This window comes from Rhinoderma darwinii, chromosome 2 (genome assembly GCF_050947455.1).
Source record: "Rhinoderma darwinii isolate aRhiDar2 chromosome 2, aRhiDar2.hap1, whole genome shotgun sequence".
Classification (NCBI taxonomy): Eukaryota; Metazoa; Chordata; class Amphibia; order Anura; family Rhinodermatidae; genus Rhinoderma; species Rhinoderma darwinii.
Genome location: NC_134688.1, coordinates 216,777,381 through 216,849,469, shown reverse-complemented (window position 1 = coordinate 216,849,469; position 72,089 = coordinate 216,777,381). Strand labels below are relative to the sequence as shown.

General features: G+C 42.0%; 1 protein-coding gene across 1 annotated transcript; it reads right to left on the bottom strand.

Moving 5' to 3' along the window:
* Window positions 1-32,220: 32,220 nt before the first annotated feature.
* LOC142742748 (galectin-9-like) lies at window positions 32,221-55,378 on the bottom strand. Its single transcript, XM_075852835.1, has 8 exons — window positions 55,290-55,378; window positions 50,608-50,696; window positions 47,186-47,387; window positions 43,885-44,004; window positions 41,468-41,509; window positions 36,988-37,079; window positions 34,427-34,592; window positions 32,221-32,495 (listed from the first exon to the last, which is right to left on the bottom strand). Exons 1-8 carry the CDS (start codon window positions 55,314-55,316, stop codon window positions 32,349-32,351), a joined length of 885 nt encoding a protein of 294 aa, XP_075708950.1. The 5' UTR covers window positions 55,317-55,378; the 3' UTR covers window positions 32,221-32,348.
* Window positions 55,379-72,089: the final 16,711 nt, after the last annotated feature.

Genomic DNA, 72,089 nt, shown 5'->3' with positions numbered 1-72,089 from the left:
CCTTTAACCTCTTTGATGCCAGGGTCAATAGTGACTGCGGCATTTATCTTAACAGATAAGAGCGAGTTTGACAGTGCAAGGGGGCCACCTCTGTAAGCCCATTGACGACCCCGACGCGATTGCGGACATTGATGGGTTATTATGGCAACCGGGGGCCTAACAAAGGCCCCCAGGTCAGCCATAAGCATTTGCCTATTAGGCAAAGCCAAAATCTCCTGTATGAAACAAATATTTATTAAAAAAAAAAATTTTTTTATTTAAATACTACTAATGTACATAAAATGCTAATTAGTCATTAAAGAGAAAGAGACAACCCATTTTATATTGAAGCTTCTCTCATGATCAGCTGACACCGAACCCATTGGAAGCCAGATATTTCCCCTGCAATAGAATGTAGTATTACATTGCGGCCATTCAGATGAATGGTCGTCAATATAATACATGGATGACTTGAATCCTCCGGAGTGGCTCTCCTTTTTTTGTCTCTGTGACGTCCAAATGCCCTAATAGGGGATATGGATAGGGTTTTATGAGACAACCTCTTTAAAGATCTTTTGACTACATCCTAAACACACTTTAGACTGAGAATTTATATTCATTTGCACCTTCAATTCATACTTACTCTTTTCCTAGACTTATAGTAGAAAACACCTGCACTACACCTTCCCCACTTCCAACTTGCAAGATAAGAGCTTTGGCTGCTTACATTTTGAATTCCATATGTACATATCTGTGTACTCAGACTTTATAGGATACGTAACACAGAAATACAACATTAAGACTCCATTATGTGGATACTAATGTGAAGCCCCAAGCATAAAATATAAAAAAAAAACTACATCTACGGTACCTTGTGATATTACCTTTGGCCAAGTATGAGGAGCAGACTGTTCCTCCACTGTTTTGAATGATATACGTACTTGATGGAAAAACAATCATATTTCCAGTTCAGAGACCCCATGTCTATAGTTCCAATTGGATTATTTTCAGCTTGACTAGCTATACAATATATATTTCACACTCTAAACCAGCATTAAGCCTCCCATACACAAGAGAATGCTGTTGGCCAAATATCTTTCTCTCCAGGCTTACTCATAAACATTCAAGCTAGGATTGGCTTAGCGTGCATGTCTATTTTAAATGGGAGATAGGCTGCTGGGAGCAGCTAATCTGAGGAACAAAGGATCAGGCACGTTGAAATTCATTGGGGTACTACTAGGCTGCCCCCATATACATTAGATCATTGGTCACTTATCTTATGTCAGAATATATATATTTATATACCTATAAATGTATATATACATATATATATATACATATATATATATATATATATATATATACATATATAAAATGAATAATGGTTGCAAAGTTGAGAGGAACATTATTTTACTTGGGTAAAACGAATCAGGACTTACTGTAAGACTATGGAGATTAATTTTCATGGATCATGTCACATGAATGAAACATATCCGAGTCATGTCCCGCAGATTGATACAGAGTTTACATGAGTCAGTGAGGGATTTCAAACTCACCCAAAGGCATATACATCTGCAGGGAAGTTTGTCTTCATCGTTGCCAGGGGCCATCTCACACACAATTTTTGTGCGTCAAAAAACACAAACATGGCTGAATTGCCCCTCAATTTCCCTCCTAGCAAAAAAAACCCCAAAAAACTACAGAAAAGTAAACTCAGTAAAGCCGTGAACACTTTCATCAGAATTTATTGTCAAAATTATTTTATCTAGCATATATACACTGTTCAACAATAACATTAAAACCACCTGCCTAATATTGTGTAGGTCCCCCTCGAGCCACCAAAACATCTCTGATGTGTCAAGGAATGGACTCCACAAGACCTCTGACATCAAGATGTCAACAGCAGACCCTTGAAAGGGGTATTCCAGAGAGAGAAAATTGATGGCCTATCTTGATTGTGGGGTCCGACTTTCGTCACCCCTGCTAATCAGCTGCTCAATACTGTCAAATGCCAACACACTTATTCACTTCAATGGGAGAAGGCTGTAACACTGTAAACTGCCACTACAAGTGTGTCAGCATTTCCCAGTATTGAGCAGTAAAGGGAATGAAGCAACGTCATTGGGGGTGCTATGGATAGGCCATAGATTTTCTCTCCAGAAAACCCCTTTAATTCCGGATCAGACATGTTTTTCCAGCATATTCCACAGATGCTCGATCAGATTGGGATCTGGGGAATTGGGAATAAACCTTGAATTCTTTGTCATGTTCCTCAAACCATTCCTGAACAATTTATTCACTGTGGAGCATTGTCCTGCTGAAAGAAGCCACTGTCATTAGGAAATACCATTGCAAAGAAAGGCTGTACTTGGTTCGAAACAATGTTTAGGTTGGTGGTTTTTGTCATAGTAACATCCAGATGAATGTCTGGAACCAAGGTTTCCCAGCCAAACATTGCCCAGAGCATCACACTGGCTCGGCTGTCTTGCCTTTTTCCCATAGTAAACCAATAAATAGAAAGACCCTGAATATAATGGTACGTCTAACCTATTTAGAGAAAACCAAAATGGAACACAACACGACCTTTAGCATGCAATAAAAAGAAATATTTTAATAAATAGACATTTAAAATATACAAACATATATGGATGAAATAAAATCACAAATGCAACCTATACATTAGGACAGAGAAACAAAGCTACGGCAAAACGCGCTACCGGAGCACGGCGGTGGTGTGGGACCGGTCCTACCTGGGCATTGTTCACAAGTTTTCACCTAGTTGTATCTCCAGGTATTTTCATTATGTTCTTACTATATCAACACATTGTGGCTATGTTTTCTATGTGACTACCATTCTATATGAAGCTAATCAATGTGTGCCTCCACTGTGAGATTTTCAATACCTTGTTGCACTATGTTTTATTGTTTCTTGATATTTATTCCTTGCGCTCAGCACTCATTGGTATTCTCCTGTAGGACCTTGACACAATTTATACTTCTGCCACATCTACTGCGATTTTTCTTTCTCTATCCCAATGTATAGGTTGCATTTGTGATTTTATTTCATCCATATATGTTTGTATATTTTAAATGTTTATTCATTAAAATATTTCTTTTTATTGCATGCTAAAGGTTGTGTTGTGTTCTCTTTTGGTTTTCTTTTTCCCATAGTGCATCCTGGTGCCATCTCTTCCCCAGGAAAGTGACACACATGCACCTAGCCATCTATATGATGTACAAGAAAATGTAATTCACCAGGCTACCTTCTCCCTTTGTTTCGTGGTTCAGTTCTGATTCTCTTGTGTCCATAGTAGGCATTGACAGTGGTCAGCATGGATACACTTTGTGTAATGACACCTTTCTAGGATAGCAATTAGTGCTACAGTAGCTCTCCTGTAGGATCGGAGCAGACCAACTAGCCCTCATCCCTCACGTGCATCAATTAGCCTTGGGTGCCTATGACCCTGTCGCTCGTTCAGCGGTTCACCTTCCTTGGACCACTTTTGGCAGGTACTAACCACTGCATACCGGCAACAACTCTCAAGACCTGCTGTTTTGGAGATGATCTGACCCAATTGTCTAGCCATCCCTTCACCAGTCTGTTTTTAAAGGCTATGGACACCTTTGAGGGCATTTTTTTCCCCAAATAAATAGATTAGTCAGTGTGTTCAGTGTAACTTTGTAATTAGTCTTTATTAAAAAATGGTTTTACTTTTGGAGATATAGCTGTTCTGTATTATATATACAGAGAAGCTGTATCTCTCGTTTTACAATGAGTCAGTCCCGCGGAAGTGGATCCTGCGTGCCACAGACATGCAGGATCTGCCGACACTGAACCTGTCTGGTCCGCGGGACTGACGGATTCAGTGTAAAACGAACGATACAGCTGTTCTGTATAGAGAATACAGAACAGCTGTATCTCCAAAAGTAAAAAGATTTTTTTTTAATAAAGACTAATTACAAAGTTACACTAAACACACTGACTAATCTATTTATTAAAAATGGATATGGCTAAATGGTATACGGTAAATCTATTTCATCTGACTTCTGGATATGGTCTTATCTTCCCTCTTGCACAAATACTGATATTCCAAAGAGACCAAAGTCTGTGATAATCACTTTGCCATTTTCATAGAAAATATTCTTTGATTTTAAATCCTTGTGTACAATTCCATACCCTGAAAAAAGAATACCCATATGTATAATTAAGAATATAATTACAACACATAAACTGACATGATGTTTAGCTTTTTCTAGGTTATCTTATATTAGTTCTTATATCCTCCCTTTATTAGCATAGCTTGCAGGGACCGTACCAAGATACAATGAACTTTTGTTAGCAGTTTTTTTTTGCTAATTTTTTTTACTAGTTTTTAAGTTTTCAGCTAACTAATAGTAAATTGCTAATAATGTGCTACACATAAATGTAATATATTGCAATACACTAAGCCTCTTGTCAAGTGAAATGTTGATGTCACGATGCCCTTTGCCAGAGCAAACTAAAAACCAGAATGACTGTGTGGGAGGACAGTAAAAAGGTTTATATTGCACAATCAAATTTATGGGCATTTTTTTCACACATATTATGAAGGCTAAATGTCCACACTCTAACTGTACAGGTGTTATGTCTTACAATGTTACGTCGTACACTCCCTTTCTGAAACCTGCAGTTTGGACCGTCATATTTAGTTTACATAGTAACAGATGTAGAATGGATACCATAAAACAGATAGCCATTTGTCACATACAGTCATACTCATGGGTAACGCGATAAATCAATCTAATTTTTTTTTAATCGGTATGTCATATTTTGCTCTTTGCTTTCCTTAAAGCAGATTTCTCATCATCAATTTTTAAGGGCCACATAATATGGAGACAGGTAGAGGACCTATTAGCGAAACGGCACAATATTATGCTATTTGTGCTAACAGCCAAAGAAAACAGATGACTCAAAGTTATAAATCAGCTGTATTCATGTGAGAAGTTCTGTCCCTGTCCTCTCTCAGAGCTGATTTTTTGACCGCCATCTATACAGCCAGGTACACGGTAGCCTCACAGTCACTTGTGAGGGGGCATTGGGAGGGGGGTAGAGGCAAGAGACAGTGGACTCGTAAAAAAATTTTGGTGCCGTTTGGGCTGATAGGCAGCAGACATGTTAGTGTAAAAAGCTGCCCTTAAAAAAGGAAGCCTAGTAGGATGACCGATCCGCTTTAAGGGCAAAGCCACACGTGGCGGAATTGCTCTTGAATTCCGCTGCGGACACTCCGCAGCGTTAATCCGCAGCGGAGCCGTTTCTCCATTGACTTCCACTTATATTTAGTAGGGTTCGTTTAGACAATGCGGAAAATGCCGCGGCGGAGCATAGGCTGCGGTGCGGAATTTGGTGTCCGCAGCATACAATGGATGTTGCGGAGTTGTGGCGGACTGGTTGCGGACTCATTGCGGAAGTTCTCCATTGACTTCAATGGAGATTCAAAATTCCGCAATCGAATCCGCACATGTTATGTGTGGTGCGGATGCGTCTTGCTTTTTTGACATGACATTTCTTCATTCTGGCTGGACCTATGTATTTCTAGGTCTACAGCCAGACTGAGGAAGTCAATGGGGCTCCCGTAATTACGGGAGCGTTGCTAGGAGACGTCAGTAAATAGTCACTGTCCAGGGTGCTGAAAGAGTTAAGCGATCGGCAGTAACTGTTTCTGCACCCTGGACAGTGACTACCGATCCCAATATACAGCAACCTGTCAAAAAAATAGAAGTTCATACTTACCGAGAACTCCCTGCTTCTGTCTCCAGTCCGGCTTCCCAGGATGACGTTTCAGTCTAAGTGACGGCTGCAGCCAATCACAGGCTGCAGCGGTCACATGGACTGCCGCGTCATCCAGGGAGGTCGGGCTGGATGCCGAAAGAGGGACGCGTCACCAAGACAACGGCCGGTAAGTATGAAATTCTTTTACTTTCACTAGGGAAAGTGCTGTCCCTTCTCTCTATCCTGCACTGATAGAGAGAAGGGAAGCACTTTTACCGCAGTACGCAGCAGCTAGTCCGCATCAATTTACTGCACATTTTGGGCAGATTCTGTGCGGCATTGATGCGGACAGCTGTGGAAGAATTCCGCCACGTCTGGGCATGCCCTAAAGGTTTTTTTTTTACATTTTAAATTTTTTTGTTAATTTTTTTCAGAAATACAGAATAAAGAAATAAGAACAACAGAAAAATATATATATATCAGTCCTTATCTACATTAGGTCCACGCAGGAACCTCCAAACCCATAAAACACTTATGGTAATAGCATATTTTGGACCACTTGTCCCATGACATTATATAAAAAGATGAATGTAAAGTGACCCAACAACCCCATGTCTCCTCCATTAAACAGCTATGCAAATATGTAGATACAATATATTGGAGCCTTATGTTGTCCAATTAATCCCTTGACATTAGTGATCCTGAGGGGAAGGTGTCCCTCCCTGAGATAATGCCAATCACATATATATAAATATTCCCCTTCCTCTTGTGAAGGAGGATTAGCAATCCCCATCATGCTCTTCATATTATTATATTCCATTTACATGTCAAAGAGTTACATCAATACCACTGAAATTACCTATACAATAAGTCATATCATACATTAAAGGAACATCTGGTAATACCCATGGCATGAGACTAGTAACCTAATTTAAGGACTCTAAGTATTAGTACCTTGTCCAATTTCTTCAAGTGACCTTTGAAATAAGAGGGAGCAAATGAACTCCTTGTGCAGAAGTGGACAGGTACTTGATCCATGGTTCCCACAATGTAAGGACGTGGGGAAGTCTATGAGATCTCAGAGCATACATGCGTTCCATGGTATAGGAAACATTAACCTGGTTGATCAATTCTGAAATGGAGTACTGATTGGGTAATTTCCAGTATTTAGCTAAAAGTAAACGTGTCGCTATAATAATATGGCTGGACACCACTTGAGAGGAGCTCGGGATATTGTGCATATTGAGAAAACATAAGGCCAGTGCCGGATCCGGTTTAACCATACAGGACGAAATTTGGGAAATGATATCAAATACCTGTCTCCAGAACGCATAGACTTCTGGACATTGCCACCACATATGAAAGTACGACCCTTTGCAACCACACCCCTTCCAACAAACCTCCGGGTAAGAGTTGTCAGATTTCGCAAAATTTAAAGGTGTTAAGTACCAGCGTAGCAATAGTTTTTGGGAAGCTTCCCAATGTTTAACTCCCTTAGAAATTTTTTTGGACCATGCAAATGCTTTCTGCCACTCCATCAGAGAAAAGGAAGAGTTAAAATCTTCCTCCCATTTAGCGCAATAAGAAGGTATGTTGGGAAGGAGGTGTTCGCACAGATTTCCATAAAATTTTGAGATACCCTGTTTCCTACTTCAGGATCAAAATATTGCTGGCGGGCCACGGAGGGGAATATTGAAGCGCTGACGTCTAAAGACGTGAATAAGTGTCTTATACATAAATATTTGTAGAAGTCTCTATTGTAGATACCATAAGTCTTCACTAATTCTGTAAAGGCTAGTAATGTGTGGAAATTAAATAGCAAGTGGATATGGGAGATCCCTGAATTTATCCAGTTATCCAACGATATCTCAGGCAAAAAGGTAAGTAAATATCGTAAGGGCAAATTTTTAAGTGAAGTGAGGGCCAAGGGGGGAGCCTTTTGGCGTAATTTTTCCATACTTTCAGAGAGGCCGCGACAGTGGGTGACACGCAGTTATAGGTATTTGGAGAAGAATGTGAACCAACCCCTAACAATGAAATAAGCGGTCGACCTACCATTGCCTGCTCAATATGTATCCACCTCTTTGAGGTGAGGCGTGCACACCAATACTTCAGTTGGTCTAGTGAGACTGCCCAATAATACTTTTGGACATCCGGCATTCCCATACCACCCTGCCTCCAGTGTCGAAATAATGTATGCATCCTCACTCTAGGCTTTTTGTGCGCCCATATGAAATTATTAAGTATTCTTTGGAGACTCCTCAAAAAGGAACTAGGAAGAGGGATTATCAGTGCACGTAACATGTACAAAATAATCGGCAAAACCATCATTTTAATGATTGCTATTTTCCCCGCCCAGGAAGTACAAACTCCGCTATAGGTAGATAGCAGTTGGGGAATACTGGTTAAGAGAGGAGCAAAATTATGTTTGAATAGGAGATTCGATGAGTTAGTGAGTTGTATACCCAGATACGAAATTTTTAATGAGTTCCATTGGAAAGGGAAGGAGTTACGGATTTTATTCCTAACTTGCTCCGATATTCCCACCTCTAACAAATGCGATTTACTAGCATTAATTTTGTAGTAAGCCACTTTCCCAAATGAGTCTAAGGTGTGTTGCACTGCCGATAGGGACATTAAAGGATTAGAGAGTGTGAGGATGACATCATCGGCATATAACCCTATCTTATGTTGAAGGGTGCCAATCGTAATACCTGTGATGGATGGGTTCTGCCTAATAGACATAGCTAGGGGTTCCATAACCATTGCAAAGATCAGGGGTGATAACGGGCACCCCTGACGGGTGCCATTGGAAATAGAAAATGATGCAGACATGAACCCAGAGGCCAATACTCTAGCTGACGGATTCGAATACAGTGCCATAATAGCGGATTTTATCCATCCATCAAATCCAAATTTGCTCAAAACAGCCTCCAGGTATCCCCAATGGACCCGGTCGAATGCCTTCTCCGCATCCAAAGCAAGAAGTACGGAAGGCACTCGGCGGGTCCTCGCCCAATGAACCAGGTTTATCAGCCTTCTGGTGCCGTCCGGTGCCTGCCGTCCGGCAATAAATCCCACCTGGTCTTCATGTATCAATTCAGGAAGTAATGTATCTAACCGACCAGCCAATATTTTTGCATAAATTTTAACATCAGTATTCAAAAGAGATATTGGGCGAAAGTTAGCAGGAGAATCAGGCGTTTTCCCAGGTTTCGGCAAAGTGACTACTGTGGCAGCAAGCATTTCCTGCGGAAAGGACCCCATCCCTGCAGCTTCAGTAAACACTTTAACTAAGTATGGAGCTAGAATCGTGTCATATCTTTTATAATATTGATTAGTAAACCCGTCTGGACCTGGGGCTTTGCCTGGCTTTAAACTTTTAATAGCTTGTGATACTTCAAGTATCGTAACGGGGGATTGTAATTGAATACTGTCCTCTACGGACAGGGAAGGAAGGTTCAGACCACTCAGGAAGTTATTAATGTCCGAAACTGAAGGTTGGTAGGTGGTTTTAGCCTCTTTAAGGTTATACAGATTATGATAGAAACTCCGGAATTGATCACTAATTTCTTGGGGGTGAGTAACTTTATTGCCATTTTTGTCCATCAAAAATGCTGTTCTCTGTTTAGCACTTATCTTTTTGAGCATTTTAGCTAAGAGTGCTCCTGGTCTATTACCATGTAGATAAAATCCGAATTGTAATTTTTTAAATAAGGCCATATGTCCAGACATCAGCACCGCCTGCAGTTGGTCCCTAAGAACTTTGATTTTTTGCGAAGTGTCCGGAGTCACTTTAGATTTATTAAGGGATTCTAGATTATGTAACTGAGTGAGGATATCCTTAGTAGTTTTTTCCTTATCTTTTTTTAATCTGGAGGCAGCCTGAATCCCCATCCCCCGCATATATGCCTTATGGGCATTCCATAAAGAAAAGCAATTGGTTGAGGAAGGGGCATTAATTTCAAAGTATGTTTGGATGTGTGTATCCATCAAATCTTTTGTGAGAGGATGTTCTAATACTAGATCATTCAGTCTCCATGAGGAGAAAGGGGGTGTTGGCAATTGATCTAGGACCTTTATAGATATGGGAGCATGGTCTGACCATGATATGTCCCCAATAGTGGATGTGGAGATGCATCGGAGACCAGGTTTACTCACCAGAAACATATCTATGCGAGAGTATACTTTGTGTGGTGCAGAAAAGTATGTAAAATCACGCTCATTCCCATGTTGACAGCGCCACACATCATAAAGCTCTTCTAAGTGTACTGTGTGGTGTAGATTGGAGTGAGGTCTATGGGCATTTGAAGAATCAATTGAGGGATGCATGACTTCATTAAAATCCCCTCCTATAATCAACAACCCCTTCCTCACCTTATTTACCTTTCGGAGGATCTTGTGAAAGGCCTTAAGCTGGTGTGAATTAGGGAGATAGATGTTAACCAACGTAAAAGTAATATTGTTTATGTCACATATGAGTATCACAAATCTACCTTGTGGGTCTAACATGACCTGATGCATATGGAAGGCAACCGAATCCTTTATCGCAATCAATACACCCTTGGATTTACTGGAATGAGATGCTTGAAATATGTGGGGAAGTCTAAAATGCGTACATTTCGGTGGATGAAGGGAGGAGAAGTGGGTCTCCTGGGCAAAGAGAACATCACTGTGAAGAGCCAAGGCTTCCTTCCACATCTGTCTCCTTTTAAAAGGGCTATTGAGCCCCTTTACATTTAAAGAGGATATATTAATCGGCATGAGGCAGCATAAAAGAACATACTATGTCTGACTGGGTAAGGAGCATGAATTCGAAACAGAGATATAGGATCTTGTGGACCATAAAATGTACAGAACCATATTACTAAATACAGAAATATTAACATAAGAACAGTGCAAAAAAGAAAAACATGGCGCCTACACTGCGCCGTACAGACCTCCGTGGGGGAGAGAGAATAAAAGTAACCACAACAAATAGCATTATTACATGACCATACTACCAGCAGAAAAATCAGGTGGCAGAGTGTCCCTGTGCCAATTCCCATTCCGGATGAAGACGTCTCGGTGGCTTGTTAGCCAAAGGCTGGACGGGAATGTTCCACTTGCGTAGCAAATCAATCCCATCAGAAGGAGTAGGAATCACATGTGTGGAGCCATTCCTAGAGACCACTAACTTGACCGGGAAACCCCACTTATATCTCAGATTCTGCTCCCTAAGAGCCAAAGTGATCGGGTGAAATTTCTTTCTTAGCATCAAGGTGGAAGCTGACAGATCCGGGTATATTGAAATATGAGCATATGGGGATGGGAGTTTCCCCAACTTTCTGGACTCCTGAAGGATACGATCCTTGGCTTGGTAATAGTGTACCCTCGAGAGAACATCTCTGGGAGCATTTTCCGGAGCAGCCCTAGATTTAGGAATTCTGTGTGATCTGTCCAAAGTTATATCCAGTGGAGCAAACATTGGAACCAAGGCTTTAAACATGGTCTGCAGAAAATTGGGTAATTCAGAGGGTGAGATTTCTTCAGGGATCCCTCTGATTTTTAGATTATTTCGCCTCGACCTATCTTCTTGATCCATGAGCTTGTCTTTTAGCCATTTCACCTCATCCTTAAGCTCAGCATGTGCGTCGATAAGATCATTGTGAGCCTTGGCATGGTCTCCCATGCTGCGTTCTAAATGGTCCGTGCGATATCCTAGGTCATCCACCGTCGCGTGTATTTGTGCCAGTACCAGATCCAGCACTCCGGAAATGGAAGTCTGCAATGTATGCATTAACCCCTTCATGACGGCAGTGGTCAGGGGAGCATCATCTGAAATCTCAGACAATCCGGACATATCAGAAGTCATGAGGTGAGTATCCTGTGATGGCAAGCTGTGAGGGAAGAGTGCCTTTTTAATAGCAGGGCCTTTACTATTGGGCGAGGATGAGCCCGATCCAGTCGCTCCTCGTTTACCGGGGCCTGACACTTCTTCCATCCTGCCCTGTGTGTCTCCCTCTGCAGACTGACCTGATGCAGCCGATAGCTGCTTGTGATGTTGCCGCGCGTCCGGCTCAGACAGGGAGTCGGCGCCATCTTGTGACCGGCTCGTCGCAGAGAAATAATCCGGGAGTTTTTTGGGCTCCGCTTTGACCTGTCGTCTCCTGGTCATGTTCCACATCGATGTCGGCTGTATCAGGGATCTGGTCCGGTAAGTAAGACTTCCGTAGCAGGTCTTATGCCGCTGTGAGCCGCTGTAATGCTATTGCTGAAGCGGGAGAAAGTGCACTACACCGCCATTCCAGTCAGCGGCTAGCTCCGCCCCCGCCCTAAAGGTTTTTATACCAAGTATACTATATACTTGGGTACTGGCATTCACACAATATTATCTGTAATAAAACAAGACTAAAAAACTAAATTTTTCCCTTAGATGTGTTATGTATACGGACTACAGAGATATAAGTTCAGTCTAGAGCCATCTACCTTACCAGTAAGTAGAAAGGAGGGACAGTAAGAGGGTGTAGCCTTGGCTTTTTTGGATGTTTTACCCATGTTGTAGGCTGAATGTTAGCTGTGTTAAACCAGCCTTAAGTTGAATGTATTCAACGACATACACGAGGGGAAATTATAGAGATTAAAACTGTATGATCATGGAGCAACTTTCTCCAGACATATACCCTGTTGCCAAATTCCATCTGTTGATGAGCGCGATGGATGTATTCACAATGGTTGGTCAATATTTAGCTCTGGAAGTTCTTTGGCTCTTTTGTCATAGTATGCCTTACTGTTGGTGCCTTCTGTGGGGTTATTTCTCCTGTCAAGGATGGCTTTCCACAGATCCTTGCTACCTAATTAAGGCTTCGTTCACATCTGTGTCAGGGTCCCGTTCTGACATTCCGTCTGCTTATTCCGTTAGAACGGGAGCCAGACTGAAACAAACGGAAACCATAGGTTTCCGTTTGCATCACCATTGATTCCGATGTTGACGGATCCGGTGCCAATGGTTTCTGTTTGTCTGAGTTGTGCAAGGGTTCCATCGTTTTGACGAAATCAATAGCGTAGTCAGTGAAGGGAAACAGTGACGTTGCCATAGCCTGACGATGTCAGTCAAGCACAGGGCAGAATTGGGGAGGGTTAGACGCAGAAGGCAGGAGCACTTGCCACCTAATTTACATATCGGAATAAAGGGGATTTTCTCTGAAGATAGGGTGATAGCAAGCAATTCTTAGGCATGTGGGGGCATGGTTTTAATCCCTTCAGGACACAGCTTGTTTTGGACTTGTGGACAACAGCCGACTTTTGTCAAATCTGACATGTGTTAATTTATGTGGTAATAACTTTGGAATGCTTTCACATATCCAAGCGATTCTGAGACTGTTTTCTCATGACATATTGTACTTTATGTTAGTGGAAAAATGTAGTCGATAAATTGAGTATTTATTTGTGAAAAACACCAAAGTTTATAGAAAATTTGTAAAAATTAAAATTTTTCTACATTTTTATGTATGTGCTTGTAAAACAGATGGTAAGACCACACAAAATAGTTACTAGTTAACATTTCCCATATGTCTACTTTATGTAGGCATCGTTTTTGAACATCCTTTTATTTTTCTAGGACGTTACAAGGCTTAGAACTTTAGCAGCAATTTCTCACATTTTCAAGAAAATTTCCAAAACTAATTTTTTCAGGGACCAGTTCAGTTCTGAAGTGGCTTTGAGGAACCTATATGCTAAACGCCACATAAGTCACCCAATTTTAGAAATGTCACCTCTCCAAGTATTAAAAACAGCATTTAGAAAGTTTGTTAACCCTTTAGATGTTTCACGGGAATTAAAGCAAAGTGGAGATGGAACTTACAAATTTTATTTTATTTTTTTTAAGAAAATTCATTTTAATCCATTTTTTTTTCTAACATAGACGGTTTTACAAGAGAAACGCAACTTAATATTTATTGCCCAGATTCTGCAGTTTATAGAAATATCCCACATGTGGCCCTTGTCAGCTAAATGACTGAAACACCGGCCTCCGAAGGAAAGGAGCACGTAGTGTAGTTTAGGGCCTGCTTTTTATTAGAATATATTTTAGACACCACGACAGGTTCGAAGAGGTTGTGTGTGACCAAAATAGTGGAAACAGCCCCAAAAATACACCATTTTGCAAACTACACCCCTAAAGGAATTTATCAAGAGGTATGGTGAGCATTTTGACCCCACAGGTTTTTTTCCAGAATTTTGTGGAATTAGACCGTGAAAATGTCATAAAGGAGAAAAATCACCCCAACATTTGAAAATCAATTTCTCCGGATTATGGCAATATCCCATATGTGGAAATAAACTGCTGTTTGGACACACGGCAGGGTTCAGAACGGAAGGAGCGCCATTTGGCTTTTGGAGCTCAAGTTTTGCTGGAATGGTTTTCGGGTGCCATGTTGCACTTGCCATGCCCTCGTGGGAACAAAACAATGGAACCCCCCCAAAAGTGACCCCATTTGGAAAACTACAGCCCTTATGGAATTAATTGAGGGGCATAGTGAGAATTTTGATCCTACGGGGTTTTCAGCTGAATTTAGTGGAATTAGGCAGTGAAAATCTACGTTTTTTCTAATATAATATAGTTTTAGCTCAGATTTTTCCATTTTCACAATAGATAAAGGATAAAAAGCACCCCAATCTCTGAGCACGGCAATATTCCATATGTTGCAATAAACTGCTGTTTGGACCCACAGCAGGGCGTAGAAGGGAAGGAGCGCTATTTGGCTTTTGGAGCTCAAATTTTGCTGGAATGGTTTTCGGGTGTCATATCGCATTTGCAAAGCCCCTGAGGGACCAAAACAGTGGAAACACCCCAATAGTGACCCCATTTGGGAAACCACACCCCTTAAGGAATCTAACTAGAGACATAATGAGCATTTGGACCCCACAGGTCTTTTGCAAAATTTATTAGAATTAGGCCGGAATATAAATATCAAACTTATTTCCACTAAAATGTTGAATTTTTTTTAATTTTCACAAGGGATAATTAAAAAAAAGCACCCCAATATCTGTAAAGCAATTTCTTCTGAGTATGGCTATACACTACATGTGGTCATAAATGTTTTGTATTAGAAATTAATTAACCCTTTCCGGACTGATACATTTTTTGCTTTTGCTTTTTCGTTTTTCCCTCCACGCTTTCCAAGAGCCATAACTTTTTTATTTTTCCATCAATAGAGTGGTGTGAGGGCTTATTTCTTGCAGGAGGAGTATTTAAAGTAGCATTTAAAGTACCATTTAATATACCGGGAAACAAAATAAAATTCTTTGCAGGCTGAAATTGGAAAAAACTGCAATTCCTCCATGGTTTTTTGGGTTTCGTTTTTACGACTTTCACCATGCAGTGAAAACGGCAACTTTTTTTCTGCGACTCAATATGATTACGGTAACACCAAATTTATTTTTATTTTTTTATATTTTACTACTTTTACAAAGTAAAAACTATTTGTTAAAAAAAAAATTGTTTTGCTTCACCATGCCTCCGAGAGGCATAACTTTTTTTATTTTTGGTCGATTGAGAGGTGTGAGGGCTTATTTTTTTGCGGGATGAGCTATAGTTTTTATTGGTACCATTGTTTGGTACACACAACTTTTTGAGCACTTTTTATAAAAATTTTTTAGAGAGCTAAGGTGACATTTTGACATTTTAAATGCTTTAATTTGTACAGTGTTCACCGTTGAAGTTAAATAATGGCATATTGTTATAGTTCTAACTTTTACAGACGCAGCGATACCAATTTTGTGTACTTTATTTTTTTTAAATTACTTTAGAGAAAAAATGGGAAAAGTTTTTTTTTGGGACTTTAAATAGTTATTACATTTTTTTCACTAATAATAACTTTATTTACTTTTTTTTTACACATTTTATTAGTCCCCCTAGATCATTAGATCGCTGGTACAATACGCTGCAATACTAATGTGTTGCAGTATATTGTCATTTTTTATAGGATCCTGTAACAGTGTGATCGCTGTTCCTGTCCGTGTCAGCTGTAATACACAGCTGACACCCGCAGTGTATGGCGTGGGCTTAGCACGTGAGCCTGCTCCATACATCACCCCCCACACCACAACATGCTATTAAATCATGGTGCATGAAGGGGTTAATACGCAGCGGATGGTGCAGAGTGAAAATGTAAATTTTCCACTGATATGACATTTTAGTGCACAATATGTTGTGCCCAGTTTGTGCCACTGAAGACAAATACCTCATAAGATGTTAAGCGGGTTCTCCCAGGTATGGTGATGCCATATAGGTGAACGTAAACTGCTGTTTGGGCACGCTGTAGTTTCAGAAGGAAGGGAGTGTCATTTGGCTTTTGGAGTGCAGATTTTGCATGGTAATAGTTCTGTTTGGGATTTTACTGGTATTTCAGTTTATAATGTGGGGTCATATGTAATCTGTGGGGAGTACATCAGGATATATGTAATCTGTGCGGAGAATATCAGGGGTATAATAAGAGGGTATAATAATGCGGTAAATAAATAATAATTCATAGATATGTGGCCAGTGTTGCACTGATAAATGGTGCCAAATCTTATCCGCTTTTGCAACACTCTGCACATTTTGTGTCACCATATTCTGAGAGCCAGAACGTTTGTTTTTTTTCTCCACCCGTGGCTGCATGAGGGCGAATTTGTTGCGGGACAATCTGTGGTTTTCATTGGTATCATTTTGGGGTACATGCGATTTTTTGATCACTTTTTATTCTATTTTTTGGCAAGCAAGGTGACCAAAAATCATAAATTCTGACAATTTTTTTTATTCTTTTTTTTTACAGCGTTCACCCTGGTCTATAAATTACAATATTACTTTATTCTGCGGGTCGATACGATTATTGAAATATTTTTTTTATATAAAATAATACATTTTTTGTGTCACCATATTCTGAGAGCCATAACTTTTTTATTTTTTAGTCAAAAAATCTGTGTAAGGGCTTGTGTTTTGCGGGACGAGTAATAGTTTTTAATGGTTCTATTTTGGGGTACATGCGACTTTTTGATAACTTATTCTATATTTTGGGAGGGGTGGTGACCAAAAAAAAAGTGATTCTGGCATTGTTTTTTTTACTTAGATTTTTACTACAGTTTTATAGTTTGGGTGGTTACGAACGCTGTGATACCAAATATGTGTACTTTTTTTTATCGTTTTCATTTTTTTTCTATAATAAAATACCAATTATAGGAAAAAAAGCAGTTCTTGTTTATGTCACTTATAACTTTTATTTTTGCACTTTTATAAAACATTTTTATTACCTTTTTTTTGTCCAACTAAGGGACTTGAAGACTTGCAGCTCTGATCCCTGATAGAATACATTAAACGCCCTACGTAGCGTAATGTGTCCTAACTGTCAATGTGACATGACAGTCACTGACAGGAAGCCTATGAGGACCAAAGGTCCCCAGGTTGACCCCAGGTTGCCATGACAATCATCGTCAGCCACTGAAATTTCCGAATCTATGGGGTTCATTGCCGAATTCAGCGGCAACTGGCCGCTAATCGGCAAAAGTAGCGCCACGGTGTAGCGCCACGCGGCGGTTAACTGTTAATTTGCAGTCGTAACTGCATGCCCAGGTGTGCAAAGATACTGCTCACCTGGATGTGCATGTACGCTAAGGTGCGCAAAGGGGTTAATACGGAGTGTATTTGGAATATCATTATTGTTTTACTTTATGATTAGAATAATTTTACATGGCGCGATACACCGCAAAACACCGAGACCTCCCATGGCGCGTATGTTTTTGTCCGCAAAACAGGGAACCTGATGTTAAAAAATTTAATCTCACCCCTGCTGTGGACACATGGAAGTGCCTGGAAGTGAAGGAGCAGCCTTTAGATTTTCAGGTCACAATTTTTGAATGATTGGTTCAACAGCCCCATTTGATCTTTGAAGAGACTCTGAGCCCGCATAACAATGGAAAACCCTCAGAAACGACCCCATTTTGAAAACTACACCCCTCAAAGAATTTATCTAGGGGTGTAATCAGTTTTTTGACCTCACAGTTTTTTTGCAGAATCTTGTGGAAATATGGCGTGAAAAAGAACATTTTCAATTTTTTCACAAATGCTTCATTTATAGGACAGATTTTTCAGACACAGAGCATGCAAGTGAAGAAAAGCACCTCAATATTTATCAGGCTATTTGTTCCAAGTTCATAGATACCCTCAAAGTGGTCCAAATATGTTGTAGGGACACATGGCAGTGCCTGGAAGTGAAGGAGCAGCCTTAGGGTATGTTCACATGGCTTATTTTTAGCCGTTTTTAGGGGCGTAAACGTCTGAAAAATGCCCGAAAAATCGGAAGCAGAATGCCTCCAAACATCTGCCCATTGATTGCAATGGGAAAAATGGCGTTCTGTTCCGACGGGCCGTTTTTTCGCGTGACCGTTTTGAAAAACGGCCGCGTAAAAAAACGGCCATGAAAAAGAAGTGCAGGTCACTTCTTGGGACGTTTTTGGAGCCGTTTTTCATAGACTTTATAGAAAACAGCTCCAAAAATGGCCGTAAAAAACGATGCGAAAACACTGCGAAAAACGCAGCGAAAATCACGAGTGGCTTAAAAAACTTCTGAAAATCAGGAGCTGTTTTCCTTTGAAAACAGCTCCGTATTGTTAGACGTTTTTGAGTTTGTGTGTGAACATACCCTAAGATTTTCAGGTCAGAAGTTTTCAATGATTGCTTCAACAGCCCCATTTGATCTTTGAAGAGACTCTGAGCACCCATAATGATGGAAAACCCACAGAAATTACCCTATTTTGAAAGCCACACACCTCAAAGAATTTTGTTGCAGAATCTTGTGGAAATCTGGCATGAAAAAGAACATTTTTAATTTTTTTACAAATGCTTCATTTATAGGAAAAACTTTTCTGACACCGAGCATGCAAGTGAAGAAAAGCACCTCAACATTTATCAGGCTATTTATTCTGAGTTTATAAATACCCCCAAATTTTCCATAATCTGCTGTTGCTGGACATATGGCAGGGCCAGAAAATATTAGAACACCACGTGGATTTTGAGGTCTTATTTTACTTGGATGATCTTTGGGCACATGTCATGTTTGCATAGGCCCAAAAAATTGTGCAGATACTACACTATATTACAAATCCTAGTCTTCAAGTCCCTTAGTAATCATCTAGGGGTATAATGATGCTTTTTAATTTTGTTATGAGGGATGTTCAATTTTTAAATGGTAATGGTATATGAAATCGACGATAATTACAAATTAATGGGATGGATGAAAATAAAATTTAGAACTCCAGAGAGGTGTGGTATATCTGGAAGCACTCCTTTATACACAGTCCAGGGTGGGAGGGACAAGTGTTGCACCGGTATGCCGTGTCTTTTCTTATGCCTCTTTTGGCACGGACACAACACTTTTTCTGGGGGCGCCTTTTTTTTTCTGTGGGCGTCACTTCACCAGGAAAGTGCTGCCCTGGAACAATCCTGGAGACATCATTACTTGCAGAGGTAGAACTTTCTCCTACCTCTGCCACATTCCCAAAGAGCAGGGATTTTATAACACTTCTCCTGGTGGGTGTTGCACAGGGACAAGAAAGCAGGTGGCATCATGAATGGATCTTAGCATCAATACATCCTTCTTATCTTATTATGAATTTTAAAAACAGGTACCCTCCACTTTGGAGCACCCTGCTCTCTCTACACTGCAGAGTTTGGCTGAGAAGGGTTTTTGGGAGCTGTCTCTGGTTTTTGCGGACCGTCCCACACGCCAGCGTTTTTTGCTCCATCAGGCATTTGAACAGGGGTACACTTGTGTATCAGTTGTCTATATACAAGTGGTACCCCTGATTAAATAGTGGGTGCAGGAGGTCCCAGACAATCTTCCCAATTGTGGTCAGCATAGGTGGACAGTTTGGGGGCTCAATCTCACTGTCCCTTCCCTCATAAATTTGAAAATTTAAAGTATGTGTGGCCTGACTACGACTCACACAACTTGTAAATTTTGATGCCATACCTGGTTTATGTGGGCCCTTGGGCAACACAGATTAAGTGGACCCCCTTGCGTGGGAACTCACGGTGGCAGATGGCCCTGTCTATGCCCCAATAAAGAAGTTAGGCCCCCAGTTTGTACCCCCATAAATTTAGTACCCACTGTAGCCACACAATCCCCCTCCCAGTTAATGCTACACTACCCCCTCCCTGGTAGTGCCACACAGCCCCTCCTCCCAGGTAGTGCCACACAGCCCCCTCCAAGTTAGTGGCACACAGCCCCCCTCCCTGGTAGTGCCACACAGCCCCACTCACTGGTAGTGCCACACAGCCGCCCAGGTAGTGCCACACAGCCCCCCTCCCAGATAGTGCCACACAGCCCCCCTCCCTGGTAGTGCCACACAGCCTCCCTCCCTGGTAGTGCCACACATACCCCCATCCTGGTAGTGCCACACAGCCCCCCTCCCTGTAGGTAGCACTAAGAGTGAAATCACCAACTAGAGCATTGCCGGCAAATATGGACAGTGATGTCAGGGGCAACCCCAGACCCATAGTCCTGGGCAGAGCGCTACCAACACTCTGTCTGGGACTCCTGCTCTGCTCCTGACATTACTGTACATATATGGATAGTGATGTACAGAGCAGAGCTGAAGTCACGGGCAGAGCGCTAGTAAAGGCTCTGCTCCGGGGAAGCCCCTGACATCACTGTCCATACATGGATAGTGATGTCAGGGGCAATCCCAGAGCCAAAGTTCCAGGCAAAGTTCTACTAGCACTCAGCTTGGGACACTGCTCTACTCCTGACATCACTGTCCATATATGTGGACAGTGATGTCAGGTGCTTCCCCAGAGACGGAGTCCCGGAGCAGAGCCGCTTCTCGAGCTCTGCCTGGGGCTCCTTCTCTTCTCCTGGCATCACGGTCCATATATGGAAAGTGATGTCAGGGGCAACCCCAGAGACAAAGTCCTGGGCAGAGCGCTACTAGCACTCTGCATGGGAGTCTGTAGCCTAGTAAATAGCAGAGTAGGGAGCTACCTCCCTGCTCTGCCATAGCGTTCAATAGTATCTGCATCCTAAGGGCGCAGATACTATTAAATCTGGCATCACTACCGCTATAGAAGCCATAGCGGCTGCTAGCAGGGCCACTGAGCATGGGGGGGCTGTGACATCAGGTGACATGGGCCCCCTCATGCTGCGGGCCCCGTAGCAGCTGCTATGGCTGCTACAGCGGTAGTTATGCCGCCTCCTAGACAGGGGCTCCCTCTAGAAGCAGAATCCCGTCAGCAACACTCTGGCCGGGATTCCACTCCTGGAGGAGCAATGACTGCAGCGTCAGTACCCGGTGGCCGAGTGGGCCCCCTGAAGGGTAGTGGGCCCCGGCACTTGCCCAGGTTCACCAGCTGCTGACAACGGCCCTGCCTGGCACGTTTGTTGGGCAAATACTGCCTGAACTTCACCCTTCCCTTGAAATGCACCAGGGACTCTTCAATGGCAATTTCTCTTCCACGGGTATATGAAGATGAAAATTTTTGGCCCAAATGAGAAATAAGGGGTCTAATTTTGTAGAGTCAATAGTAATTGGGGTCACCCTGGGGGGGGGGGGGGCACTGGGAATTATCATTACAATGTAAGAACATTTGTATTGCCTCAAAACAAGCCCTGGGCATTGTGGTGTGGTATAAGGGGCAGTGGCACAGAATTTCTGTGGACCAACAGGCCCTCACCGATTGCTTCTTTATTAAGCCCATATTCAAAACTAATCCCCAGTACTGCAGTATTTCTGCTTTGTTGGTGGGATGCCACCTGTATGGCCTGGCATAAAAACTACTGGGGTTGTCAGCAATAAATTGTTGAGCACAGAGATTTTCTTGCTCAACAATTTTTCCACAATGCTGGATTTCGGAGAGCCCTTCTGCCTGGACTTGGGCCCTTGCAGCAGCAGTAAAGTCCAGTACTTGGTGGGTGTAGAGGTTTGGGGCAATCAATTAGGTTCAGGTTCCGGTGTAAACTGAACGCAAACCTTCCTGCGACTTCGAGGAGGTTCCTCAGTGTCACTTAAAAGGAATGTGTCGCGAATTAAACCTTTTTTTTAAAGTAAGTTACTTATTTCTAATATATTTTTACGTTTTTTGCTGCATTTTTTTTTCTTCCACATGGTGGGATGTATTAAAAATTAAATAATAATTTTACATGTTTTCCTATGTTGGCCAGCAGAGGGAGCACTTCCCAGAATTACAGCAAGGTGAATAAGGCAAAGCAACCTGACTCACTATTTTTGGCTACAAGCCAGGAAAAGGTGTCTTCAAATTGCTAAGCAGTGTCCGGCTCTCATTTTGGGAGTGATTGTAGAAATGGCAGCTGGCAGAAGCTATAGGACACACCAAAAGGCTAAGGGTATGTTCACAAGCTTACTAAAAAAAAGGCTGAAAATACGGAGCTGTGTTCAAGGGAAAACAGCTCCTGATTTTCAGAGGTTTTTTAATCAAACTCGCGTTTTTCGCTGCATTTTTTACGCCTGTTTTTGGAGCTGTTTTTCTATAGAGTCAATGAAAAACGGCTCCAAAAACATCCCAAGAAGTGACATGCACTTCTTTTTCGCAGGCGTCTTTTTACGTGCCATTTTTTGAAAATGAGCTGTAAAAAAACGTCCTGTCGGAACAGAACACCATATTTCCCATTGAAGTCAATGGGCAGATGTTTGGAGGCGTTTTGCTTCCGATTTTTCAGCTGTTTTTCGTTTTTCTGACGCTGACTAACATACGGTCTGACGCTGACTAACAGACTGTCTGATGCTGACTAACAGACGGTCTAACGCTGACTAACAGACGGTCTGACGCTCACTAACAGAAAGTCTGACGCGGTTAACTTTTAAAGCAGAGGTGCTCAGAGTTACTGCTCAGCTTGAGGTGCATTTACGCCAAGGTGCGGGAAGGGGTTAAGGGGGTTTCAGGGGTGACAGAGTCTCTTTAATAATTGTTGATTACTATTCAGACTTCTGGGAGATTTATGTAGTTCCTGACAACGTTTCTAGAAGCAAGGTAGGGTATAAAAACAGCAACTTTGTTGAGACACAGACAATATAGCAAAGATTAACAACTGCTATATCAGTATAGCTTGTAGATGGAAGCAAATATCGCAATACATGTATAACTTCTAACATCTCTACACACAGTCTGTATGTTATGTGGCTTACCATCTGCTGGGGAAAGTTGAACATTACATGGTAGAAGTTCACCTTTCACCAGCAGATGGCAGACATTCGAATCAGACAGCAGTTTGTTTAGAGCGAAAGACGCAGAAAGAGCTCCAGTGTTAGGCTGGGTTCACACGACCTATTTTCAGACGTAAACGAGGCGTATTATGCCTCGTTTTACGTCTGAAAATAAGGCTACAATACGTCGGCAAACATCTGCCCATTCATTTGAATGGGTTTGCCGACGTACTGTGCAGACGACCTGTCATTTACGCGTCGTCATTTGACAGCAGTCAAACGACGACGCGTAAAAATACAGCCTCGTCAAAAGAAGTGCAGGACACTTCTTTGGACGTTTTTGGAGCCGTTTTCTCATAGACTCCAATGAAAACAGCTCCAAAAACGGACGTAATAAACGCTGCGAAAACGCTGCGAAAAACGTGAGTTGCTCCAAATACGTCTGAAAATCAGGGGCTGTTTTCCCTTGAAAACAGCTCCGTATTTTCAGACGTTTTTGGTCACTACGTGTGCACATACCCTTATGGTATGTTCACACAGGGCGGATACGCTGCGTTAAAGCACACAGCGTATCCGCCGTGGTCGCCCCAGGAAATTCTGGCAGAAGAACCGCACCAAATTGTCCTAGTATACTTATGTGGCTTACATTGATTGTAGCATTTGCCCTTTCCATTTTTTATATGTACTGTATCTTATTGACTATAGACCTTGGGGTTAATCCCTTATAGTAGGTATGTTTATATTTTTATCTATTTATATGTAACAATAAAGTTTTCATTGAATTTATAATTATTTTGTGCGTGTTGCTGTCATTTAGTAGGAGGTATTTAATATTTAGACAGCACCTGTTTTCATTTTTGGAGCTAGTACAAGCCCCTTTCTCGTAAATTATTTACTCATGGTAAACTGAATCACATTTTACCAGTATACACTATGCAGCACAATCTAAAAAAGAACAAAACAAAAAAAAATCAACTTTTATGTAGGCTCATGAATCTCAGAGGACTACTAAAATGTGAATTTTTGATAATTCAAAATATGTAGTATCGAATAACCCAACATTTTGGACAAAGAAGTTAATTTTACAGAGCATTGCGTACATATTCCCCCCCTTGATGTTTTTCCTGTTTTGTTGCAATTAAAATGTATTTTACATTTCATTCTATGGCTGACTAAATAGTCCAAATGCTCCAGTAGAATGAAAAAAAAAAAAACCTTGTTAGGCTTCGATCACATCTGCGTCAGGGCTCCATTCCGACGTTCCTTTGGAGCTTTCTGTCAGAATGGAGCCCTGACTGACACAAACGGAAACCCTAGGTTTCCGTTTCCATCACCATTGATTTCAATGGTGACGGATCCGGTGCCAATGGTTTCCGTTTGTCTCAGTTGTGCAACGGTTCCGTCGTTTTGACGACCACGAAACCTATGACTTCCGTTTGTGTCAGTCTGGGTCCCGTTCTGCTGGGAAGCTCTGACGGAACGTAGGAACAGAGCCCTGATGCAGATGTGAACGAAGCCTTAAAAAAGTAATAACTAAAAACTGAAATGTTGTAAGTAAATATGTATTCACTCCTTTGCTATGAAACCTCTAAATAAGGTCTGGTCAAACCAATTCACTTCAGAGGTCACATTGTTGAATAAGGTCCACCTGTGTGCCATCACAGTGTCACATAATGTGTCACGTGATGTCAGTACAAATACAACTATTCAGAATGGCCCCTGAGTCTACAACACCACTGAGCAAGCAACATGAAGACCAAGGAGCTCTCCGAACAGGTCAAAGACAAAGTTGTAGACAGGTATAGAGCAAGGTTGTGTTATAACAAAATATCCCAAACTTTGAACATCCCACAGTGCACCATTAAATCCATTTTGACAAAATGGAAAAAACATTGTACTTCTACAAACCCACCAAAACTTATAGACTGGGCAAAGAGGGTATTGATCAGAGATTAAATAAAGACACCAACGATAACCCTGAAGGAGCTCCAAAAATCTACAGCGGAGATGGGAGTAACTGTCCATAGGACTACTATAAGTTGTACACATAGGGTTGTTGTTTTTTTCTAAAGAATGGCCAGTAAAAAAATTTAATCACGTTTTGAGTTTACCAAACAGCATGTGACAGACTCCCCAAACACATGGAAGAAGGTTCTCTGCCCAGATGAGACAAAAATGTATATTTTTGGCCATTATGCCCATACAAGGCGAAAACCTGTTTCAATCTGTCAGAGATTACAATGGTTCACCTTCCAGCAGGATGGTGACCCTAAACATACTGCTAAGGCTTCACTAGGGTTGTTTAACCCCTTCCCGCTCCTGGACGTACTATTAGGTCATGGTAACTGTATCGTTCGCGCTTCATGACCTAATGGTATGTCACGGGAGTAACGGCCATTTCGGCCGTCTTCCCGACACATACAGGAGCTGTGACAGCTGCTGTCTCGTACAGCAGTTGCCGCAGCTCCTATAGCGGGGACCGATCGCTGTGTCCCCGCTGATTAACCCCTTAAAAGCTGTGTTCAATAGTGATCGCGGCTTTTTAGGGGTTAAGCTACCATCTCCGGCCTGCTACACGATAGTGGCCGGCGATGGTGACTATGGCAACTGGACACCTAACAATGCCGTCCGGCTATGCCATCGACGCAAGCCTAGTGGGTCCTGACAAAGTCAGGACCCACTATGCTTGCTGTCAGTGAGTAGCTGACAGCTCTAATACCCTGCACTACGCATGTAGTGCAGTGTATTAGAATTGCGATCATGACCTCCTGCCCTCAAGTCCCCTAGTGGGACAAAGTAATACAGTAAAAAAAAGATGTCTAAAAATTAGAAAATAAAAGTTTTAAAAGTAATAAAAGTAAAAATCCCCCTTTTTCCCTAATCAGTCCTTTATTATTAATAAAAATATATAAACAAACCAATAAACTATACATAATTGGTATCGCCCCGTCTCTAACGGCCTAAACTACAAAATTATTTTGTTATTTATCCCGCGCGGTGAACGCTGTAAAAGAAAATAATAATAAACCACACCAGAATCACATTTGTTTGGTCACTTCACCTCCCAAAAAATGGAATAAAAAGAGATTAAAAAGTCGCATGTGCCTAAAAATGATACTGATCGAAACTACAGTTCGTTACGCAAAAAAACAAGTCCTCGCATGGCTTTCTTGATGGAAAAATAAAAAAGTTATGGCTCTTAGAATATGGTAACACAAAAAGTTACTGAACTGAACTGGAACCTAAAAAAATTTATAAATTAGGCAATACTTCGCTTCTTACATTATACTGATAATTAGCAGTGCCCACCCCGAGATGACCCCAGTTTTGACCGTTTGTATAAACGGAAACCCCCATTAGACCATTTCAGTGCCCGGTTTTCCAAAGCATACACCCCCGAGAATTGTATTTCTATTGATGAGTCCTTGGTACATTTTAAAGGGAGGCTTCAATTCCGCCAGTACCTGCCGGGTAAGAGGACAAGGTATGGCGTGAAGATGTATAAGCTGTGCGAGAATGCATCAGGGTATACCTACAAATTTAGGATATATGAAGGGAAGGACACCAGTATTCAGCCCCAGAATGCCCCCCCCCCCCTTACTGGGAGTTAATGCAAAAATTGTGTGGGATTTGGTGCACCCACTGCTGGACCAGGGTTACCACCCCTACCTGGATAATTTTTATACTAGCGCCCCACTCTTCAACTGCCTCGCTTCCAGAAGTATTGCGGCATGCGGCACTGCTAGAAAAAATCTGAGAGACCTCCCTAAGACTCTGCTTGGGCAAACAAGAGGGGATGAGAGAAGGGCACATTCTAGCAGCAACATATTGTGTGTCAAGTACAAGACAATTGAGATGTCACACCAGTACCCACGTACCAGTACGAGGTACCAGTACAGAGACCCCCCCAAACCAGACTGCATCCTGGAATACAATAGGCACATGGGAGGGGTGCACTTGTCAGATCCAGTCCTAACGCCCTACAGGGTGTGGTATAAGAAGCTGGCCGTGCACATCATACCGATGGCATTGTACAATGCGTACGTGCTACGTCAATGTGCAGGCCAGACGGGAACTTTCCTGGAATTTCAAGAGGTAGTTATCAAGAAACTAATTTTTAGGGACCAAGAAGGCGGCACCCAGTACTTTTGGAAGCGAGGCCACATTCATCGTACCAGGGCAACACTTTCCAGGAGAAGTTCCCCAAACTGGCAAGAAGGGCATAAGTCAAAAGAGGTGCAAAATCTGCTATAAGAGGGGGAAAAGGAAGGACACAATATATCAATGTGACACGTGTCCCGAAAAACTAAGGCTCTGTATGAAAGAGTGTTTTAAAATGTATCATACATCCCTTGATTTTTAATCTACCCCAGTTTTACTTACCCTGATGCACTCCGAACAGCTAATCCCCCATCGTCTTTCCCTTCTGAGCCCTGCTGCGTGCCCAGGCAGCTGATAACAGCCACATTGAGGGTATTGCCATACCCGTGAGAACCCACATTACAGTTTATGGGGTGTATGTCTCCTGTCAAAATGCTCACCTCTAGATGAATGCCTTAAGGGGTGTAGTTTTTAAAACGGGGTAACTTCTTGGGGGTTTCAACTGTACTAGTACCTCAGGGGCTTCTGCATACATGACTTCGCACCAGAAAATCCCCAGTAGGCCAAATGGTCCTTTCCTTCTGAGCCCTCCCATGGGCCCAAACGGCAGTTTATCACCACAAATGGGGTATTGCCGCACTCAGGATAAATTGGGCAACAAAATGGGGTATTTTGTTTCTTGTGAAAATAAGAAATTTTCAGCCAAAACTACATATTATTGGAAAAAATTTATTTTATTTTAATTCCCAGCCCAATTCAAATAAGTTCTGTGAAAAAACTATGCGGTCAAAATGGTCACAACACCCATAAATTAATTCCTTGAGGTGTGTAGTTTCCAAAATGGGGACACTTCTGGTGGGTTTGCATTGCTTTGATACCTCTGGGGCTCTACAAATGTGACATGGCATCCGAAAGCCAATCCATCAAATCTGGACTCCAAAGAACAAATAGCGCTCCTTTCCTTCTGAGCCCTCCCATGGGCCCAAACGGCAGTTTATCACCACAAATGGGGTATTACTGCACTCAGGACAAATTGGGCAACAAAATTGAGTATTTTATTTCTTGTGAAAATAAGAAATTTTGAGCTAAAACTACATATTGTTGGGAAAAAATATTTATTTTTTTAATTCGCGGCCCAATTCAAATAAGTTCTGTGAAAAAACTATGGGGTCAAAATGGTCACAACACCCATAAATTAATTCCTTGAGGGGTGTAGTTTCCAAAATTGGGTCACTTCTGGTGGGTTTCCATTGCTTTAATACTTCTGGGGCTCTGCAAATGCGACATGGCACCCGAAAACCTATCTAGCAAAATCTCCAAAGAACACATAGCGCTCCTTCCATTCTGAGGCCTCCCATGGGCCCAAACGGAAGTTTATCGCCACAAATGGGGTATTGCTGCACTCAGGAGAAATTGGGCAACAAAATGGGGTATTTTGTTTCCTGTGAAAATAAGACATTTTGATGAAAAATGACATCTTTTTGGCTTCGGGAGCCTGTGGGCTCTGTCGATAGTTAAATCAGTGGAAGTACAAGATGGAATGAGGGACTTGATAAGATCTTTGAGATATTGTGATAAGTCCCCTTGCGTAATAGATTCAGGGATCCCCCTAAATTTCACATTGTTGCGACGGGATCTGTCTTCAATATCGGCCATTTTCGCTTTAAGTTCCTCAAAATCATCAGCCAATGCATTGTGTGCGTCAATCACGCTGTTGTGTGAAGAGGCATAATCCCCCATCTTTGTCTCGATATGTTGTACCCGATCCTCCAGATCACGAACTGAGGTCTGCAGCGGTAATAATAGCTGAGTAAAGCCTGAGTGTATGGAGTTTCTGAGAATGAGAAGCATTTATTTTAGTGTATGAGCTGATGCCGGGGAGTCAGAGGTGTATATATTCTCAAACAAGTCAGTGCCTTCGTTATGTAAGGTAAGCGTATGGTCTGAGGGATGAACCTCACTCACCCCTGCATCCGTAGCTGTTATCCCCCGAACGGTCTGGGTGGTAAGGCTGCCTGAGGATGATCTCGGCGATGTTCTCATGCGGTCCTGAGGGGATTCCGCCATCTTAGTCTCCTCATCTCTGTTTCACGCCTTTTCGCTCTGTCCCGCCAGTGCGCTTTGGGGACTCTTTGTACTAGAACTGCAGGATATTTCAGAATTTATCTGTGCCTCATCTGGTTCCGGCGGATTTTCTTCAGATGCCTCTCTAAGTCCATGTGAACGGGGTTCGGAGCTTGCCTCTCCGCCATCTCTGCTGCGGTCCCGTTCAAAATAGGATTCCAGACTGACTCACGCCGCCTTCAACGATTTCTTTCCCCTCACCATGATGTAAAGTAAGTAAGATGGATATTTCGACCCGCTGATGAAAAGTTATTAGGGCTATTTGTCGCTTTTTATTCACTGTGTGCCGGAGCTCGGTGATTATGCTGCCATTTCCGTCGGCTGCCAAGCCACGCCCCCCTGAAAAATGACATCTTATTGGAAATAATTTAATTTTTTTAATTTCACAGCCTAATTCAAATATGTGCTGTGTAAAAACTGTGGGGTTAAAATGGTAATAACAACCATAAATGAATTCCTTGAGGGGTACAGTTTCCAAAATGTGGTCACTTTTGGGGGATTCCTATTGTTTTGGCACCTCAACACCTCTTCAAACCTGGCATGCTGCCTAAAATATATTCTAATAAAAAAAGAGGCCTCAAAATGTACTAGGTCCTTCTTTGCTTCTGGGGCCTGTGTTTTAGTCCACGAGCACACTAGAGCCACATGTAGGACATTTCTAAAAACTGCAGAATCTGGACAATACATATTTAGTAGTGTTTCTCTGGTAAAACCTTCTGTGTTACAGAATTTTTTTTTATACAATTGAAATTCAGCAAGAAAAATGACATTTTCAAATTTCACCTCTACATTGCTTTAATTCCTGTGAAATGCCTAAAGGGTTATATAAACTTTCTAAATGCTGTTTTGAATACTTTGAGGGGGTCTACTTTTCAAAATGGGGTGTTTTATGGGGGTTTCTAATACATAGGCCCCTCAAAGCCACGGAACTGAACAGGTACCTTAAAAAAAGGCTTTTGAAATTTTCTTAAAAATATGAGAAATTGCTGTTTATGTTCTAACCCTTGTAACGTCCAAGAAAAATAAAAGAATGTTCAAAAAACGATGCCAATCTAAAGTAGACATATGGGAAATGTGAACTAGTAACTATTTTGGGTGGTATAAACATCTGTTTTACAGCAGGTGCATTAAAATTTTGAAAAATGCTATTTTTTATAAATTTTCTCTAAATTTTGAAATTTTTCACCAATAAACACTGAATATATAATGCAAATTTTACCACTAACATAAAGCCCAATGTGTTACGAGAAAATAGTCTCAGAATCGCTTGGATAGGTTTAAGCATTCCGACGCTATTACCACATAAAGTGAAATATGTCAGATTTCAAAAATGGGCTCTGAGCCTTAAGGCCCAAACTAGGCTGCATCCTTAAGGGGTTAAACCCTTCCCGCCGCAGCCATTTTCCATATTTTCACTTTTGTTTTTTCCTCCCCACCTTCCAAAAGCCGTAACTTTTTTATTTTTCCATCAATATTGCCGTATGAGGGCTTGTTTTTCCGGGATGAGTTGTAAATTTTCACAGAAACATTTATTCTGCCATATAATGTAGTGGGAAACTGGAAAAAAAAACATATTGGTGGGTGGAATAGGAAAAAAACTGATACCTCAAACTTTTGGGTGGTTTTGTTTTTACGGCGTTCATCGTGCGGTACAAACCGAATATTAACTTTATTCTGCGGGTCAATACGATTAAAGCGATACCAAATTTATATAGTTTATGTTTTGCTACTTCTACAATGAAAAACTGATTGTTGAGAGTTTTGTCGCCATATTCTGAGAGCCATAACTTTTTATTTTGCGTGCGAGCTGTAGTTTCTATTGGTACCATTTTGGGGTAAATTAGACTTTTTCATTACTTTTTATTTCATATTTTGTGGGAGATGAAGTGACCACAAAACAGCAATTCTGATGTTTAAAATAATTTATTTTTTTACGACGTTCACCATGCGGATTATTTAATGATATATTGTAATAGTTCGGACAGTTATGAACGCGTCAATACCAGTTATGTTAGTTTTTGTTTTGTTTTTTACATTGTACTTGAGGGAAGATGGGAAAAGGCTGTTTTTTTTTTACTTTTAATTAAAGTTTAAGTTTTTTTAAAAACTTTATATTACTGTATTTTACTTGTCCCCCTTCGGGACTTGAACCAGCAATCGCTGGATCGCTTGCACAATATACTGCAATACTAATGTATTGAAGTATATCGTGATACTGACAGTCTCGGCAGGGCTTCATAGAAGTACAAAGATGGCAAACCTAGGGTCCCTCATCGGGCTCCTAGGCTGCCATGCCAACCAAAGGCACCCCCCGTTCTCGCTGCGGGGGGTCGTTGGAACATTGCAGGGGGCTGCCCCCTGTTTTTAGTCATTTAAATGTAGCCGTCGCTATTGACTGCAGCATTTACCGGGTTAAACAAGCGGGATTGTGCTCAAGCGGGATCCCGCTCGTAACCCGGAAGTGTCAACTGTGAGCCCGCTCCATACTCTCTCACCCGACATGCGCCGTATATATACGGCGGATGTCGGGAAAGGGTTAAGCAGAAACCTTTACATGTCTTGGAATGACCTAGTCAAAGCCCAGACCTCCATCAAATTAAGAAACTGTGGCAGGACTTGAGGACATACACCAACACAACGCATGTAACTTGAAGGAGTTGGAGCAGTTTTTCCCGGAGGGATAGACAAAAATCCCAGTGTCTTGGTGTGAAGCTAAAAGAGACATACCCCAAGAGACTGGCATCTGTAATTGCAGCAAAAGGTGGTACCACAAAATATTGACTTTCAGGGGGCTAATACTTCTCCACATTAAAGCCCTCCGTTATTTGTCTTAATTATTGTTGTGTCACGGTGAAAAATATTTTGCACCTTTAAAGTGGTAGGCATTTTGAAGTAAATCAAATAGTTGCAAGGCAGCAAAACAGACAAAACACCAGGGAGGGGGAGTGGTGGGTAAATACTTTCGGAAGTCACTATGTATATAAAACAAGAAGGCAAACAATTGAATTAAACATTTGCAATTTGATTCAAATTTTAGGTTTTATTTCCAGGTTATATATTTACCTTTTAATTATGAATATAATATTTCCTATGAAACAATGATATATGTTACATGTTTGCTTTAATATGTAAAATATGGTAAACATATACTGTAGATGTAGCAAAGTGATAATCATTGAGAAAAGCTGTAATTGAGTACAATAATTAAATCAATCGCTGTCTAAATTTGAACGTGCTGCAGCACAACATCGCCTTCAACTTGCAGAGTGTCTATTTGCTGGAGATGTGGCACACGATGATTGAAGTTGCACACGTGGTTCCCATTCACATTCACTCTAAAATGATGGTTCTCACAAACTATTTCCATCTGTGAAGAAAATTGATATAGCAGATATTCTAGATGAAAGGATAATCAAATTCCATTGCACATTTCTCCACATAATTGTGAAAAAATGCTACAAAGTAAGAATGCTTTCAAAAACAGAAATATTAATGTTTGTTTTTTTTATCAATCAACAAAATGAAAAGTTAATAAACTGAAAAGAAATATAAATCAAAATCTGGTGTAACCACCCTTTGCCTTCAAAACAGCATCAATTCTTCTACTTGCATACAGTTTTTGAATGAACTCAGGCATGAAGTTGTTCCAAACATCTTTGAGAACTAACCACAGATCTTCTGTGGATGTAGGGTTCCTCAAATACTTCTGTCTCTTCATGTAATCCCAGATAGACTCGAGGATGTTGAGATCAGCCATATCACTTCCAGTGGTCCTTGTTCTTCTTTACGCTGAAGATAGTTCTTAAAGAGGACCTGTCACGAAGTCATATAAGCTGAACTAATTAACTGACCTGAATAGCGCTGTCTCCGTGATTCCAGTGCTGTTTTTCCTTTCTCCTGGACACCCTCACCCCCTGTTCCAGAGATATGGCCCACTGTTGTGTTGGCTCCCTATATGCTAATTTGCTGTAATTAGCCAACAGGGCGTGAACTACCCTCAAGCTGCCTTGCACTGATTGATCTGCATCAGAGGCAGGAAAGCAAGGTCCACAAGACAAGCCATGATTAAGGACGCAGGGAGCGTCTGAAACGCGTAGGCACCGCCTATACTGCTGAATCTTCCATTGTACTCTGGACAAACCCATTCATCTCTTTTTTCACTGTTTTTAATGGTTTACAATAAATCTTGGAAGAAGTTTCCTGTTTTAACAGTCACACGATACCCAGCGCTGGACCCATCTACTCCTATTTTCTCTGTCTCTGCAAAGCCGTGTACCGACACGAGGATCCGTGCGCTATCAATTATACCCGTGACAAGGTGAGCTGGAGGAACCCTCCTATCTTTTGTTACAGCAAATTAGCATATAGGGAGCATTATTGTACCGCTCACCAGCCTTTCGGCGAACAAACTGCCCTCTGTTACAACCAAATATTTCAAATTTAGACTCATCAGTCCAGAGCACTTACTGACATTTTTTTTGCACCCCAGTTCCTATGTTTTCGTGCATAGTTGAGTCGCTTGGCCTTGTTTCCACGTCGAAGGTATGGCTTTTTGACCGCAATTCTTCCATCAAGACCACCTTTGGTTAGACCTCCGAACAGTAGATGGGTGTACATGGTTTCCACTGGTTTCTGATGGCACTGCTAGACCTCTTCCGATTTCGAAGTGAAGTAAGCATGATGTGTCTTTGATGCATTAAGTTTCCTTGGCCAACCACTGCATTGTGCTTCTTCAAAAGAGCTTGAACAGCACATCTTAAAACCCCAGTCTGCTTTGAAATCTTTGTCCGGATAGAGATCTTGCTGATGCAGTATAACTGCTTTGGTCTTGTTACTGTGCTCAGTCTTGCCATGGTTGACCGGTGACATGAAAATGACTTTCAGAACCTTACATTTGTAGCAGAGTTTGACTGTTCCTCACCCAGTTTTAAGCCTCCTAAGCTGTTTCTATTACAGTTATTGACTATGTTTCAACCTACATATGAAAATTACGATCATTATCACCTGTTTTGTATAATTGGTTAATCATACACCTGACTATAATCCTACAAAATCCATGACTTTGTGCAAATGCACTTAGAATAATTGATTCTGTTTTGGAGACAAAGGCTGATCACACCAAATATTGATTTCATTTAGATTTCTCTTCTGTTCATTCACTTAGTATTTTGTTAATTGATAGAAAAAAAACAACTATTAACACTTCTATTTTTTAAAGCATTCTTACTTTGCAGCATTTTTCCACAACTGCCTAAATCTTTTTCACTGTACTGTATAACCATTTCTGACTACACTTACCACAAAGCTCTGTCCAGGTGCAAAGCTCATTCCACAGCTTGGCATTTCCAGTTCCTCTTCTCCCCAACTGTTATTGAGAAAACTGTTTCGGACTATAGTGCATTGATGAAATCTTGGATTGAAATGAAAGGCAATTCCCCCAGAAAATTTCAGGTTGACTTGAAAGCTGTAGATAAGTTTTGTAAAAGTATGTTAATACAATTATTTCACATATTTATTTCTTATACGTCTCCCTTCTAAATATATCTATGAAGGGGACACAGCTTGGTTTTCTGTAACTGAGCTCCAAATGCCCTGCTTCGTCTCACACAGCCAGAGAAATAAAGAGAGCAGCAGTACATCACAGTCCAAAAAACATGGAAAATAGTCTTCAAAAATATAACACGGTGCAAGCAGTGTCAAGCTGTAGCCGACTCATAACTCCTCTATAACCACAATTCCAAGAAGAACCGCAGAACACTGTTCTTAGATTATCAAAAGCAAAAAAACCTTTTATTTTACCATAACATAAACGACATTACGACCCTAGTGTGGGTTGTTATCAAGGCTTGATAAAGACCCACACTATGGTCGAAACTTTGCTTTTGTTATGTTGAAATGAAAACTTTTTTGCTTTTGGTAATCTAAGAACGTGCACACAGCCATAGAGTTGATTGTGATAAAATTCTGGCTGCCTGCAGCCAACACTAGGAGGAGCTCAGGAGTTTACTAAAGGATTCAGGATCATTTATTTCAATGACACCTGTACAGATATGTCTTCTGTAAATTCCCACAAGTAGCAGCTGCAGGAGTTAGAACCACAAACATACTATAAATGCTCTGCATTGGTGGGCTAACTCCAGAGAGCAGTAGCTTGTTGCCAATATGAACAGGTAGTAGCAGAGCTAATGAAACAAGATGGTGAGGTTGTCCAATAGTGAAGAACTTTACTGCCACAGGAAAACAATAGACAACTGAACAAAGAAGTTTAAGACCATTCTGATGTTGGTGAGGAGAGCCAGGGCCACAAGGTGGCAATAGATCAAGGTAGATGTATAAGTTAGGGAAGATGAACATAAGGGAGAGCAATGTAATATGTCAATTAAAATAATCTTGGCGATATGCATTAAAAAGTAAGCTTCAATCACTTAAAACATCTCCGTCAAAAGTATGTATGTTATAATTCTATAAATGATAGGACTGGTTGTTCCCTATTATACTTGCAACATCACTGCCACTTGTCTGGATTTTTGCACACTAAGGGTATGTTCACACACTAGACTAAAAACATCTGAAAATACGGACCTGTTTTCAAGGGAAAATAGCTCCTGATTTTCAGAATTTTTTTAAGCCACTCGCGATTTTCGCTGCGTTTTTTACGGCCGTTTTTGGAGCTGTTTTCTATAGAGTCTATGACAAACGGCTCCAAAAAACGTCCCAAGAAGTGACCTGCACTTCTTTTTCATGGCCGTTTTTTACGCGGCCATTTTTCAAAACAGCCGCGTAAAAAAATGGCCCGTTGGAACAGAATGCAGTTTTTCCCATTGAAATCAACGGGTAGATGTTTGGAGGCGTAATGCTTCCGTTTCTCTGGCCGTTTTTTGGGCGTTTACGGCCTGAAAAACGGTCGAAAATCGGCCGTGTGAACATACCCTTATTGTGTATAGTGTCAACAAGCCTCGAATTCTGGAATATCTTATTATGAGTGTGTGATTTTATATATATATATATATATATATATATATATATATATGTATATATATTTATGTGTGTGTATTAAAATGGCTCATGTAAATGACAGATATTCTTATTGCTTATTATCCATGTTGGGTCACACTTATTAATTAATACCCCTGCATGAAGCAAATTATAATTTCTTTCCTCACTGTATTATTTTATGTGGTGTCCGGGTGCCACTAACCGGCTACAGTTGTCTCTGTGATTAAGAGTAAACACCATTTGTTGTAAGTAACGGCATTATCCCATCTGGGATTTCCTGCATGCAACGAGCAGGGATAGCCAGATATGATGTACTTTGTGTGTCTGTTGTAGGAATCAAACACCCTTTATTGTAAGAAGCAGTGTTACCCTATCTTAAACTCCCTGCAGATATATACCCAGATAGAGATTATAGGCCGATTGTTGCTATTAAAATTCTATCTGTCCCTGGTTATGTATTACCTTTCCCTTCCTATCTGCCAGTATGGCTTCCCGATGTGCGTTTCGCTGATGTGACTTTGCTTTTTCCATTTTAATTCACATATTATATTGCTCTCTCTCTTCCCTAGCTAATACATGTATCTGATAGGTGATGTACACCCAATGTTATGTGGGCTTGTTTTTTGTGCCTCCTTCTGGGGCTACTACTACTGGCCAATAAGAAAGTTCTTGTCTTTAAGTATTGAATAACAGGGCACAACGGTACTAATGGACAGATACATTTAGCAATAATGATAATTTTATCCAGACCTACACACTTTGATTGCACATCTGACATAGAGCACAGGGTCTGATGTGGGTGATCATGTCTGTACAGCGCTAATGAATATGTTGGTGCCATATAAGCAACAGGATATAAATACCTTTTAGGGTGGTGTGCACCAACAGCTCCTCTGATGACAATCACCTTGCAGGGAAACAGGCCTCCACAGATGATAGATGTGTATGGGATTGCCTGATTGAATAATAAAGTAGGATTAATTATTAGGTCCTGTACCACATGGTAAACTAAGGCTGTCCTCCATAGCCCATTATTGTATTATGCCACAAGTTTATTGTGATCAAAAGACATACTGAATTAGTTGACTAAGCCATAAAGTAATGTAACATACTTACCACGCCGTACATGTAAGTCAAGGTGATCACAGGGGCACAGGAGCAGTGCCCGCGTGATCCCTACGAGAGCCCAGAGGTGACTGATAGTTGTAACCATCAGGATCAGAGATAACTCCGATCCTGCTAATTTTACTCCTTAGATGTAGCACCATTTAAGAGGTTTCCAGAGCCATCTACACAGTTCGCACGGCCAAAGATTGCAAGCTGCTGCAACATTACTGTCGCAAGAAATCCAGCAGGTTTGGATTATTTGCGATTGTGGCGTCGCGGCAACTTGCAAGTCTCAAAGCGACCACAATGACTTTTATTGCCTGCGGTACAGACAGCGGGGAACAGCGATCTTTGGCCATGCAACCTGTGTTTTGGCCAAAGTCGCCGTGTAGAAAAATAAGGCACTGTAAAAAAGGCAAAACTAGCTGCAGCGGTAAGGGGTTAATGGGAACATGTAAGCTTTCCTGACATGTTGGTTTTCCCCAAAAATTTGTATTCCCAATGAGATAACAATGCTGGAGCATCGTATCTTAGAACTGTACAATGTGCAATGTTCCTCTGTTATTCCATCTAAGAAAAGATGCTTCAGGATTGTTTTTTTATGGGGAGTACACACATTTATTAAATAGACATATCAAGAGATCAGACCGGACCTCTTTAATTATATACACATACTTCTAGTAGTGGATGTTGGATGAATAAACCCAATTATTTTTGACTGCTGCTTCGCTCTCTCTTTTTTTAATGTATATTATACAAGGAGAGGTCACTCCTGTGTTTGAAGCATAGCACCGGCCTTACCAGGCGTGGAACCACAGTGCTGCTCCTATCTTCGATTCTTTCTGTATATATATATATATATATATATATATATATATATATATATATATATATATATATATATATATATATATATATATACAGTGAAGGACATAAGTATTTGATCCTTTGCTGATTTTGTAAGTTTGCCCACTGTCAAAGACATGAACAGTCTAGAATTTTTAGGCTAGGTTAATTTTACCAGTGAGAGATAGATTATATAAAAAAATAAAACTGAAAATCACATTGTCAAAATTGTATATATTTATTTGCATTGTGCACAGAGAAATAAGTATTTGATCCCCTAACAACCATTAAGAGTTCAGCCTCCTCCAGACCAGTTACACGCTCCAAATCAACTTGGTGCCTGCATTAAAGACAGCTGTCTTAAATAGTCACCTGTATAAAAGACTCCTGTCCACAGACTCAATTAATCAGTCTGACTCTAACCTCTACAACATGGGCAAGACCAAAGAGCTTTCTAAGGATGTTATGGACAAGATCATAGACCTGCACAAGGCTGGAATGGGCTACAAAACCATCAGTAAGACGCTGGGTGAGAAGGAGACAACTGTTGGTGCAATAGTAAGAAAATGGAAGACTTACAAAATGACTGTCAATCGACATCGATCTGGGGCTCCATGCAAAATCTCACCTCGTGGGGTATCCTTGATCCTGAGGAAGGTGAGAGCTCAGCCGAAAACTACACGGGGGGAACTTGTTAATGATCTCAAGGCAGCTGGGACCACAGTCACCAAGAAAACCATTGGTAACACATTACCCCGTAATGGATTAAAATCCTGCAGTGCCCGCAAGGTCCCCCTGCTCAAGAAGGCACATGTACAGGCCCGTCTGAAGTTTGCAAATGAACATCTGGATGATTCTGAGAGTGATTGGGAGAAGGTGCTGTGGTCAGATGAAACTAAAATTGAGCTCTTTGGCATTAACTTAACTCGCCGTGTTTGGAGGAAGAGAAATGCTGCCTATGACCCAAAGAACACCGTCCCCACTGTCAAGCATGGAGGTGGAAACATTATGTTTTGGGGGTGTTTCTCTGCTAAGGGCACAGGACTACTTCACCGCATCAATGGGAGAATGGATGGAGCCATGTACCGTCAAATCCTTAGTGACAACCTCCTTCCCTCCACCAGGACATTAAAAATGGCTCGTGGCTGGGTCTTCCAGCACAACAATGACCCAAAACATACAGTCAAGGCAACAAAGGAGTAGCTCAAAAAGAAGCACATTAAGGTCATGGAGTGGCCTAGCCAGTCTCCAGACCTTAATCCCATCGTAAACTTATGGAGGGAGCTGAAGATCCGAGTTGCCAAGCGACAGCCTCGAAATCTTAATGATTTACAGATGATCTGCAAAGAGGAGTGGGCCAAAATTCCATCTAACATGTGTGCAAACCTCATCATCAACTACAAAAAATGTCTGACTGCTGTGCTTGCCAACAAGGGTTTTGCCACCAAGTATTAAGTCTTGTTTGCAAAGGGATCAAATACTTAGTTCTCTGTGCACAATGCAAATAAATATACATAATTTTGACAATGTGATTTTCTGTTTTTTTTTAAATATAATCTATCTCTCACTGGTAAAATTAACCTAGCCTAAAAATTCTAGACTGTTCATGTCTTTGACAGTGGGCAAACTTATAAAATCAGCAAGGGATCAAATACTTATTTCCTTCACTGTATATATATATATATATATATATATATATATATATATATATATATATATACACACACACTACCGTTCAAAAGTTTAGGGTCACTTAGAAATTTCCTTATTTTTGAAAGAAAAGCACAGTTTTTTTCAATGAAGATAACATTAAATTAATCAGAAATACACTCTATACATTGTTAATGTGCTAAATGACTATTCTAGCTGCAAACGTCTGGTTTTTAATGCAATATCTACATAGGTGTATAGAGGCCCATTTCCAGCAACCATCACTCCAGTATTCTAATGGTACATTGTGTTTGCTAACTGTGTTAGAAGGCTAATGGATGATTAGAAAACACTTGAAAACCCTTGTGCAATTATGTTAACACCGCTGTGAACAGTTTTGCTGTTTAGAGGAGCTATAAAACTGACCTTCCTTTGAGCTAGTTGAGAATGTGGAGCATTACATTTGTGGGTTCGATTAAACTCTGAAAATGGCTAGAAAAAGAGAGCTTTCATGTGAAACTCGACAGTCTATTCTTGTTCTTAGAAGTTAAGGATATTCCATGCGAGAAATTGCCAAGAAACTGAAGATTTCCTACAACGGTGTGTACTACTCCCTTCAGAGGACAGCACACACAGACTCTAACCAGAGTAGAAAGAGAAGTGGGAGGCCTCGCGGCACAACTGAGCAACAAGACAAGTACATTAGAGTCTCTAGTTTGAGAAATAGACGCCTCACAGGTCCTCAACTGGCAGCTTCATTAAATAGTACTCGCAAAACGCCAGTGCAACATCTACAGTGAAGAGGCGACTCCGGGATGCTGGCCTTCAGGGCAGAGTGGCAAAGAAAAAGCCATATTTGAGACTGGCTAATAAAAGGAAAAGATTAATATGGGCAAAAGCACACAGACATTGGATAGAGGAAGATTGGAAAAAAGTGTTATGGACAGACGAATCGAAGTTTGAGGTGTTTGGATCACACAGAAGAACATTTGTGAGACGCAGAACAACTGAAAAGATGCTGGAAGAGTGCCTGACGCCATCTGTCAAGCATGGTGGAGGTAATGTGATGGTCTGGGGTTGCTTTGGTGCTGGTAAAGTGGGAGATTTGTACAAGGTAAAAGGGATTTTGAATAAGGAAAGCTATCACTCCATTTTGCAACGCCATGCCATACCCTGTGGACAGCGCTTGATTGGAGACAATTTCATCCTACAACAGGACAATGACCCAAAGCACACCTCCAAATTATGCAAGAACTATTTAGGGAAGAAGCAGGCAGCTGGTATTCTATCTGTAATGGAGTGGTCAGCGCAGTCACCAGATCTCAACCCCATAGAGCTGTTGTGGGAGCAGCTTGACCGTATGGTATGCAAGAAGTGCCCATCAACCCAATCCAACTTGTTGGAGGGCCTTCTGGAAGCATGGGGTGAAATTTCTCCCGATTACCTCAGCAAATTAACAGCTAGTATGCCAAAGGTCTGTAATGCTGTAATTGCTGCAAATGGAGCATTCTTTGACGAAAGCAAAGTTTGAAGGAGAAAATTATTATTTCAAATAAAAATCATTATTTCTAACCTTGTCAATGTCTTGACTATATTTTCTAGTCATTTTGCAACTCATTTGATAAATATAAGTGTGAGTTTTCATGGAAAACACAAAATTGTCTGGGTGAACCCAAACTTTTGAACGGTAGTGTATATATATATATAATCACACTGTACAGCTCTACATTGTGTACTTACATAATTTGCTGGGGGAAACACGCCAGGATTAACCAGTGTAGACTGCAAAGAAAACACATCTGTAAATTATCTGAAATAAATCTATTTTTTTTTTTTACTTGGAAGTCATTTTAATTACAATTGTCTTTATTGAAAGTAAAATAGACTTTTTTTTGTCCCTAAAAATGCACACATCTGTCTATTATTTTTTCTCAGATGGCAGCAAAATACAATTAATGGCCAAACGTACAGTATGTGGACCCCCCTTTTAATTATTGGGTGCAGGGGTTTCAGCCACATTCATTGCAAACAAGTACATAGCCATGCAAGCTCCAAAGACAAACATTGGTAGTAGTATGAGTTGTACTCAAGAGCTCGGTGAAAGTGTAAGCTCTATTAATGTGAGGCGGCATCGTCATGGAGTAACAATTCAGCCACAAAATGGTAGACCATGAAAACTGGCCTAATACTTAGTGGCTGAGCTGTTGTTACACCAGGATGCTGCTACAGCACACAAGGAAATATTAGACAATTTTATGCTTCTAGCTTTGTGGCAAGAGTTTGGGGAGGGCCCTTTCCTGTTCCAGCATGACTTTGCCCGTGTGCACAAAGTGATCTCCATAAAGCTATAACTTGACAAGTTTGATGTGGAGGAACTTGAGTGGCTGCACAGAGCCCTGACTTCAACTTCATCCAACATCTATAGCATGAATTGGAATGCCTACAATATTGTGAGCAAGACTTTCTTGACCAACATCAGTGCCAGACCTCACAAATGCTCTTTTGGTTGAAAGGCACAAGGGCATAAATTGTCACAGACACTCCAAAATCTTGTAGAAAGCCTTCCCAGAAGCAGAGGTTGTTATAGCCACCAAATGGGTGCCTAACTCCATATTAATGCAAATGGTTTTGGAATGGGATGTCCAACAAGCTCATATACTGTAGGTGTGATGGTCAGGTGTCCGCATCCTTTTTGCCATATAGTGTATGTTTGACTGAACTAAAATAAATAAAAAAGGGTTTTCCCATCATAGAAAGTAATGACATATGGCTAGGATATGCCACTACTTTCTGATTAAAGTCAGCACTCCAATATAGGTGATATCCTTCACAAATGTGTTTATTTGACGTCCATGTAAGACAAAGTACCCCTGCGTAGCTCTGACATTGATTCATGCGTCCTGGAGGCTAGGATTTGTGCACCCATTTTAACGCAATCATTGGAGAGAGTGTTGCTTGTCTTCCTGTATCACTTTCTGATCAGTGGGGGTTTTACGGCCGGGTCCCTCAACAACCCTTCACAGTTTTTCTCTGCACAACGTTGCTCCCAGCCACTCGCTTTGCAGGGAAATGCAGCATATCCCCATTCACTTTGGGGCTATGCCGCAGTGCCCTACACAGCAGGTGGTGGGGAGCACCACCATGCAGGTAAAAACTGTGAAGGGGCCACAACACCACACCACTGCAGCAACCCCTTCATTCTCAGGATCAGGGAAGGTCCCCACAGTCAGACCCCCACATAAAAAAGAAGAAGAGAACAAGAAGAGCATGCAAGAATGGACTAGAGTGAATATCATTATGCCATGCAGCTCCTGATCTGATTGTTCTTGGCAGTGGAGGGGGAATAGCTATTGTCTGGACAGACTATTATAATTATGGCAGCCATTGTGCACTATAATACACCACACTTATCTCAAACGCAAATCTACATGTGAGCAGCCAGTCAGCACTTACTTACATATATCTATCTCATCCTGCACCAATCTCTGCATTTAGACATCAACAATGAATAAGAAGATAGAAAGGATCACAGATCAAATCATTATTCAGGAATCCAGAACTGTCTCAAGTAAACCTGGACACCTGTTAAATATGAGGTTGGATATGCAGGATGACACGTGTGGCCACACAGGATATAGACATTTTGCGGAAAGTATAGTAAACTATTTTAAGCTGTATCGGCATTTAGGACTGCTAAATGTCCACCCTAGAGAAGAAAAAAACAGTAATTGATTTCTGATTTATGTAATATTTACTATACTTTACCATCTAAAGTCTAAGGGTACGTTTTTGTTGCATTTTGTCAGATGCTTTAATGTGTGTAAATAGTATTTTTTAAGATCGCAATTATAATTTTGTTTTTTCTACTGCAGCATACCAGATCCTAAATGTATTCCTGGCTATTTTTCATTGGAGAAAAATGGAGGAATATAAACGCCGCCACTCAGGTGAATACATTTGGATCGCTTACACAGAGTGACGTCTAGCGTATTTGTTTCCTGCTTTTGCAATTTGGTTTTCCAATGCAGAAGCGGTGCAGATTCTTATCAATACATCTGAACCTGCCCTAAAGAAAAAATTCTGAGTAATTAGAATTTTTTTTTTTTAAGAATTTAAGAATTATAACTATTTAAACAGATCTGTACAATATTACTTACCCCTTGTGCTTGTATCTCAAAGTAGATTAGACTAACACAGCCCTTTATTGCTAAAGTGTTGACTCGGTGCAGAGGAATTCTGTGATAATACTCCAAAAAGTTATGTCTATTCACAGAAACCTGGAAGAGAAGACATTTTAGATACAGGCTATTGGGGGACATAAAAAGGTCGACTACGTAGTCTATGTAGCGTAGTCGACTACGCTATTAATTCCGTAAAAACAACGGAAACCTTGCAGAACTGAGACAAACAGAAAACATTGGTGATAGAAATCAATGGTGATGGAAACGGAAACCTATAGTTTCCATTTGTGTCAGTCAGGGTCCCGTTCTGACGGGAAGCTCCAATGGAACGTCAGAACGGGACCCTGACACAGATGTGTACGAAGCCTTAGATAGCTATCAGCTGAACAGCTATCTCCCTAAACTTCCCCATATACATGAGAAACCTTCCTTCTACAACTGTAACAATATTGTAACATACCTCACTGGTCCTGCTCATGCATCTTCCTTAGGGTATGTTCACACGGCCTATTTACGGACGTAATTCGGGCGTTTTTGCCCCTAATTACGTCTGAAAATAGCGCCTCAATAGCGCTGACAAACATCTGCCCATTGAAAGCAATGGGCAGACGTTTGTCTGTTCACACGAGGCGTATATTTACGCGCCGCTGTCAAATGACGGCGCGTAAATAGACGCCCGCGTAGAAGAAGTGACCTGTCACTTCTTTGGCCGTAATTGGAGCCGCTATTCATTGACTCCAATGAATAGCAGCGCTAATTACGGCCGTAATTGACGCGGCGTTCAAGCGCCTGCACATGCCGGTACGGCTGAAATTACGGGGATGTTTTCAGGCTGAAACATCCCCGTAATTTCAGCCGTTACGGACCCCCGCCGTGTGAACATACCCTTAGAGGCCAGACGCAGCAAGAGTCATGGGGAAGGGTAACCAGCAAGACAGCATTTAATCTTTGTCTATGTAGGTTGCTTGGAGCTCTGTATCAGAAAAATGGAGCTCGACCACTATAAGGGGAAGCTCACACGACGAAATACTATAGAATTTCCGCACCAGAATTTTTTGCGGAAAATCCGCATCATAATACAATAGCAGCAAAGTAAATGAGATATGAACAAATCACATCCACACGCTGCGTAAATGCTGAGCGGAAAAAACACTCAGAAATTGACCCACAGTGCGGTTTCTTAATCTGCAGCATGTCAATTCTATTTTTATTCTAATTCTATTCTAATTGCTGCTTATGTGTTGCGGGTTTTCCCCATTAAATCCAATCGGGAGGTAAAACCCACAACAAATAGCAGATGTTGCGATTTTTGCGGCGGAAAAGCTGCGTTTCCACTGCAAAAATCGCAACTCAGAAGAAAAAACACCTTATACTTACCCAGAATTCTCTGCTTCTTTGTCCAGGCTGGCTTCCTGGGATGACGTTTCATCCCATGTGACCGCTGCAGGCTGCAGTGGCCATATGGAATGAAAAATCATCCCAGGATGGATGCGTCGCAATGGGTTTGTAAGTATGAATCATTTTTTATACGCTGTTTTTTCGCTGCGGACTTTCCAGGCCGAAAAATTGCACCACATTTTGGTGCAGTTTTCTGACCGGATTCTCTGCGGCGCCCAGGGCGGATACGCTGTGTGCTTTTACGCAGCGTATCCGCCCTGTGTGAAGATATATTAAGAAATCAGCACATCATTTTGGACCAAGAAATGACATGATTATAGAAGGTGGAGATACACTTTAAGGTCAGTTCTTTTCCAAGTGCTTTTTCCCAGCTGGTATACATCAGTATACAACAGAAATGCACCCCTTCGGGACCATTTTTTTATTTTTCATTTTCGTTTTTCATTCCCCGCATTCCAAGAGGCATAACTTTTTTATTTTTCCGTCAATAGAGTGGTGTGAGGGCTTATTTTTTGTGCGAGGAGTTGGTTCCTTTCGGTACCATTTATTGTTCCATATAATGTACTGGAAAATAAATTATTTGCGGGCTGAAGTTGGAAAAAACTGTGATTCCTCAATTGTTTTTTCGGTTTCGTTTTTACTGCTTTCACCGTGCGTTAAAAATGGCAACTTATCTTTATTCTAAGGCTCAATACGATTACGGTGATAACAAATTTATATATATTTTTTTATATTTTACTACTTTTATTGATAATAAACTTATTCTTAAAAAAAAAAAATGTTTTGTGTCACCACATTTTGATATATTTTTTGTGGGACAAGCTGTAGTTTTTATCGTACCATTTTTTGGTACGTATAACTTTTTGATCACTGTCTCTTAAAAAAAATTTGACCAAAAACCAGCGATTTGGGTGTTTTACTTTTTTTTTTTACAGCGTTCACCGTGCACATTAAATAACACTGTATTGTAATAGTTCAGACTTTTATGGACGCAACAATACCAATTTTATTTACTTTTTTATTTTTTACATTATTTTAGGGGGAAAATGAGAAAAGGTTTTTTTTTTTTACTTTTAATATATATATATATATTTTTCTTTCATTACTCATAACTTTTTTTCACACACTTTATTAGCCCCTCTAGGATACTTGAATCAGCGATCGTTAGATCGCTGGTACAATATATTGCAATACTAACGTATTGCAGCATATTGTCATTTTTACAGGCTTCTGTTCACACAGGTATGTTCACACGCTGAGTCAAAAACGTCTGAAAATACGGAGCTGTTTTCACGGGAAAACAGCTCCTGATTTTCAGATGTTTTTTAAGCCACTCGTGATTTTCGCTGCGTTTTTCGCTGCGTTTTTTATGGCCGTTTTTGGAGCTATTTTCCATAGAGTCAATGAAAAACGTCTCCAAAAACGTCCTTTTTCGCGGCCGTTATTTTATGTGGCCGTTTTTCATTAGGCCCCTGGGCTGCCATAACAACCGTCGTCACACCCCGATCTCACTGCGGGGGCGATGAGCTGTCGGAGGGGACCGCCCCCTCTATTCAAGCATTTGAGGGGTTAAACAGCCAGGAACAGCGCGAATGCTGCTCCCGGCTGTTAGTCCCAGGTATCCGCTGTAAAATACTGCCGACACACACGGCATATGTAGCGCGCTCAGGGTTCGCGAAGGGTTCATTTTATATATATTTTTCCTCAAACACATAGGTTATAAGATATTAAGGTTGACTATCACTAATTAAAGCATGTGTATGGCTAACAGATTCATACGTCCTATATCAGTAGTGGTATTCCAGAGAAGGGAGAAGAATAAATCTATTGCAAAGAACAAATTTAAATAAAATGACACCATTTTTTTATGCAAACCTACTTTATAGTCATTGTTTGTAACTAGGATCCGAATTTCAAAAGGTTGTTCCCTATGAAATGGCAGCTCATACTTAATCTCTTCATTCCCCCATTTTTCATGTTCCATGGTGTTGCAAACAACATGTCCTCTATCAAAACGTGGTTTGAAATGGAAGGCAATATCATCATTTTCAGCTTGACCACACTTGAAATTCACTTCAAAACTAAAAGGAAAATATATTCGTTATTATGAATGCAATTTCTTAAATTAAAATTAGGAAACATTTACAAAGGTAGAACATACAGATTAAGGGCCTGTTCACATCACCGTCGCTTTCCACTGATGGGTTTCCGTCTGAGGTTTCCGTCGGGTTAACCCCTGGATCGAAAGGCAAACTGAAATCTAAGCTTCCGTTTCCCACAGCATTGAACTCAATGGTGACGGAAACCAAGCTAATGGTTTCCGTTTGTCACCGTTGTGACAGGGTTCCATAGTTTTGGACGGAATCAATAGCGCAGTCGACTGCGCCATTTCAATGAAGTGAAGGGAGTATCTCGCAACTGGAGCATTTTTGTAACATAAGGTAAATTACAAAACAAATTCATTTGTATTCTGTTTATATTGCAATAACATTTAATACTGGGACAACCCCTTTTGGAGACTTAGGGGCAAATTAACTAAGACTGGCATTTCATATGCCGGTCTTAGGTTTCGGGTACGCTGGATATAGATGTAACAGATTTTTAAACAGGCGCACTTCTCTTAATGAATCTGTTGCACCTTCCTGTTGGCCGTTAGCTCGGTCGTGCTCCACAAATGTGGTGCAACAACCATGGCCATGCTCCACCCTTCCCCTGCATCAGTCATAAAATAAAGAAAACTTCACTGATCTTCTTCGCTTCGCCCCCTTGGGTTCCCTCTACATGCTGCGTCTTATACAAGTTTCTGGTGCTGAGCAGGAAAATTCTGGCACGTATGACGTACGTAGGCATAGGGCCACATTCACCTGATTGATGCCAAAAGGATGACCTTTTGTCATCTATTGGGCTGGTATAACTTTTTTCTATATCTGTGTGGAATTTCAAACTTGACTGCGCTATTCCATACAGAGGCATCCTGCAAAAAAAACGTATACCTCTCAGTTTACATTTTTTTTTCTACAATGGAAGCCTATGGATGACGTATGCCACTGTATACGCATAAAGTGGGATATGTTAGAGACCCACATTGGAGGTACAAGTTGGGAAATGCTTTTGACGCAGTGTGAGTAGACCGTTACTGATGCAAAATATTGACAAAAATGCGGCCTTGTAAGGCTTCATTCACATCTGTGTTGGGGTCCCGTTCTGACGTTCCGTCTGAGCTTCCCGTCAGAACGGGACCCTGACTGACATAAACGGAAACAATAGGTTTCCGTTTCCATCACCATTGATTTCAATGTTTTTCTCAGTTTGCAAGGGTTCCGTCGTTTTGATGGAATCAACTACGCTATTTATTCAGTCAAAACGACGGAACCATTGCACAACTGAGACAAACGGAAACCATTGGCACCTGATCTGTCACCATTGAAATCAATGGTGATGGAAAAGGAAACCTATGGTTTCCATTTGTGTCAGTCAGGGTCCCGTTCTGACGGGAAGTTCCGGCGGGACATCATAACAGGACCCTGACGCAGGTGTGAACGAAGCGTAAGGCTCGATCCACACATCACGTATTGTTGCAGATTTTTAAGCCATAGTCAGAAGTGGTATTAATAGTAATGGGAAATATGAAGGAAGAACTTATATTTTTTCCTCCTGGATTCCCTTCTGGCTTTTGTTCAAAATCTGCATAAAATTCTGCACCCCAATATGAAACAAGTTAGCGATGTGTAATGTGTGATGTGTATAGCCAACCTAAAAGTGGCCTAAGTTCGAAAAAAAATGAAAAACGTCATTATTAATTAATGTTAAATCTCAAATAATATACAAGTTACCTGTAGGGAGTGAATCCGGTGTACAATTAGTATAGAATTTTTTAGATCTAAAATTGGGGCATCATTTTTTAAGAATAGCCTTGTATAAATAGGTTTCTCTTAGGGTATGTTCACACACTAAAGTAAAACCAGCTATAAAATCCGGAGCTCTTTTCAAGGGAAAACAGACCCTGACTCTAAACGAAACGCCGTTTTTCCCATTGAAATCAATGGGCAGATGTTTGGAGGCATTCAGCTTCCGTTTTATTTAGGCGTTTTTTGAGGCGTTTACAGCCCGAAAAAACTTCTGAAAACACTACATGTGAACATACCCTGAAAAAAGCCTCAAAAGAAGCTTGAAATGAAAAGGAGCTTCATTTTCAGCTTTAGGCTGGGTTCCCACGTAGCGTGAGGGTATGTTCACACGCTCAAGTAAAAGAGGCTGTAAAATACGGAGCTGTTTTCAAGGGTAAACAGCCTCTGATTTTCAGACGTTTTTAAAGCATCAAACGTTTTTTTGATGCGTTTTTTGAGCCGTTTTTGGAGCTGTTTTCGTATTAACACAATGAAAAACAGCTCCAAAAACGGCTCAAGAAGTGACATGCTACTTCTTTTTACAGGGGCATTTTTTTACGTGCGTTTTTTTTGCTAAATAAATTTCCTCCAATGTGTTTGCATACATCAAACCATTGATTCCTATCATGTAAAAAAAAAAAATAATCCACGTATATAGATTTTCATGTATGCTAAAAAAACTAAAAAAACAAACACAGGTATCCTAGAAGTATTGTTCATGGCTAGAATGGTCCCGCCGGATGTTTATTCTAAATAATTAAAAAATGACTACTTCTTGGTGAATAATAATTTTTCCTGTTATAGCTGCAGCCTGAATAGGTATGCATACCAACAGCAACACTGCTACTTGCAGGTGACAGGCACAAATCTTGTGTCACTACATGGACTACAAGTGTTGGCAGCCCACATTCTCACCACTTCCAGCATGTCAGCATGAGAGGGAGCAAGATGGCCTCAGCCACCCTAGGATAACTAGATAAGGGCCTGATTACACCTGCGTCAGTGTTTCTATTGTTCTGCTCGTCAGAGGAGCAGAACAACGAAAATACTGGAATCGCAGATTCCGTTACATGATGGACACTATCGGCACCTGACAGAACTCTTTGACTTCAATGGATTCTGTCAGGTTTTCGTAGCGGCGCCCGTGGTCTTACCGGAAAACATAGATATTGTTTGCGGTATTTTCTAAACGGATCTAAGGGCTTATTCACACGACAGGGATAATCAGCCTTTTTTCACGGCCGATTTGACACCCGTTGGTGTAAATGCGGTAAGACAGAGACCACTAACAGAGTCTCTTACGCGAATGTGAACGGGTCCTAAGTGATTTTCTTTTCTATTTAGCCTTACATGTTTGTATGCTGGATGTGTTTTTTAAATAGAAAATGTATCATAAATTAAAACAATTACAAACCAGTCCCCTGAAGATAGGACAGCGCCACTGACAATAACCATGGTGCCATTGTTAACGCCATTGGGGAAATAGGTGCTGAATGGAACAGGCTGTAGAATAAAGAATACAATTATGAAAACACCCAAGTGCGTTTCCTACATGGGGCCTTATGAATTGAAAATGTCTTAGCAAAAGTGAGTGAGGCTGGGTTCACATGTCGTGTTCAAAATGAATTTCTGCCACAATTCGTGATAATTCCACACCATTTTAACGTGACCTTGCAAAAATTGTGGCTAAACAGTGTGGTTTTGCCATAGTCACAGAATAAAAAAGAATTTTGACCGCGACGTGTGAACCCAGCCTAGGCACCTATAACTTATAAAAGCTACGCATAAGTATGGTATATGTTTGCTAAACCCTTTTTAGTTAAATTTCTGAAATATACATAAAGGGAAAAAAAAGGATTCAAACATATAAACAAACATTTGCATATATCACACAACTGACTTCGATAATAAAAGAAAATGTATACGTGGTGTATTAATGGAATACGTCATTAACATCATTACCTTTTCACAGTGTAAAAGGGGCATAAAAGCTTTCTTTTTCCAGTGCAGTTTAGAAACTTAAATGGGTTGTCCGGACAACTGATGACCTAACCGCCGGATAGGTCATCAGTATATGATCGCTGCAGGTCCGACACCCAGACCCCGCACCGATCAGCTGCTCCGGCTGCCTGCAGGCACCGGATGTTATTGCACAGTATGTAGTATATGGAGCCAGAAGCAGACGGCTCCGTACACTGAATAGCGGCTGTACTGCAGAACTGCAGCTCTGCTCCTATTCACTTGAATAGAAGCAGAGCTACAGTACTGCAGCTCGGTCGCTATTCTGTGACAGTAGCTAGGAGCAGCCGGAGCAGCTGATCGGTGTGTGGTTCGGGTGTCGGACCCCTACCGATCATACACTAATGACCTATCCGGTGGATAATCCATTCATTATTGATGAGGGGTGCTTGCTCATCCTCTCTTCTAACACGCAGGCTTCTTCTGCTCCTCTCTGGCGGGCAGCATTAGAGGTGTGCTCTGCTCTGGCAGACGTGCCTAGCGTCTGTCCTTGATTATAATAGCACCATACACTGTATCCCACACACACAGTGCTCCCTGTAGATAGTGCCCCCATACAGTGCCCTGTAGAAAGTGCCCCAGATATAGCTCCCTGTAGATAGCGCTCTACATATAGCCCCCCTGTAGATAAGTGCTCTACATATAGCCCCCCTGTAGATAGTGCCCCACATATGGTGCCCCTGTAGATAGTGCCCTACATATAGCCCCCTGTAGATATTGCCCCACATATCGCACCCCATTTATAGTGCCCCAAATATAGCCCCCTGTAGATAGTGCCCTACATATAGCCCCCCCATGTATATAGTGCCTCACATGCAGCCCCCCATTTATAGTGCCCTAATATAGCCTCCCCTGTAGATTGTGCCCCACATATAGCTCCCCCAGTAGATTGTGCCACACATATAGCCTCCCCTGTAGATTGTGCCCCACATATAGCCTCCCCTGTATATTGTACCCCACATATAGCCTCCCCTGTAGATTGTGCCCCACATATAGCTCCCATGTAGTTTGTGCCCCACATATAGCTCCCCCTTCAGATAATGGCACTCACACTTTTAAGTGAAAAAAAAAAACTTTACATACTCACCTTGATCCCAGTCCTGCGCCGTCCTGTATCAATGAATGCTGGCCTGCTCCCTTCTGAGGTCTGCTGGGGCTGAATGACGCAAGCGGTGTGATTGGCAGGGCAGAATGACTTGCCCCGCCAATCAGCGCCTTTCAACAACAGAAGCGCTAGCATCATTGAAAGGTGCTGATTGGCGCGGCAAATCATTCTGCCCTGCCAATCAGTGTCATTGTTAGGCACTGAATGGTCGTGCACGGACTGTGCAGGAGGGGGTGGCGGTGGCTGGTTTTATGTTGTGGCCACCTTAGTGGGCCAGGGGCCACCAACTCCCCTGCCCCCCCCCCCCCGCTATCTACGCTACTGTATATCGGTTATATGGCTTCTGCCATCTCTTTATTTGAATGTGGCTTGTGACCATCTCTCAGTGCTGAATGTGCCCCTCAAGGTAAGAAAGATAGGGGACCACTGGTTTAATGTGTATGGGTACTTTTTTTTCACACTGGAGTCATTGGCTTCCATTTCTACAGGATCTACGATTGTTATGGCATGATACATAATGATCTATTATAATGAGTTTTATTCCCCCATTGACCTATGATGGGTCTGACAGGTTTTCTTTTTGTTATGCGATATAAGTATAGCATGCAATTCTATTCTGAATCACAAACAAAAGGAAATCTGATGGAAAGAACAGAATGTAAACTGATGGTAAGAATGATATCAGTTTGCATGAGTTTTTTTCAATCCATCATTCTTTGGCCTCAATGAAGAAAAAAAAACTGATCATGACAGATCCTGCAAAAAAAATTATCTGAACAGAACTGATGAAGACTGATGTACTTTTCCATAGAAACGAACAGGATTTGATCCATCATGAGCTGTTTTTATCATTGATAATCATCATTATCGAGGTCACAATCTGTAAATGCCGCAGGTAGCATCATTTACAATAGGTATTGCTGCTATTGTCATTTTAGTCTCATATAGTTGTATGCAGATAGTAGCAAAAGTCTTACCAAATTAATGTATTTTTTTGAATAACTAAAAGTTATACAATTTTCCAATATACTTTCTGTATTAATTCCTCACAGTTTTCAAGATCTCTGCTTGTTGTTATTCAGTAGGAGCATTCATCGTTTACTTCCATTATACGGTGTGGTGGCATTATAGGGGCATTATACTGTGTGTTGGGCAGCTTTGGGGGCATTATACTGTGTGGGGGGCACTATACTGTGAATGGAAGTTATGTATACAGCATCGTGGAAGTTAAGTAAACAGCGGCATAGCAGTTACAGAAACAGCGTATACTACTGAGGGCGGAGATACAGTTGAAACCCCGACATGCCACCGCTGGGTACCGGCCCACCTGCCACTGGGCCCTGCCGTCTCAGTGGATCCGTGCCACCGCCCCCTCTGCCTCCCTGCTAGCTACGCCACTGCTTCCAGTGGATAAAATTCTGTCCATTGTCATATGATGGATACACAGGTGCACGGCTCGTTACAGTATGTGTATCAGAGCCGTGTCTTCTAAATGCAGTTGCACACGACCGAGATCGGGCCGTGAAAACGGTCCGAGTGTTGGCCGCATTTCCCGGACCGGCCACGGTACAGAGCGGGAAATGTGGCAGACACACGGACCATAACAGCCCGAACGGTCATGTGCAAGAGGTGTAAAGGCTTGTTCACACGGAGTATTTTGCAGGCAGAAAAATCTGCCTCAACTTTGATGCAGATTTTGACCTGCCGGCAGAACACTCTCGGCGTTTTTCGCCCACAGCCAATGAGCGCTGCGGGCAAAAACCGATGTCAATGGGAAAATGCCCGAAGAAAGTGCATGTCGCTTCTTTTCCCCGCCAAAGTATTTAACCGCTCACAGGAAAATCTATGGGAGGCGATTTCAGGCGTTTTTAAGCGCTGTCTCCGACAATGTTTACGTGGCAAAATCAGCACCAAAATACTCCATGTGAACTAGCCCTAAGATTCCCAGCACCTGTTCGTTCATCACTGGAAGTAAACAATGAATGTTCCTACGGATTAAAAACAAGCAGAGATCTTGAAAACCATGAGCAATTAATACAAAGAGTATATTGGAAAATTGTATAACTTTCAATTATACAAAAAACAATAACATAAATTTGCTGTAACCAAATAACCTCAGAGCAAGAAGACAGCACTCTATCAAGAAAAGTCAGTACAATCATTCCATAAAAAACTGTTTACAGAAAATTCTAAGAATTGCAGAAAAAAAAAGTTACCAAATATCTACCATTGTTTACAACAAATATTTTCCATTCTGAGCTAAATCTTTGTGGACACATGGACGGACATTCCTTACATAAAAAAGATACATATATCAGCACATCACAGGCGCCTCTGTCACCGCTGCACGGCATAATGGGCAAGTTGAGGATTGTGAAATTCCCTACCGGGCTGTTATCATGAGTCTCCTGCTTGTAATGAAAGCTGCAAAATGATGTTATGGAATTGCTATTTAAGCAACTCTGTAAAACCATTAAAGCTGCTCTACGAGGATTCCAGTTAGCCTTGCACAAATTAATATACGTCATTCAGTATTACAGTATATATATATATCTATATATATATATATATATATATATACATACACACACATATATATATATATATATATATACACAGATAAATTCGTATAAGCATATGTCAAATATATGACCCTTATGTGGTGTGAGAGCCTATATACTGCCACACACACACACACACACACACACACACGCACGCACGCACACACACACATCCCAAGTCCTGGGAATACAGAATTAAGATATGATATATATTCAGCTTCCAAAAAAAATTATCACAACGTGACCTGAACTAGAATTAGATTGTGAACAACTGCGCTCCCTATACTATAAATGCAAGAATGATTATATGTATACAATATGCGTCGGACAGTGGGACTTTTCCTAATATTGGCAGGAGATGCATTGTAGAAAGAAGTAAAGGGCAGAACTTGTACCCTGCACTATACTCACAGGACTGAAGATGGGTCCGACTGACATAGTGGCTGATAAAGTGGACCGATAAGTGACGAGTTCCTGAGATGCTCCAGGCAGGGATTGAGGAGAACTCTTATTTATTAACAGTCTTCAGCACAATGCCGCCCAAAGCTCCGCCTAGTGGGCAGGTCAGGAAATTGTTTAATCAAAGATAAAGCTATTTCTCCTCACTTTATTTGTCACAAGACGATTGTGCAAGTTCTTCAGAAATTAACCCCTGTTATTGTGTATTGGTAAGTACAGGCTGGCAGACCAGGGTCATGTCCAGGGCAACATCTCCAAGGAGTCTGAAGGTTTCCTCAAGTGACAAATAATGCCAGGTCGATTGTACTTGCCTGGGCATGGTGTCCGCTTTCCTGAACAGAACTAAGTTTTGTGACACATTCTGAATCGACTGGTTTTCTACCCTTCAGATGAGGCTTTCTTATTTTATATCCTTTTATTTGGAAGTTTTATATAAAATGGGCAGAAATGGTGAAAAGCACCATTTTCCTGGTTGACTACTTTGTTTTCTCACAAAGTCCGTTCTATCACCGATTTCAGTCAGAAAATTCCCTTCTATTTTCCACATGTACAGCAAAACCAGATATTTATACTTTATAAAATGTTTGTCGAAACTATAAGGTCTGAGCCTTAGGCGTCATTCAGACATAATACAAGCACATTTTAATATCCATATTAATGCCTCCAGTTCTGGTCTGACCGGGGGTCTAATGACATAAAGTAACAGCATCTTAGGGATATATGCAGGGCCAGATTAAGGCTGCCAGTAGTATGGAGCAGTTATTTAGGATGGGGCCCCCCACCCAACTAACACAGGGTCCCCCACGACAATGCTTCTAGTCATTTGAAGCTTAGTACAAACTGTGCCCCACAAAATAGGAGCCAGAGTGCTTGAGATATTAAAAGTCCACTAAGTTAAACATTAAAAGCAGTGACTTACATTTGATGCCCATCATTCCTCGCTCTGTACCTATAGATGGTGGGTGGCATGTAGTGAGTGTAGGTTCGTCTTTGCTAAGTTATAAAAAGAAATGCAGATAACATTACACTCATTGCTGGCTAGGCCGGTTGCTCTCATGAAACATAAGCATGATTAAACCAGGGGTCTTAAAACGGACACGCTGTCCTAGATATCACCGAGACACCAGTGACCAAAATTAAAATATACATTATATATAAAATATGTATAATACAAGATGGTTCTCATCTCATACATTTACACAGCGAGCTGTTTTCGTAACACAGGAGTCTTATATATTATCTCATACATTTATGGTATATTAACAGAATAGCTCGCTATGCTATTTGTTTTTATCCAATTGACTTCTATTGGAGTTATGAAAACAGCCCGCTTGGCTATTTCTGTACCTCTCGTCCACATTAGAATACTTGACAGGTGTGAGGAGACCTGCGTTCTCGAGATGGGTGTAGGTCCCAGAAGTGGTTCCTGCATCTATCAGACATTTATAGCATATCATATACCATGAATTTATGAGATGAGATTCAAAAACCCATTTAATTACTGCAATATTTCTTATAAGCATATAACAGTGAGGTTCTTGCCATACAGTTTAATCAAATTTGATGAAATTGTGTGAGCCCACCTGCCCCGACAAGGCAACCTCATTCAGATGGGTACAAGAAATGTCATGTGGAAGGAAAAGCTGTACAACCTTGCTAACAGCAACAGATTCTTGTTAAAAATCCAACATTAAAATTCTGCTTTAAAACAAGTTTTAACATGAAGTAATAACTACACTTTCATCAAACTTTTGAAATGTCATAGACACATACCAGAAGTGGGTCTGGGTGCTGAGACCGCCACCGTTGCTGAAAGGAAGGTGCAGAAGTACTCCAGCTGGGCGCTTTGCACCTTCGGCTGTGAGCAGCTCTCCCTGTCAGGCTGAAGACAGCTTACATAGAACGTCTATGAGAGCCATCTTCAGCCTGACAATGAGCGCTGCTCCCAGCCGAAGGTGCAAAGCGCCCAGCTGGAGTACTTCTGCACCTTCCTTTCAGCAACTGTGGTGGCCTCATTTACAAAATGAATGTACTTTAGGCAGCATATTTCCATTTTTAAAGGGGTTCTCCAGGACTCTAAAAATGTGTTGTATTTTTAAACAGCATCACGTCGGTCCATGGGCTGCGTCTGGTATTGCTGTTAGCAGGGGTGAACCTAGCCCCTCTGCTGCCTGAGGCAAACTATAAAAAGACGCACTACCCCCAAATCTATCCGAGTTTTCTCATTACTAGATTTACACAACAAACACGCAATATATAAAAAAAAAAAATAGGAAAACATTTGTTGTTTATTTGCTAAAGTGCTGTTTGAGGTATAGAAAAGATTTAAATAACTCTTCTTACTGTATTACTTTAGTATCATAGATCAACAACGCAGCATTAACACTGAAAATGGTTTAACTCATCTTCTATGCCCCCTTTTTATTACCTAATTGACTTACGATTTTTAATTGTGTTCAGTGGCCCGGCGTGGACGGCATGACTCAGTGACGTCATCGTGCCGGGCAGTTGACGTCATCAGCGTGCTCCCGATCTCTTGTAGGCCTCAAACGGCGGAGCAATGGCCAGGGGTTGGCTGGCAAATTTTAGTCTGGGGGCAAGCACACAGCACTGGCCCAAGAGTAGCGGCTGTCACGGTTACAGGGTATGTGGACCCACTAGGCCGCTCTGCGGTAGCGGGGAGGCAGCTGACCTGGTCACAGTCTACACAAAAGTCAATAGCAGATAGCAATGCTTGGGTACCTGAACTAGTCCAGACGGTGGCTGTGGCTTTAGCACGGATGGAGGCCGGTGCGTCAGGTAGCGCCAGACGTGGCGGGCAGTATCCGATGTAGCAGAAGACACTGGACGTGGCAGAATACACTGGACATGGCAGAAGACACTGGACATGGCAAACGACACTGGACGTGGCAGGAGACACTGGACGTGGCAGAAGACACTGGACGTGGCAAACGACAGCAGGTACAGTAGACATGACTCCAACACTGGTAGGCACAAGAACAAGAACAATACGGGATACAGGAACGGGTAACAGGGCATGGGTAAAAACTGGAACGGGGAAACACTAAGGGACCATTTGCAAGACAGACTGGGATAGACTAACAACGCTCAGGCAAGGATCAGAAGGCCTGGGGCCTTCTTATAGACCAGGAAATCATGGCAGTTGATGATGATGACGATTTCCTTTGTGCGCGCGCTGGCCCTTTAAGGCCGGGCACGAGCGTGCGCGCGCACCCTACGGGACACAGCAGAATGGAGCAGAAGTGAGCGCTGGCATCTCCTAGGAAGGAGATGGGGACCAGCGCTCCATGGCTGCGGGCGTCAAGAGGTGAGTAAACCCGACGGCCCGCGGCCATGGACGCTACAGCGGCCCATTCTGGAGGCACCGGCCAATTGGTGAGTTTTCCCCCCTAACACAGCTGCGGAAGAACTCTGCTACCTGTCAACGGAAAAATCATTCGCCAGGAGGAAAAATGTTTCTTGATGGCGAAGTACAAGAAAGCCTCATCTGGGAATTAGACTTTCTTGTACTCCGCCATGGGGAAACATTTTTACCTCTGACAGATGACTTTTCAGTTGATAGGTAGCAGAGTTACATGAAGGGGAATTATTTTTCCTCTAGTTTCTATTGTGGCAAATTAATTTTTTTTTAAATTTTATACTGCTAACTTTTTTTTGGTAGGTACCGTTGGGCCATTTGAACTACATCGTAGATTCATCGGACTACTTCGATGATCTACTTTTTTTTAAAAAAAATACAATGGTGAAAGAGGGTTGCATGGGGGAGTTCTGATTTCAATTAAAAAAAAATTCTTATGCCTGTTTTTTTTAATACTTTATTATGGCCTTAGGGCTGCTGTCTGATTGACAGCGTTTAATTACTAAGGCTGGGGCTTAGCATTACCCAATAACAAGGCTATCACTAACCCCTATTATTGCCCCGGTTCCCACTGTCACCAGGGATATCGGGAAGAGCCGAGTACGATCCAGTACTTGACCATCTGAAATGACGGCTACACAGGGGGGCGGCTGCAGGCTGGTATTATCAGGCTGGGAAGGGCCAAAAACCGTGGCCCTTCCCACCCTGGTAATGCTAGGCTGCTGCTGCTTTATTGTATCTGGCTAGTTGTGAAAAAGAGGGGGAACCCCACGTCATTTTTGAAAAATAAATAATTGAAAAAAAATTACGTGAGATCCCCTCCATTTTTTATAACCAGCCAGATACAATAAAGCAGAAGCAGCCTAGCATTACCAGGGTGGGAAAGGCCATGGTTTTTGGCCCTTCCTAGCCTGATAGTACAAGCTTGCGGCCACTCCAGTACCCTTCACTTCCGCTGGTCGGGTACTGGATCGTACCCAGCTCTTCCCGGTACTCCTGGTGGCGGTGGGTACCGGGGTAATAATAGGGGGTTAGTCCTAGTCTTTTTACTGGCTAACACTAAGCCCATTCTTAGTAATGAACGCTCTCAATCAACTGCCATTACTAAGGCGGTAATGAAGTATTCAAAAACAGAGACATAAAAAAATAATGTTTTATTAAAATAACTCTTCCACACAATCCACTTTAACCATTTTATTGAAAAAAACCTTAAATCAGCGAAGTAGTCCAACGAATCTACGATGTAGTCCAAATGTTCCAGCGGAACCTGCAAAACAAAAATTAGCAGTATGAAAAATAAAAATAAAGATGGCTGCCCCCATAGAAGTACAAACATATGAATAAATAGTGACTTTAGGGAACATATTAAAATAATTAGAAAAAATAGCCCCATAAAGTAAAACTTCAATAAACTATCAAATAAAATGAAATAATTATAACACCTTTCCTTTAAAGAGAGCCTTTCACCTGCCCATACGTGTGCAGAATGTAATGGGCCGGGCTGCACAAACCCTGGGGCACTTTACATTTCTTTCCTAGCCTCCTCCGTTATTTAGAGATCGGTGCCATAATAAGGACGACAAGACTGATCCTTCGCGAGAGATCATACAGTCTTGTACTTGCCTGCCGAGAGCTGAAGAGTGAGAGCGTGCGCACGCACATGCTCTCTAGCTCCTGCTGTTGACACTGTCCGTAGCTGATTGGACAGTGTCACAGTGATGTTACAAGTCCCCTTGCCAATTACCGCCCCATTAACAGTTCAGGGGGTTATTTACCTATGGGACGCCAAATATTACGGCAACGATATCTAAATAACGAAGGAGGCTAGGAAAAATTTTTAAAGTGCCCCAGAGTTTGTGCAGCCCTGACCATTACATGCTTCACTCAGCTGCACATGTATGGGCAGGTGAAAGATTCTCTTTAAAATGTGACAACATTTTTCAAAAACTTTTGACATGTCAGCAGTTTTCATCAGTGGGGTCCGAGCACTGAGACCCCCACTAGTCGCTAAAACGAAGCAGCAGAAGTGCTCGGATGAGCGGTGTGCTGCTTCGATTCTGCTTGGCTTTCCTTCAAGCAGTGTACAGGCTCAATCGAAAGTCTAGGAGTCCGTACACCGCTCACTTGGCCTCAAGTCAATCATAAATGAAGCGGCACAGCGCTCACCCGAGCACTTCTGCTGCTTAGTTTTAGCGATCGGTGTGGGTCTGAGTGCTCAGTTCCCCACCGATGAAAACTTCTGACATGTCAGTATGACATGATAAAAGTTTTGTTACAGTTTAAAGGCTATGTACACCTTTAAAATCTTTATATATATACAGTGAAGGAAATAAGTATTTGATCCCTTGCTGATTTTGTAAGTTTGCCCACTGTCAAAGACATGAACAGTCTAGAATTTTTAGGCTAGGTTAATTTTACCAGTGAGACATAGATTATATTTAAAAAAAAAAACAGAAAATCACATTGTCGAAATTATATATATTTATTTGCATTGTGCACAGAGAAATAAGTATTTGATCCCTTTGGCAAACAAGACTTAATACTTGGTGGCAAAACCCTTGTTGGCAAGCACAGAAGTCAGACATTTTTTGTAGTTGATGATGAGGTTTGCACACATGTTAGATGGAATTTTAGCCCACTCCTCTTTGCAGATCATCTGTAAATCATTAAGATTTCGAGGCTGTCGCTTGGCAACTCGGATCTTCAGCTCCCTCCATAAGTTTTCGATGGGATTAAGGTCTGGAGACGGGCTAGGCCACTCCATGACCTTATTGTGCTTCTTTTTGAGCCACTCCTTTGTTGCCTTGGCTGTATGTTTCGGGTCATTGTCGTTATGGAAGACGCAGCCACGAGCCATTTTTAATGTCCTGGTGGAGGGAAGGAGGTTGTCACTCAGGATTTGACAGTACATGGCTCCATCCATTCTCCCATTGATGCGGTGAAGTAGTCCTGTGCCCTTAGCAGAGAAACACCCCCAAAACATAATGTTTCCACCTCCATGCTTGACATTGGGGACGGTGTTCTTTGGGTCATAGGCAGCATTTCTCTTCCTCCAAACACGGCGAGTTGAGTTAATGCCAAAGAGCTCAATTTTAGTCTCATCTGACCACAGCACCTTCTCCCAATCACTCTCAGAATCATCCAGATGTTCATTTGCAAACTTCAGACGGGCCTGTACATGTGCCTTCTTGAGCAGGGGGACCTTGCGGGCACTGCAGGATTTTAATCCATTACGGCGTAATGTGTTACCAATGGTTTTCTTGGTGACTGTGGTCCCAGCTGCCTTGAGATCATTAACAAGTTCCCCCCGTGTAGTTTTCGGCTGAGCTCTCACCTTCCTCAGGATCAAGGATACCCCACGAGGTGAGATTTTGCATGGAGCCCCAGATCTATGTCGAATGACAGTCATTTTGTATGTCTTCCATTTTCTTACTATTGCACCAACAGTTGTCTCTTTCTCACCCAGCGTCTTACTTATAGTTTTGTAGCCCATTCCAGCCTTGTGCAGGTCTATGATCTTGTCCCTGACATCCTTAGAAAGCTCTTTGGTCTTGCCCATGTTGTAGAGGTTAGAGTCAGACTGATTAATTGAGTCTGTGGACAGGAGTCTTTTATACAGGTGACCATTTAAGACAGCTGTCTTTAATGCAGGCACCAAGTTGATTTGGAGCGTGTAACTGGTCTGGAGGAGGCTGAACTCTTAATGGTTGGTAGGGGATCAAATACTTATTTCTCTGTGCACAATGCAAATAAATATATATAATTTTGACAATATGATTTTCTGTGTTTTTTTTTATATAATCTATCTCTCACTGGTAGAATTAACCTAGCCTAAAAATTCTAGACTGTTCATGTCTTTGACAGTGGGCAAACCTACAAAATCAGCAAAGGATCAAATACTTATTTCCTTCACTGTATATATATATATATACATATATATATATATATATATATATATATATATATATATATATATATATATATATATATATATATATATATCTGTATCTAGTGCTGAGACCTGAATCCTTTGGATCCTGCCCCTACTAATTTAAAAGGTGTCGGCCGACGCTGAGGGGCTGGGAGTATACAGCAAGGGGGGGGGTCTGGGCGTTTTACTAACAGCAGAGGGCTCTTTAGGGGGGAATAATCCCCCCAATAGAGCCCTCACTAGTTACTATACTGAAAGGTTAGGGGTGTCTGAGCATCTGGATTATTCCCCCCCCCCCCCATATTCCCCCCCGGCGGCGCGTGCTGCATACAGCATCAGAGAGGAGGAGGAGGAGTGTTACACACGTGCCCATCATGCGGCACGTCAGGTATGTAAAATAAGGCATGCCCACCGTTTTCTGCTAGGCGGCGCCGCCTGAGGCTGTCGGCTCACCTCACCTCATGGCAGGTGCGGCACTGGCTGTTAGCATATTTCATTGAGGCTGGTGTCACAGTTTTTTGTCACAGTTTTTTGAGTCAAACGCAGAAGTGGATCTTAAAAGACAGAAAAGTATAAAGAAAAAACTGATATGTCTCTTTTGTATGCACGCCTGTGTTTGTGTGTTTGGCTAAAAAAATTGCTGAAAATCTGCAATTGACTACTCACCAGTTGTAAACTACACCAAAGGGACAAGTTCAAGTCTATGCCAACTGGCCATCCAGCACACAGGAAATACAGGTAGAAGGAGCCTGGAATCTAATCACACCAAGTAGAGTGGTCAGCTTCTTCATGTCACCTAAAGAAAAAAGTAAATACGTTAATACAGCTACTTTTCAACACATTAGTCAGTTCCTAACCTGCGCCACCTCATGATTTACTTACATAGCAGCATCCTCTTCCAATACCCCATGCTAATCAAGTATGAGCCCATCCCCCAAAATGACTTTCCATTTGAAAACAGTGATCTTGGCCTACCCACTCTGTTTAATATTACACTGTCTACACATAGGTTTGTCATCTACTCACCAGATGTAAACTACACCAGAGGGACAAATTACATTTTATGCCTGCTGGCGACAGCGGGGCGGTGCAAGCATCAACTAGGGACAGGGCAATGTCAAATTGGCATTTGCGGCCTGCGATGGGGCCCGTCCGGGAGACTATGTACAATAACATAATATGTATCTATACCAGGGGCGATGTTAGGGTCTTATGAGATCAGGGGCACAAGGCCCAAAACATGCACCACCCCCAAATAAAAAAAAAGATATATAGATCTAAAAGACCATGACCCCTATAGCTACACCACTGAATAGAATTAGATACATTGTCTCAGCAGACATTATCATACATGATAGGATTAGATACAACAGTTCAGCAGTGTCACAGAATACACTTAGATACCGCGGCTCAGCAAATAGTATCATGATAAGATTAGATACAACAGTTCAGCAGACAATATCACACGATAGGCTTAGATACAGCGGATCAGCAGACAGTATCACACATTGCCCCCTGTAGATAGTGCCGCACACTCTCCCCATGTAGGTAGTGACACACACAGACACACACACACACACACACACACCCTATGTAGATGGTGCCATACAAAGCCCCCTTTGTTATTAGTGCCACGCACACCCTTGTAGATAGTGCCACGAACCCCATTGTAGATAGTGCCACACAGCCCCCTTGTAGATGGTGCCACACAGACCCCCCTTGTAGATGGTGCCACACAGCCCCCCTTGTAGATGGTGCCATACAGCCCCCCTTGTAGATGGTGCCACACAGCCCCCCCCCCTTGTAGATGGTGCCACACAGCTCCCCTTGTAGATGGTGCCACACAGCCCCCCTTGTATATGGTGCCACACAGCCCCCCCCCTGTAGATTGTTCCATACACCCCCCCTTGTAGATCGTGCCAAACACCCCCCTTTGTAGATCGTACCATACACCCCCCTTTGTAGATCGTGCCATACACCCCCCACTCCTTGTAGATAGTGAAACACACACCTCCCTGCATATAGCGCCCCCAAGAAATAAAAAAACAAAACTATACTCACCGAGCCCGGGCGTTCCCTCGATGAACCGAGCTCCAGCCTACTCAGCCACATTAGGCCTGAAGCGTACGCCAGAGCAATGACGTCATCGCGCCTGCGCAGGGATCCAATCCCTGCGTTCTATAGGTTGCAGCAAATAGCAAACAAGTTTGCTAGCTCCCTTCAGCTCCGTCATTGTATTCAATTGTACCTGCATCCTGAGAACGCAGGTACAATTGAATATGGAAGTTGCACATTAGTGTCTGACCTTACAAATTCTCTTCTGGATAAATGGGAAAAAATTCCCACAGACACACTCCAAAATCTTGTAGAAAGCCTTCCCAGAAGAGTGGAAGCTGTTTTAGCTGCAAAGAGGGAACAAACTCCATATTAATATCTATGGATTTAAAATGTGATGTCATAAAAGCTCCTGTAGGTCTCCCAATACTTTTGTCCATACAGTGTATCAAAGAAAGAAAAATAATTATAATAAAAGACAATGTGTAAAAGAGGTTGTTAAAATAAAAGGCATTATATAATAATGATGGTCGGTAGTAATTGCATATCTTGTTATATGATCCGACTCAATGAGCAGGGGCGTAGCTAGGGGGGCCCCGGGTGCAACTACGATGTAGGGAAAGGGAGGGGCACCTCAGAGCAGCTGTATCAAAACAGCTGATCGCTGCTGATAGGTGCACTGTATGGCGGGCGGTTGCAGGAGCGATCATCTGATCAGCGATCAGCTGTTTTGATACGGCTGCTCTGCAGCAGTCCCATCCTCTTAGGACTCCCTGCTGCTACGGGCCCCCTCATGCCATGTGGCATCGCGGAATACTATGGCGGAGCAGCTTCCTGCTCCGCCATCACTAGGCTACAGGCCATATTAGGCCTCCAGCCTATAAGACGCTGTGACGGCGTGATGACGTCACTGGATCACGCTGCCTACACAATGGTCTTGGTGCTGGGAACAGGGCTAGGTAAGTAATTTTGTTTTTATTTATTTCTACAAAGGGGGTGCTGTGTGGCATTATCTACAAGGGGGTTGTGTGGCACAGTCTACGGGGGGCTGTGTGCAGGGGCGGATTGGGAGCTTAAAGTGGCCCTGGAAAAATTCTAAACATGGCCCAATGTTGTGGGTGGGGCCAGCACAAGTAGGCGGAGTCATCAAAAAGGTTAGCTGTATCCACATTGGTAATAGATGTAATATTGCAGCCTTATTATTATTGTCAGCATTGTGCTGTGTTCACATCTGCATTGGACGCTTTCACACCACAGTATTTCTATTCATATAATGTATGTGCTGATAAAGCTTCCAGGAGATGCACTAAATGGTTTAAAACAGGGGTCTCAAACTCGGCCAGGTAAGTGGGAAAATGGGAAGTTGACGGGCCGCATTACTTTTGAAATTTGATACAATCCAAAATTATTGTTAATCAATTAGTTATTTGAACTACTATAACACGATATTACTATAATAATAATAATACTACATTACTATAATAATACCGCTAGGTTTAAAATTTGAAATATTTCTCCACGTGCTTATTTCAACAATCCAGCTTTCCAGTTTAAGTGTCGCTAAATGCAGTCCGGCGGCTCAGTTAGCACACATGTCAAGATTGGGCAGCCCCTTTTTAGATAGTGTCGCAGTGACAGAGATGTCAGGGGCAACCCCAGAGCTGGAATCCCGGGCAGAGCGCTAGTAGGCTCTTCCTGGGGCTCCAGCTGTGCTCCTGACATCACTGGGACTCCTGCTCTGGGGAAGCCCCTGACATCATTGTCGATGTATGGACAGCGATGTCAGAGGCTTCCCCAGAGTCCCGGAGCAGAGCCTATACTAGTGCTCTGCCCGGGACTCAGCTCTGAGGAAGACCCTGACACACTGTCCATATATGGACAGCGATGTCAGGGAATTCCACAGAGTCCCGGAGCAGAGCCTATACTAGCGCTCTGAACGGGAGTCCGTCTCTGGAGAAGCCCCAGACATCGTGTGTCCAAACATGGACACCGATGTCAGGGAATTCCACAGAGTCCCAGAGCAGAGCCGATACTAGCGCTCTGCCCGGGGCTCCGCTCTGGGGAAGACCCTGACACACTGTCCATAAATGTGGTGTCAACCCCTGCAAGGTTTGCACTTTTGTCAAAATAAACAAACAATATTCTAATTCTACAGAAACCAACACTTTCACAATTAAATCCTATATCAACTGCAATAGCGATTATGTCGTATATATTATTGAATGTACAATGTGCAAACTTAAATATGTAGGGTGCACCACAAGAAAATTTAAGATTCGCATTTTAGAACATTTAAGCTATATCAGGAATCCCTCTATTGTTAACATCTCAAATGCAGCAAGGCATTTCATTACATGCCATAATAGAAATATCAACACTTTCAGCACCTATGCCATTGAAAAAGTAAGAGGGACAATTAGGGGAGGAAATCTTAAACATCGACTTCTTACACGAGAGGCTTTCTGGATTTACAATCTTGAAACTCGCTCTCCCCAAGGACTTAACCTCAAAAAGGAACTCATGTTCCACTATTAAATATTGATATTACCTATATTTGCTTTCCATTGTTTGCATCAATATCTATATTGACATTCCCAATGTCAGTGATTTCTGCCTTTATAGACACAATACAGCTTATCATACAATTTTTTGACAATTAATTAGTCTTTATTCAGCTCTGTAGTAACCCAAATTCATCTCATTCTCACATAAAATATGTAAGCTTTAAATACATCATTCAAATTATAGTGACACGCAGCCACAATTTTGTGTGGCTAGTAACAACTATTATTTTCTCAGGAAAATCGAGAACCCTCTTCACACTATGCGATATATAGCAGCACTGGCGTAGCTATAGGGGTCGCAGCGGTCGCAATTGCGACCGGGCCCCGAAGCCAGGGGGGCCCACGGCCCCCCGCACCACATCAATAAAAAGTTACTATAGTAACTCGGGCCGCGGGCCCCTGTTACTATAGTAACATACTTTACTTACCTTCCTGGTTCCGGATCGCAGCGGAGGTCCTGACGTCAAGCGCTGTGCGCAGCGCATGACGTCACAGCGCTATGCCGCCGCGCACAGCATCGAGACTACAGAACTCCCGCCGCGGCCGAAGAGGAAGGTAAGGTTAGCCCTGACTGGCGGGGTCTGACTCCCGGGACCCGCCAATCAGCTGTTTTGAAGGGGCCGCAGCACTCGTACGAGAGCTGCTCCCCTTCATTCCTGTCACTTCATTCCGGTCACGCTGTGAATCGGTGTCGGCGATTCACAGTATGGGCAAGTAGTGAAATGAAGGGGAAGCAGCTCTCGTACGAGTGCTGCGGCCCCTTCAAAACAGCTGATTTGCGGGTCCCGGGCGACACATCAGCTATTGATGGCCTATCCTGTGGATAGGCCATCAATGTTTAGGGACTGCACAACCCCTAAGCCTACGATGTAGCAGGCTTAGGGGGCCCATGAGACAGGATCACAGATTGTGTGATCCTGTCTGCTGGGCCCTGTATCTAAGCCAATCACATGGTAAGCTTAGATACATGGCCCATGCGTGATCCTGTCTGCTGGGCCCTGTATCTAAGCCAATCACATGGTAGGCTTAGATACATGGCCCATGCGTGATCCTGTCTGCTGGGCCCTGTATCTAAGCCTACCACACTGTAGGTTTAGATACAGGGCCCCAGCACACAGTTATCTTATACTGTATAAGATTACTGTCTGCTGGACCCTGTATCTAAGCCTACCTTGTGGTAGGCTTAGATACAGGGTCCCACAGACAGTATCACACATGGGCCCTGTATCTAAGCCTTAGAGTATGTGCACAGACACTAATTACGTCCGTAATTGACGGACGTATTTCGGCCGCAAGTACCGGACCGAACACAGTGCAGGGAGCCGGGCTCCTAGCATTATAGTTATGTACGATGCTAGGAGTCCCTGCCTCGCTGCAGGACAACTGTCCCATACTGTAAACATGTTTTCAGTACGGGACAGTTGTCCTGCAGTGAGGCAGGGACTCCTAGCGTTGTACATAAGTACGACGCTAGGAGCCCGGCTCCCTGCACTGTGTTCGGTCCGGTACTTGCGGCCGAAATACGTCCGTCAATTACAGACGTAATTAGTGTCTGTGCACATACTCTAAGGCTTAGATACAGGGCCCATGTGTGATACTGTCTGTGGGACCCTGTATCTAAGACTAACACACGTGTTACTAATCGTTTTTTGTGTGTTTTCTTACAGGTTCGGTCGTTGGACTACGGCGGATTCCAGGACTACTTCGATGACCGCTTTTTTATTAATAAAATGGTTAATGAGGGTTGTGTGGGTTTTTTTTTTTATTTCAATAAAATATTTTTTCTATGTCTTTGTGTTTTTTTTTAAACTATATTACTACCGACTTAGTAATGGCCGCCGGCTGATTGACAGCATCCATTGCTAAGGCGGGGCTTATTGTTAGCGGATGCAGAGGCTAACACTAACCCCCTTTATTACCCCGGTACCCACCGCCACCAGGGGTGCTGGGAAGAGCCGGGTACCATCCAGTACCTGACCATCTGTAGTGATGGTCGGCCACTGGGGTGGCCGTAGGCTGGTATTATCAGGAGGGGAAAGGCCAAAAACAGTGGCCCTTCCCATCCTGGTAATGCTGCCTGCTGCTGCTTTATTGTATCTGGCCGGTTATGAAAATGGGGGGGACCCCATGTCATTTAAAAAATAATTGGAAAGAACGATGTCGGGTCCCCCCCAATTTTCATAACCAGCCAGATACAACACAGCAGCAGGCAGCATTACAAGGGTGGGAAGGGCCACTTTTTTTGGCCTTCCCCAGCCTAATACTACCAGCCTGCGGCCACCCCGGTGCCTGCCCGTCACTACAGATGGTCGGGTACTGGTTTGTACCCGGCTCTTCCCAGTACCCCTGGTGGCGGTGGGTACCGGGGTAATAATGGGGGTTAGTGTAGCCTCTGCACCGGCTAACATTAAGCCCCGCCTTAGTAATGGAGGTTGTCAATCAGCCAGCGGCCATTACTAAGGCGGTGATAATAAAGTTTAAAAAGATACAAGCACATAGAAAAAATATTTTATTGAAATAAAAAAACAACCCTCATTAACCATTTTATTGAGAATAAAAAAAACGCCGTCATTGAAGTCCTCGTATCCGAAGTCCAACAACCGAACCTGTAAAAAAAACACAAACACAAAAATAATCAGTAACACATAAAGAAGCAAAATTATTATTCTTACCTATCCTGGGTCCAGCGCTGGAGACGCAATGTCAGCGAGCTGGGCCCTGTATCTAATCCTATCATGTGTGATACAGTCTGCTGAGCTGTGTATCTAATCCAATCATGTATGATACTGTCTGCTGGGCCCTTTATCTAATCCGATCATGTGTGATACTGTCTGCTGAGCCACTGTATCTAATCCTATCATGTGTGATACTGTCTGCTGAGCCACTGTATCTAATCCTATCATGTGTGGTACTGTCTGCTGAGCCACTGTATCTAATCCTATCATGTGTGATACTGTCTGCTGAGCCACTGTATCTAATCCTATCATGTGTGGTACTGTCTGCTGAGCCACTGTATCTAATCCTATCATGTGTGGTACTGTCTGCTGAGCCACTGTATCTTATCCTATCATGTGTGATACTGTCTGCTGGGCCACTGTATCTAATCCTATCATGTGTGATACTGTCTGCTGAGCTGTGTATCTAATCCTATCATGTGTGATGCTGCCTTCTGAGCCACTGTATCTAATCCTATCATGTGTGATACTGTCTGCTCAGCCACTGTATCTAATCCTATCCATAGTTTATAGGGTCGTAGTGCTATAGATATGCTATGCTGTCTCATATACACACTTTTTTTTGGGGCGGACACATATGTATTGGGGCTATTTCCCGGACATTTTAAGCCCTGAGGTTATGTTCACACGCAGCATCTGTTACGGCTGAAATTACTGTGCTGTTTTCAGGAGAAAACAGCACCGTAATTTCAGCCGTAATGGCATGTGCAGGCGTCTTTTGCTGCGTCCATTACGGAAGTAATTGAAGCTGCTTTTCCATGGAGTCCATGGAAAACGGCTCCATTTACGTCTGAAGAAGTGACAGGCACTTTTTTACGCGCCGCCTTTTGACAGCGGCGCGTAAAAAAAAATGACCATCGGCACAGAACATCGTAAGACCCATTCAAATGAATGGGCAGATGTTTTCCCACGCTTTTGAGCCGCATTTTCGGACGTAATTCAATGCTAAAACGCCCGAATTACGTCCGTAAATAGTGTGTGTGTGAACCCAGCCTTAGTGACGCCCCGGCTGCTAGTGCTGCATTGTTGGGTCACTTAGGAGACCCAGCGATGCAGCTGAAAGCGGACCGTCGGCCATGAGAAGTTTGCGGGGGGGGGGGGCCCAGTAAGAATTTTTGCATCGGGGCCCATGAGCCTCTAGCTACGCCCCTGTATAGCAGCATTGTTGCGTTTGACCTTGAGTTTCATACCCTATATATTCTCTTTTCAATGATCTACATTCTACATGTATCTTATGTTCTCCAAGTAGTTATCGTACTCGTTGCGTTGTGTTCATAATCTGTATCTTAATATCCCACATCTCCTATGCATATATTTTCTGATTATCAAAGACAAATACTTAATATCATGATATACTAGCAGATCCATGCCGAATGTTCTTGATTTATTATACATCGCTGTTTTCTATATTATACATGCATTTCGCGATAAATTATACCTCATGAATAACATATAAAATCTGTCTTATATATATAAATAAGAGTTCCCTCCTCTCTATATAGTTCACAAGTGCATCTGCTTGTTGAATTTCTTTGACTCCGTGTCCCATTATGCGGCACATATTTATACTATAGCTCTCTATTTGATATCTACATTTTATATGTTTCACAATTAATTTAAATTTACATTTTTCAAGCATAATGTATAAAATTTATCTGTCCGTCCTAAATTTTTGTCCAAATCGAATTATATACTACCATTATTTCTTTCTGATTATATATGAAAAACTCCAGTCTTCTCGGCGTACGGATACCTCTAACAAATTAATTCATCTATACATTAATGCTTTACACAAAATAGTCCAAATGACATGCTAATATATGTTATAATCACTTATGTATAATGTTTCAGGTACCTTCTCCCTTGTATACAACAACTGTTTATTCTTTAAGCATATATCGTGATTCTGTCATATGCATTTTTTCAAATATTTGACATCATGATATATAGGTATATCTTCTTCAACTGCTTCTCTTTTAACAACATTTAACTATCTGTTTAATGTTTTTAATTCTTGACTTTATATTTTGTTGTACTTTGTATCTGTTCGAGTAAATAAAATACAAATTTATTTCTTTGATCGTGTGT

What these genes read in the sequence shown, in the direction of transcription:
- LOC142742748 (XM_075852835.1), bottom strand. Translation starts at nt 55,316, where the DNA reads ATGTCAGTCGGACCCATCTTCAGTCCT. An exon ending in GGTGCACACCACCCTAAAAG is followed by an intron (nt 34,593 to 36,987) that starts GTATTTATATCC and finishes ACTTATCTACAG; the next exon opens with CTTTCAAGTCAACCTGAAAT. An exon ending in CACCTGGACAGAGCTTTGTG is followed by an intron (nt 32,496 to 34,426) that starts GTAAGTGTAGTC and finishes TTTTCTTCACAG; the next exon opens with ATGGAAATAGTTTGTGAGAA.